This window comes from Scyliorhinus canicula, chromosome 8, assembly GCF_902713615.1.
Source record: "Scyliorhinus canicula chromosome 8, sScyCan1.1, whole genome shotgun sequence".
Lineage (NCBI taxonomy): Eukaryota > Metazoa > Chordata > Chondrichthyes > Carcharhiniformes > Scyliorhinidae > Scyliorhinus > Scyliorhinus canicula.
The window spans coordinates 5734491-5806579 of NC_052153.1; the positions used below are offsets into that span (position 1 = coordinate 5734491).

At 47.6% G+C, this 72089-nt stretch overlaps 2 protein-coding genes across 6 annotated transcripts in view; both read left to right on the plus strand.

The window, feature by feature from the left end:
* Positions 1-10988, plus strand: part of pip5k1ba (phosphatidylinositol-4-phosphate 5-kinase, type I, beta a) — a 166761-nt gene extending 155773 nt beyond the window's left edge. For all 5 annotated transcript variants that reach the window (XM_038804080.1, XM_038804079.1, XM_038804083.1 and 2 more), the window contains one exon: positions 9739-10988. In XM_038804080.1, coding sequence (XP_038660008.1) covers positions 9739-9741 — 3 coding nt within the window. In that variant the 3' untranslated portion in view covers positions 9742-10988. The remainder of the gene's footprint in view (positions 1-9738) is intronic.
* A 5408-nt stretch (positions 10989-16396) lies between these two features.
* Positions 16397-44345, plus strand: fxn (frataxin). Its single transcript, XM_038804089.1, has 5 exons — positions 16397-16634; positions 26424-26512; positions 28333-28453; positions 30080-30177; positions 41705-44345. The coding sequence occupies exons 1-5, from the start codon at positions 16509-16511 to the stop codon at positions 41850-41852; spliced, it is 582 nt and encodes a 193-aa protein (XP_038660017.1). The 5' UTR covers positions 16397-16508; the 3' UTR covers positions 41853-44345.
* The last annotated feature ends 27744 nt before the right edge of the window (positions 44346-72089 follow it).

A 72089-nucleotide genomic window follows, 5' to 3' on the forward strand; every position in this document is an offset into this window, starting at 1 on the left:
CAATTGGATTAAAAGAATATTATGTATGAGATGTAAAGAAGGAGCTTGAATTTATACCGCACCTTTTGCAATCTTGGGCTCTCCCAAAGTGCTCTTGTAGTATGTGCACTGGTGAAATGTAGGAAACACAGCAAGCTCCCACAAATGGCAATGAGATATTGATCAAATGGCATGTTTCGGTGATGTTGGTTGAAGAATAAATATTGGCCAGGACATCGGGAAGAATTCTCCTATTCTTTGAAGTAGGGCCACAAGATCTTGAAGAGGGCAAAGATAATCTTTTAAATAATAAATAATCTTTATTATTGCCACAAGTACACTTACATTAACACTGCAATGAAGTTACTGTGAAAAGCCCCGAGTCGCCACATTCCAGCGCCTGTTTGGGTACACAGAGGGAGAATTCAGAATGTCCAATTCATCCAACAAGCACGTCTTTCGGGACTTGTGGGAAGAAACCGGAGCCCGCGTAGGAAACCCGTGCAGACATGGAGAACATGCAGACTCCGCACAGACAATGTTTAATGTTTGTCCAAAGGGAATCCATCACCTCCGAGAGCGCAGCACCTCCTTGGTTCTCCACTGGAAATTCTGGATTAAATTACACACTCGGGTCTCTGGTGTGGGACTTGATCCCATGACCTTTTGACTCAGGCAAGAGTGTAAACCACTGACCCATTTCTATTCAGTAATGGAGTTTGGATAGAAATTGGTAATTGTCGTGCGTCTTTCAAAGTACTGCCAGAGATGTGCTGGAAACAGCACGTTGATGAATTTGGATGGAAAAGCATTTCGAACAATGGTATTTCAGGGTACAGTTCAAAAACGAATGGCGCATTGGGAGTAAAAATGCTCTTTCACGTTCATTTGAGCGGGTGAGTGAAACCCCATTGGCCGGCTGCCGGGGCGGAGCATCCCATTGCCGGCGGGGGCACGCCCCACCAGAAAACCGGTCCGGCGGCACGGAAAATCCCGCCCCATGTCGGCGCGCAAAATGGTGCCACATTCAGGATTGTCCTTTTCGAAAAGTGATGGGGGGGGGGGGGGGGGGGGGGAAGGTGTCGGAGGCCCCATAAAATGCTCAGAAACTTTTTCCTTTCCTGCATGAAAAATCTATGCAATTGAAAGAAGATTGATTGAAAATTGCATGAAGCTGTGTGCTCTGCACCCACTTGATTTTCTTTAAACACCAAAGAGAAAATGTTCAAGTTGAATGAACGATTTTTCAAAGTGGCGAATTCGCTATATTGCCGCATGTTTAACGCAGCGTGAAATTTGATGCAAATATATGTCACATCTTCATGCATGTTCTTATGTCCTGTAAATATAGGGGAACAGTTTAAACATGAATGTGACTCCTTGGAATTTTACTGAAACATCGACCATAAAGTAAGGGAGTGACTTGTACCCTGGTGAGAGTTAGAATTTGGAATTTATGGTAATTCATCAATTCTGGGTTTTTTTTATTTGCTCCTTCAGCTTGTGTTACTGAATTTAATTGATTTTTGTTCTCCTTCATTTTGCCACTTAGAAAGGAAAGGCTTGCATTCCTTAGCGTATGTGTAGTTATACGGAGGGAACACAACGGCCAATTAGCGTGCAGCAAGCTCCCACATACAGCACTGTGATAATGACGGGATAATCTGCTTTAGTGACACTGCTTGTGGGATAAGTACTTATCATCGGAGAGAACTCCCCTTCTCTTAATCTAAAATGTGCCATGGGATCTTTTACATCCAGGCAAGAGGGCCGACAGAGCCTCAGTTGAGCGCCTCGGTACAAAAGACCACGTCATGTTGTTAGGATTTTGAATGCATCACGTGAAAGGGTTGCAGCAACAGATGTAATTGTGACTTTAAAGGGAACATCTTGCAGAATGTGGGGATTGAGCAGGGGGTGTGGGACTGAATTGGACAGCACTCTTTCACAGAGCCAGCTCACATCTGACTAACTTAATGGCCTCCTTTGTCCTGTAAGATTCTACAAAGTGGATTTTTAATTTTTTTAATTTTTAAAAAAAATTTAGATTAGCCAATTATTTTTTCCAATTAAGGGGCAATTTAGCGTGGCCAATCCACCTACCCTGCACATTTTTGGGTTCGGCCCTCGATGTTGTGCCGAGCAATGATCACCCTACTCAAACCCACGTATCCACCCTATACCCGTAACCCAACAACCCCCCCCTTAACCTTACTTTTTAGGACACTACGGGCAATTTAGCACGGCCAATCCACCTAACCCGCACATCTTTGTGGGCAGCACGGTAGCATGGTGGTTAGCATAAATGCTTCACAGCTCCAGGGTCCCAGGTTCGATTCCCGGCTGGGTCACTGTCTGTGCGGAGTCTGCACGTCCTCCCCGTGTGTGCGTGGGTTTCCTCCGGGTGCTCCGGTTTCCTCCCACAGTCCAAAGATGTGCGGGTTAGGTGGATTGGCCATGCTAAATTGCCCGTAGTGTCCTAAAAAGTAAGGTTAAGGGGGGGGGTTGTTTGGGTTACGGGTACAGGGTGGATACGTGGGTTTGAGTAGGGTGATCATTGCTCGGCACAACATCGAGGGCCGAAGGGCCTGTTCTGTGCTGTACTGTTCTATTTCTATTTCTATCTTTGGACTGTGGGAGGAAACCGGAGCACCCGGAGGAAACCCTCCAACACCCTTACACTAAAGGTTAACATACTATTTTGACGAGATTCCTCCCCATCTAACCAGTTTAAACTAATTTAGCAATGCAGTGACTGTCTCAGTTATTTAAATGTATTATTGTGCAGTCAATTAATAATTTCTTTTTCATAGATTTAGCGTACCCAATTATTATTTTTTTCCAATTAACGGGCAATTTAGTGTGGCCAATCCACCTACGCTGCACCCACGCAGACATGAGGAGAATGTGCAAACTCCACATGGACAGCAAGCCAGGGCCGGGATTTGAACCCGGATCCTCAAGGCCGCAGTCCCAGTGCTGACCACTGCGCCACATGCCGCCCCCGTCAATGAATAATTGTCTAAATTGATGTAAATGTTGCCAAATCCAAACTTCTATGCCAAGGTGAAGTAAGACCCTATTTTGCGAGTCCTCTTTGGGTATTTTATCAAATGGTGGCGGTTCCCTGACATGAGCTGCAGACAGCGGGATGTACAAATCCGTGGTGTGACATTTCAGTTTGTGCTGCAGTTAAGGTGTGCCTCCACCAATGGGGTCTCCACTGGAGCTCTGATTGATCCTTCTCCAGAGATGACAACTCTTTAAGGTAATTAAATGCCTTTAAATGCCCTATGGTGGACTGTTTGGGCAGTTGAATTTTATGGAGGCAATTTATAGGTTTGCACGCAGTAGCAAGATGACTAATTTGTTGACTGGTGTTTCAGTGCTGGCCCACAGGGGGTGCCTGCAGGAATATTTGACTTTGCCCATGGTGATCTGGACAATAGTGATATTTCAGTACCTGCGCCCACAAATTCATGCCGCTCCTCCAGTTACACTTCTTTTTTAAAAATAAATTTAGATTACCCAATTATTTTTTCCAATTAAGGGGCAATTTAGCATGGCCAATCCACCTACTCTGCACATTTTTTTGGGTTGTGGGGGCGAGACCCACGCAGACATGGGGAGAATGTGCAAACCCCACACGGACAGTGACCCAGAGCCGGGATCGAACCTGGGACCTCAGCGCCGTGAGGCGGTTGTGCTAACCACTAGGCCACCGTGCTGCCCTTAGTTACTTTTCGGAAAGGCGTTTCCCCGATACAGGAAACGGCATTGAATACATAGAACATAGAGTGCAGAAGGAGGCCATTCGGCTCATCGAGTAACCCAACTTAACCTTTTTTGGACACCAAGGGCAATTTATCATGGCCAATTCACCTAACCTGCACATCTTTGGGCTGTGGGAGGAAACCGGAGCACCCGGAGGAAACCCACGCAGACACTGGGAGAACGTGCAGACTCCGCACAGTGACCCAGCGGGGAATCGAACCTGGGACCCTGACGCTGTGAAGCCACAGTGCTATCCATTTGTGCTACCGTGCCGCCCTGAATGTTGCACACAGAAAGATCCCACAAACAGCTTTGACAAAGAGTCATCCAGACTCGAAACATCAGCTCCCGTCTCTCTCCACAGACGCTGTCAGACCTGCTGAGATTGGCCAGCATTTTCTGTTTTTGTTTCAGATTCTAGCATCCGCAGTAATTTGCTGTTATCCCACCAACGGCAATGAGATCATGCCTGGGTTGTCCTGAGTGCTGTTGGTTGAGGGATAAATACTGGCAAGTCCCTTGGACTGTGTGTTCAAGTCTCTTTCAAGCGTGGCTCATACCCACTACCGAGTATAGACTTTCCAAAAAGCATAGATTTTCTTTTCCTCCTTCGCTGTTCACCTTAACAGAAAGTGACATGATTCAGGAGGACAACCAAATCAGATTTGCGATTGTGAAACAGCTGTTTTAAGAGGAAGAAGTAATTAAAATTCCAACCCACACCATCCATAAAATGAAGACTGAAAGTGGTCTTCGTCTGATGTGCTGGTTGCAACATGAAATGTTTTGAAATTTTGGGCTGGAGCTCACAAGGGGTGCGAAGATTTTCACACAAAAGTGCAACCTGAAGAGCATTTGTCAAAGATAAACTAGAGAGCATTTTGTGTGTCAAGTTAAAACCGAGAACTATGTAAGGAATCTGAGAGCAGGAATGTCTTGGGTGGTGGGCAAATTGTATTGATAGTTAATGATTGGAGGGATCATTGGTTGTGCAAGAGTAACTCTGGGTCTGTACTCGTTGGCGTTTATAAGGATGAGGGGGGGATCTTATTGAAACTTACAGGATACTGCGAGGCCTGGATAGAGTGGGCGTGGAGAGGATGTTTCCACTTGTAGGAAAAACTAGAACTAAAACTCAGACTAAAGGGACGATCCTTTAAAACAGAGATGAGGAGGAATTTTTTCAGCCAGAGGGTGGTGAATCTGTGGAACTCTTTGCCACAGGCGGCTGTGGAGGCCAAATCACTGAGTGTCTTTAAGACAGAAATAGACAGGTTCTTGATTAATCAGTGGATCAGGGGTTATGGAGACAAGGCAGGAGAATGGGGATGGGAAACTATCAGCTATGATTGAATGACAGAGAGGACTCGATGGGCCGAGTGGCCTAATTCTGCTCCTAACGAATTGCCCGCCAACAGCCCGACTTTGGAGCAGACGATCAGCATGTATGTTCACTCGAGGATTGAAAAGACGGATGTTTCTGAGGTTGTTTCGCATCATTCTGGAGAGTTAATTTACATGTGCTCGCCAGTTCCCTGTCAATCAACGCTGCAGTCCCAGTGCTAACCACTGCGCCACATGCCGCCCTGGGGGGGGGGGGGGGGGGGGGAGGAGAGAAACAGCTGGCAATGCAGTTCTCCTGATGCATCAGGTGAAACTTTAGGCCATCAGTCGTAAGCCGTCATTTAAGACTTGCCTTTCCTGGCACATTGACCAAAATCTCTGTCTCACGTCAATCAAAGCGAACCACAAAAGAGACGAAAAATGTCCCTTTTGCACTCAGTAACCATGCTCTGTAATTTAAGACTGTGAGGTAATTGTGCTTTTAGTGTTTTGAATACAGTAGTGATAAATTTTGAAAACATAGATGGTCACCTTCAGACTGGAAGTGAGGCCTTTTTGAAGTGCTTTCAGCACACAACAGCCCACATTTACACATAGCAATTCTCTGCTTTGAGTGAACTATTTGAACATGAGGCAATTTCCCCTCATGATGAACCAGCCTTTGTGAAAACCATCCAAACAGGTTGCTTTAGCACAGGGCTAAATCGCTGGCTTTTAAAGCAGACCAAGGCCAGCAGCACGGTTCAATTCCCGTACCAGCCTCCCCGAACAGGCGCCGGAATGTGGCGACTAGGGGCTTTTCACAGTAACTTCATTTGAAGCCTACTTGTGACAATAAGCGATTTTCATTTCATTTCATTTCAAAGGACATGGGGTAGGGTGGGGGGGGGGGGGGAAGGTGGAATTAGGCTATTGAGTTGGATGATCAGCCATGATAATGAATGGTGGAGCAGACTCAAAGGGCCGAATGGCCTCCCATTTGATATGTTTCTATGTTAATGGTGAGAAAGGATATACTGTCCCAGGTGGAAATCACTTGCCTGTTGAGTCGTCTGTCAAATGCTTGGAAAATGAGGAATCTGACTGCACATTCATATCGCCCACATCTCAGTTTTACACCTGAATGGTCCCCTATTTACTTAGGTACTAGTGTGAATCTGCCTGTCATAAGGTTAGTCGCAGTCACCAAATTGAACAGGCAGGTGAAATGGATTCGGCCTTCCCATTTATGTCCAAAACGTGGAAATACAGCTGTCTATCCACATGCTTGAGAGCCGGTATGGGTCCCGCTCTGCATCTTCCCAATGACTGAAATGTCTCATCCCAGTTTGTCATCCGTTCTAGGGCCAATCAACTACTTTTCAAAGCTGGTCCTTGTCTCCCTTGTGCAAAACCTTTGATGGTCATATCTAGTTGGGGGGTTTCTGATTGTATTTTGGTTCATAGAATTCCTGCAGTGCAGAACAGGGCCATTCGGCCCATCGAGTCTGCACTGACCCTCCAAACACTATCTAGGTCCATTCACCTACCCACCCTGCCCTAGCCTGGAACCTAACCTGCATAGCCCTGGGCGTGAAGGGGCAATTTAGCGTGGCCAATCCACCTAACCTGTACATATTTGGACTGTGGGGGTGAAACCCACGCAGACACGGGGAGAACATGCTGACTCCACAGTCACCCAAGATTGGAAATTGAAGCCAGGTCCCTAGCACTGTGAGGCAGCAGTACTAACCACTGTGCCACGCGTCGTCCACAAAATGTTGGAATTTGAGATCAAACTCACTTGCTACAAAGACTTGGGGCAGGATTCTCCGCCCCACCACACCCGTTTCCTGGTGCGGCGCGCCCCCGCCCGAAGTGTGATTCTCCGTCCTGCCAACGGGGTTTCCCATTGTGGGCACCCCTACGCTGTCGGGAAACCATGAGTGCGCTGCCGGCGAAAAGGAGGATCCCGCTGATGGAGAATCCAGCCCCTAGCATCCACGTCCAGGGAGTATTCCCCCCCCCCCCCCCCCCCCACACTAAGCTAAGACTGTACTTCCAATTATCTTCATTCATCACTGATGAAGAATGACTGTGTGCACTTTGCCAAAATGTGGCAGGTGCTTCAGAATTCCAATAGGTCAGGTTCCAAACACAGGCCACATTTGCTTGGTCATTCTTTCTTCGCAAGTTACAGAATGCAACGTGTGATAAACAATGAAGTGGTTGGCCCATCTAGATAACATTCTGAGAATAATGTGGTTAGGACAGCAAACGGTTAGAGCATCTGCATGAAGCTCCACAGAATGGCTTACCCTCCAGACGTCCGCGTCTCTTGATGTTTCCCCTTTGAAGGGGGGGGGGCTGTTGGAACCTGCGAGCAAAGGCCAAGCACTTTGGCCGGGAAGCGAGTGGCCCACTTTGTGGTCTGTCACTTCGCAAAATGGCAACTACATTTCAGTGGAAATGGTGGAGACCAGGATGGTGGCAGGAGCAAAGGATTTTAGTAACAAGGTTGGGTTGGAGGAGCAGGGTTGTCTTCCTTGTCGCAATAGCGGCTGAGGGGAGATTTGATAGAGTTATACACGATTGTGACAAGTTTAGGCTTAACTGAAGGTGCAAGGACCAGAGGACGCAATCTAAGGTTTTGGGCAAGTGATGCAGGTTGTGAACGCGATGGGCCGAATGGCAATCTTCTGTGGTGTAATGAGTCTATGATCATATGAAATATGCCCATTTTCTTGATCTCAATTGCTCAGAAATGGTGGTGATATATTTTTTAAGGCAGCAACAATTCCCCCTCCCCCAGAGCCAAAACCCAGTAGTCGTTGCAAAAGTTCTCGCTATCCATGATTATGTTACATAGTGGAAACTTTGGCAAAATTTGGATTTAATCCAGACACAACGGTATTGTATGTAAACTGACAATTTGATGAAATGGGCAAAGAAGCAGATTCAGTTACAGCAGAGAGTCTAGTCATTTTAACGTGACTGCAGTTCCACAATCTTTATCGAGAAGCTCATTTATTGAATGAAAGAATGGGCTTAATTTAGTCAATTCGGTTTGTGAGCTTTGTCCTTGAAACTATTTCCTCTTTTTTTAAAGAAGAAAATTGAATTCCAGACTGGAAGTACTGGTTCTTGTTATAAACAAATAAACTGAACACTCAACTTGCCATGTGCGGTAATTTCATTCAGTTATCTGGACCTACATCTTCTGAGGAGCAGCAGTCATTGTCGAATTGCTGCTCCGCTTTCCCCAACTCGACACTGCCCTGCACTTTTGACAGGGTCTTTCGAGGCTCTACTAGAAATGTGGAGTGCACTGTCCCTTGGAGAACTTTGTCACAGCAGAATCACAGGGAGGACAGGACATGAACCCTTATTAAGGTACTAGCTGCCATATGATGCGTTCAGTTTGAACGTTGATGAGATGGTAGTTGGTAGGGCTCTTCGGGTCGGGGGTGGGGACATAGTTGGTGTGGAAGATCAATGTGACTGATTGTCGCTGAGTCTGTTGTGTACTTACCCAGGAGTTAGACTGCCTTTTTTCTGTCTAACATTTCCTGGGCTACTATCCAGGTAAGTGCATTGAATTGTCCAAAGTCTCCAACAATAAGTGTGGTGTGCTTTGTGTTTCTAATTTTAGGATAGTTGGCGTAGTGTTCACAAAGACCACAAATAGCTTTTAAATCTATAAACACGACTTAATTGGATTCGACACTTACTCCTATATAATACACAGTTGGTAATAAACATATATTCTATACTCAGCTACTACTAATTTCTACACTATTACATTAACTATGATCTACTCTCACTCACACTATCTTTCCTTCTGTCTGTACTCTAGTTTTCTCCTCAACTTCTCACCCACAAGGCCTATCATCAATGCCTTATATAGTTGTACATCTAGCTCCCTGTAGTGGTTGATTTAGACATCATATTAACCCTTGCAGTTCTTTACATTTATGATAATGCCACAATAGGTAACATTGGTGGTGGATGCAGGGAACTGCCTGTCAGAAGTTGAGACTTCCCAGGCTATTCCCACGTAGGTCAACACATCAGAACTTCCACGGGATCCCGGCGCATCTTCAGCTGTATGTCTGGTGTCCTCCAATCCGGAGACCGGAGGATTTGGGCCGTGATGAGGGATATTTGACCATAAATAAATATTTTTGAATTACAATTGAATGGTTCTTTGAATGGTAAAACTTTTAAGTTTCTTGAAGTCTGAACAAGAAAAGGGAATTATGCGTTATCCAGGGAACCACTAATCTTGCGCTGTCTACAGCAAACTGCCAAGTAGATAGAAGTAATACATTTTAGATTGATGGCAAGACAAATTGCACCACTATATGTACTGTAGCTGCACTTTTCAACCAAGCTGGAACCTGTTACCATCACGGTATTTAAGATATCCAAATGTGTACAGTTTTATTAAAGTTAGAAATAATCTAATCTGTCGAACTTGGCCTTGAAGAAAGGTTTGCTCTCTCCGCGCCAATATTGCCAGGTTATGTTGACATTGCTTGGCCAAGGGATCTGCAATTTGAATTCTTAAAATTAATTATTTCAAAGATGCTGAAATGCGTTAAGCAACACAACTATCTTCCCTTACAAAGTCTCTCACGATGATTTTTGTTTTGAATCTAGTAAACGAACATGAAGAAGCAGTTGAACGGTTTGGGCAGAGGAAGAATATCCAGTCCAGCCCGAGCTTTCCTTCACCTGGAAGTGAAGGATGCTTCGTTTACTCCGGCTAATGAAGAATTGAAACCGGAATCCTGTTTGCCGAACAGGATTCTGGCAAGTGCCATGAACTTTGTCAAGCGACATTGAACAGTACAGGGTTCACGAGAAACATTTCACACTTCAGCACCAAGTCTGTATTGCTGCTATAGAAATGCAGTTCTTTTCCTTCCCCCGCTGCCCCATTTTTGTGATCCCACCGATCAACCAAGAAGAGCTTGTCATTTTTACTGGTTCTGAGATTTATATTTTGTTACTTCGGTAGTTTTGATTGCATACATTTCAGTGTCTGGCAGATTAAAAAAAAAGAAGTTTTTTCTCAGATGCCAAAAACACTTATGCCTAAAAAGCGTAAATGTTAACTGTTCTATTTTGCTAAATTTCCTAAGAAGCAGTCTTTTAATCAGCCTCTGGAAGAAAACGAAAATGTCTACTTTATACTTGCATTGAATTGCAATGTTTGCACATGACTACATTAACACTTACTCTAGAAACCCTAATTTTGCTTACCCGTCCGTTTGAAACAAAAAAAAAGTTTACAGAAATGTGTGTACTTCATCTCGATATCTATTTTAAAAATGACAAAAGGTCTATTTTAATGAAGTCTTTCAGGGTGGTCTCAAAGGTCGCTGTAAATAAATATCTTTAAAATTGTAAAGGAGTTTGCTTGAGAGATGCTTCCTATAACTTGATGTCCACTTAATAAAAGTATTGTACAGGAATTATCTGTCAAAATTATCTTCTGAGGTGTATAGTGTAAAGAGTTGAATGGCCTGCTAAAATTTATGCTGCATATTATGTATGTAGATTGTATAGGACTTTGAGTTTTGCTGCCATTCTGAAGTAGAATCATCTTTATAAAAAAAAAAGAAAAATTTCTTTAAGCAATCATGTTCAGATTATTTAAATGTTACACAATTGTTGAGCCTCTACATTTATTTAAATTATGTCTTGCTGTAGCTGTTCTTCTGTAAAGGAGATTTATGAAAAGGGGAAATGTCTGGCATCCCCTGGTGGACATGGTTTAGCAAAAAAAAAAACCAGCAGCCAGGGCAAACTGAACAGCAGTTTCCTCGACCAATGTTTTGAATCAATTAGTAAGCACTTGGAAAGAATTGACCAGCAGAGAATAAATAAAAGAAAGTTGAACTTAATTCCAGGAAATTATTTGCTGATTTGCAACCTGCGTGTGACCACAAATTGTAGGAGCAGAACTAAGCCATCCGATCCATCAAGTCTGCTCCCCTGATCAATGAGATCGTGACTGATCTGATCATTAACCCCACTTTCCTGCCTTCTGCCCATAACCCTGGATTCCCTTCCTCCATCTCAGCCTTGAACTTAACGGCCCATCTCTCTGAGGTGACGAATTCCACAGATTCACTACACACGGAGAAGAAATTCCTCCTCATCTCTGGCTTAAAATGGGTGATCCCTTACTCTTGTCCTAAACTCTCTCACAAGGGGAAACAACCTCTCAGCATCTGCCCTGTCAAAGCCCCCTGAGAATTCTATCTGTCTCAATAAGATCACCTCTCATTCTTCTAATCTCCCCACGAGTGCAGGCCTGACCTATTCATAAAAGAAATCCCTCCAGACCCAGGATTGACCTAGTGAACCTTCTCTGGAGTCCCCCATGACTCTATATGACCCCCGGAGCCAGTCTACAAAATGCTTGTCAAACAGGTAAGAATCTGCTTGGCGCTGCTCCTCCCAAGCACATGCCATTTCATTCCCATGTTTGCTGCTGATGGTCTGCCTGGCGAATCTATCAGCAGAAAATGTGGGATAGTAACGGTCTTATCAGGAGTAGCGGAGACTTTGGGCCCCAGGAGTGGTGCCAGAGGGCCAGTGAGCCTTGGGCCAGGCACAAAGGAGCGGGAGCAGAGGTGCTGCGGCACAGGGAGCGGAGCAGAGTTCTGGATGCAGGGAGCAGAGATCTTGGGGGACAAAGCCTAGGCATGCCTGAGTGGAACCCACTGCCATCTGAGCGAGTGGAGAATGTGTGAGTGGGGTGGGGTGAGAAGGGGGGCTTAGGGAGCAGATATCAGAGAATTTGGAGAGGTAGAGAGTCTGGCAGTGATCTACAAACACACACAATTACTCTGCAATACTCCTCTTTATTAATTAGTTCCCTTTTTGCTCAGCGAGTTGTTTTTCGTACCTCAGTATTTCTTTTGAAATTCATGTTGAATGTTGTGCCAAAGGTTATCTTTGCAAAATGTGCTCATTGGCTTCTTGAATGGGAAAATTTTGAAATGTGACCCCTCACCCCCCAGGTGAAAAGGCTAGACTAACCTAACCCAGCTTCTCCCTAAATGCATCAACACTATTTGCATCAATTACTTCAAGGGCAGTAAGTTCTAACATTCTCATCAGTCTATGGATAAAGATATTTCTTCTAAATTATCTAATGGATTTATTAGTGCCTCTCTTATTGATGGCTCCTTACTTTATGCTGATCTTATCAAACTCTAAAGATGGCTTTTATTTGTTTACTTACCTGGCTGTATTATTATTAAGGTACTTGAAATCACGGAGGAGTCTGGACTGAGTAGATAAGGAAAAACTGTTCCCATTGGTGGAAGGATCAAAATTTGGGGGGGGGGGGGGGGGGCACAGATTTAAGGTCATTAGCAAAAGAAGCAATGGTGACATGAGAAATGTTTTCATGCAGCGAGTGGTTAGGATCTGAAATGCACTAACCGAGAGGGTGGTAGAGGTAGGTTCAGTTGTGGCTTTCAAAAGAGAATTAGACTCGTGTGAACAGGAAGAATGCAGGATCACTGGTGGAACTGTGGGATAGGGTGGAGGTGCAGGCTTAGGTAGGGTGCTCTTTCCGAGGGCCGTGCACTCGATGGGTCGAATGGCCTCCTTCTGCATTCTAACTTCTATGATTCTATGAAAAATGTACATGTACTTTGTTCGCATCATTTTTCAAATAAAGCCCTATTTATTGTTCATCCTAGATCCCCAATGCAACAGAATGGCTTGCTCGAGCACTTCAGAAGGCCAGACCAGATTAAGGATGGCAGATTTCCATCCCTAAACTAACACTGAACTGGTTGGCTTTATTAATGCCAATCTGACCGCATCCTGGTCACTTCTAGCATCTGCCCATTACTCATGTTCTTTAAAGCAGTGCTTCCTAAACTTGCTCCCCGGTGTGACTCCATTTTAATGCATCCGGCTTCGTCCAACGCCAGAGGGAAAATGGGGAGGGTGAGGTTGGAGAAATCTGGCAGACAGCTTACACAATCATTATTGTGCCGAACACTGGATACCTACAGAACACTCAATACCTACAATTACCTTAACTAAAATTTAATGCATCATAAAATCTACATTGTAAATGACAGGCTTACATTAACTATATAACTCAGCTACTCAATTCTGCATGTACAGGATATTTGATATATATGACTGCAATTAAAATAAAATGCTGCGTGGTATCTCTAATAATCTTTATTAGTGTCACAAGTAGGCTTACATCAACACTACAATGAAGTTACTAGTTACTGTGAAAATCCCACATTCTGGCACCTGTGTGGGTATACTGAGGCAGAATTCAGAATGTCCAATTTACGAAACAAGCACGTCTTTTGGGACTTGTGGGAGGAAACCCACGCAGACGCGGGGAGAACGTGCAGACTCCGCACAGACCGTGACCTAAGCCAGGAATCGAACCTGGGACCCTCGTGCTGTGAAGCAACAGTGCTAATCACTGCTACCATGTTGAATAAGAGGGAGAGCATTCAAAGACTGCCTGGTTGTAACCACATTCATTAGACACCCCACCTAGGTGGAGCTTAGATTTTCAGGAATTACGGTTAAGATTCCTTATCGAGCACCACCAGATGCAGTGCTGGCCATCAATCAGAATCATGCTGCTGACAAACTTGGCATTTCGGGGTGGGCAATAAATGTTGGCCTGGCCACCTGTAAATGAAGTTTAAAAATTGTTCCAGACTGGCCTTTGATCACATTATAGGAATCATTGAGAAATGATGTGCTTGTTCTGAACAAGTAATTTCTCTCCCCCTGCTTGGGGAATATGGCAAGGACAGTACATTCTCAACTAACTCCTCAGTGATGCTTAAAGAAGTCTTAAAATGTGATAATATCCTGCAGGAGAACTTTGTGGTTTGAATGGATGATATACTAACTGCAACCCAAAGTCACGGAAATGTTTTAAGTGATCTGGACAGTCTGTATTAGTAATAAAGTACACATTCAGACTTCTTTAAACATAGAGTTCAGTTTGCTTTTCTGAATGCATGCATCAAGATTGGTTAGATTTTTTAAGGCAAAATGGTTAAGTGTCATTAAGTCAGTATACTTTTGTTTCACTTAGTTCTGCTTGTGAATTCAGTTTTAACCCAAACAATATAGGCTATATATACATTTCACGTACAACTGGGTCCGGTCCTGTCTCTTTTACATAAATCCCCCCCCCCCCCCATGTGTCATTAACTCATTGTCACAGTCATACCTATCCACTTGTCTCCAGCTTACTCGTCCTCCTTCACCACTTCCAAAGGTGCATTAGCTGAAGCTGGTACTAACCCTCAAGTTAGTTACAAGTTGCATAGAAACTAATGTCCAAGGTTTTAGGCCAAAAGTTCGAATTTCAGCTGGCCTGACAAGAGAACCCAACAAATCTGCCAAGTTTGAGATTTCCACCAGCAGCATTATGTTGCTTTGGTTTTATAAGATCCAAATGAAACCATTCGAAGAACAGCAGGTAGGTTCACATTTGTGTCCTCAGTCCATTTTTGACTCTCCACCAACATTATAAAAGTACTTGGTCTGGTCACTATCATATTTGGGGGAGATTGTTGTATGGGTGGCACGGTAGCACAGTGATTAGCACTGTTGCTTCACAGCACCAAGGACACGGGTTTGATTCCCGGCTTGGATTCCCGGCACCGCACGGTCTGTGCGGAGTCTGCACGTTCTCCCTGTGTCTGCGTGGGTTTCCTCCCACAAGCCCCAAAAGACGTGCTTGTTAGGTGAATTGGACATTCTGATTCTCCCTCTGTGTACCCGAACAGGCGCCAGAATGTGGCGACTAGAGGCTTTTCACAGTAACTTAATTGCAGTGTTAATGTTAGCCTACTTGTGACATTAATAAAGATTAGTATTAATTGGCTGCTGCGTTTCCGACATTACAATAGTGACTAGTCGGGCAGCACGGTGGCGCAGTGGTTAGCACTGCTGCCTCACGGCGCCATGGTCCCAGGTTCGATCCTGGCACCGGATCATTGTCCGTGTGGAGTTTGCATATTCTCCTCGTGTTTGCGTGGGTCTCACCTCCCCCAACCCAAAGATGTGCAGGGTAGGTGGATTGGCCACACTAAACTGCCCTTTAACTGGAAAAAAATTTGGGTACTCTAAATTTTAACAATAGTGACTAGTGTTCAGAATACATTAAATTGACTGTCTGGGAGGGCCTGAGATTGTGAAATGCAGCATATAAATGCAAATCAGTTTGTGAATTTGAATTTCTTAAATACGTATCAAATTCTGACAGGGCTAGACAGACTGGGTGCAGGGAATGATGTCCCCTCTGGCTAGAGAGTCCAGAACAAGGGGTCACAGTCTCAGGATACGAGATAGGCCATTCAGGACTGAGATGAGGAGAAATCTCCTCACTTGGGGGTGGTAAACCTGAGGAATTCTCCACGACAGGAGGCGGTGGAGGACAAGTCACTGCATATATTTAAGAAGGAAATAAATAATTTCTAGACTCAAAAGGTGTCAAGGGGTATGGGGAAGCGTGACATCGAGCTCGAGGATCGGCCACGATCATATTGAATGGATTGGACTTATTGTCACGTGTACCAAGGTATAGTCAAAAGTATTGTTCTGCGGACAGTCCAGACAGGAGGCATGGAGGGGCCGAAGGGCCTACTCGGACCTGTGTAACTATATGAAACAGGGGCAGGACAAGACCACTCAGCCCGTCAAGCCTGCTGCACCATTCAATAAGACAATTCAGCCCCATTGTCCTGCTGGGGGCGGGGCAGGCAGAAACCACGCCTCCGAGTCAGCACGCACCAGCCACGCCCCCTGCTCCTGACGTCCGCCCCGTGGCCCCGCCTCTCCCCTGACGCTCGCCCCGTGGCCCCGCCTCTCCCCTGACACTCACCCCGTGGCCCCCCTCTCCCCTGACGCTCGCCCCGTGGCCCCGCCTCTCCCCCAGACGTTGGCCCCGTCTCTCCCCAGACATCCGCCCCGTGGCCCCGCCTCTCCCCGTAACGTCCGCCCCGTGGCCCCGCCTCTCCCCGTAACGTCCGCCCCGTGGCCCCACCTCTCCCCCTGACGTTCGCCCCGTGGCCCCGCCTCTCCCCCTGACGTTCGCCCCGTGGTCCCGCCTCTCCCCCTGACGTTCGCCCCGTGGCCCCGCCTCTCCCCCTGACGTTCGCCCTGTGGCCCCGCCTCTCCCCCTGACGTTCGCTCCGTGGCCCCGCCTCTCCCACTGACGTTCGCCCCGTGGCCCCGCCTCTCCCACTGACGTTCGCCCCGTGGCCCCGCCTCTCCCACTGACGTTCGCCCCGTGGCCCCGCCCTTCGCCGCCGCCGTGCGGCCTCCCCGCTCAGCTGGCGGCCGAGCTGGTTGTGATCGCGCGCCGCCCCGGGACTCCCAGCTGCCCCGGGACTCCCAGCTGCCCAATGGCAGGCCTTCTGAGCCGAGGGCGACTCTGCCTCCGCTCTTCCGTCCGCCACTTCAGCAGACCACCAAAAGCATCGGCGGAGGCTCCGGAGATCCAGCCCGCCTCTCTCAGCACCTTAGCGCCGGTGAGTTGTGCGCCTCGGGGCGGCCGTTATCGGTTTAAAGTCGGGCTCGCGCCACAGGGCCCCGCCCCTGGGCTCGCCACCCTCCCATTGGTCCCCCCGCCAACCTGTGCCCACGTGACGGATTCGACACCTGTCTTCCCATTGGCTTATTGACCTGTCTATCAGGCAGTGGACCTGCCCTCTCTCCTCTCCGCCCAATCGCATTGGTCACCACCCGGTCACTGGACCTCCTGATTGGTTGGCATGGGCGACCAATTGTTGGTTGGCATGGGCGACCAATTGTTGGTTGGCATGGGCGACCAATTGTTGGGCCGGGCGGTTGACCGGCATCTGATCATGTGACCAAAGCTCCCTCACGTCAGCCCGAGGCCATTGGGCCCTTTGTGTCTGTGCTGGCCCCACACCAACCGCCTCTCGGAACCCCAATTCCTCCCTCTCTCCACCAGAACAAAAGTGCATAAAGAGTGGCACATTACAATCCACCGAAACAAGTGGAAAGCACAGAAAAAGCAAAGCAAGATCCCAGCACCATGGACCCATGGCCAACTTCTGAACAATATGATTCTTTGTAAAAACAAGTTTGGATTTATAGATCATTTTGTGTTACTCTTTATGAGAAAATCTGTATAAACCCCACCTGTTTTACAGCCATTGAAATGAAATGAAATGAAAATCGCTTATTGTCACGAGTAGACTTCAATGAAGTTACTGTGAAAAGCCCCTAGTCACCACATTCCGGCGCCTGTCCGGGGAGGCTGGTATGGGAATCAAACCGTGCTGCTGGCCTGCTTGGTCTGCTTTAAAAGCCAGCGATTTAGCTTGGTGAGCTAAACCAGCCCCTTGAACTTTTCCTTGAACTTGTTAGTGGGAAACAGCAGTTTGCAGACAGCTAGATTCCACAAATGGCAATGTGATAATCCGATCATTTATTTTACAGATGTTGATTGAGTGGTAAATATTGTCCAAAATGCCAATGATAACTTCCTTGTTCTTCAAAATGTTGTACCTTGACTTTCACCTGAGATGGCAGACAGGGTCCTGGTTTAATGTCTCACTCAAACATTGGCGCCCATTTTAGATTCATTCATGTGTTGTGATTACTGCTGGTACGGCCAGCATTTATTGCCACCCCAAATGGGCAGGACGGTAGCACAAGTGGTTAGCACTGTGGCTTCACAGCGCCAGGGTCCCAGGTTCGATTCCCCGCTGGGTCACTGTCTGTGCGGAGTCTGCACGTTCTCCCCGTGTGCATGTGGGTTTCCTCTGGGTGCTCCGGTTTCCTCCCACAGTCCAAAGATTAGCTGGAATGGCCATGTTAAATTGCCCTTAGTCTCGAAAAAAAAATAAAGGTTAGGTGAGGTTACTGGGTTATGGGGATACAGTGGGGACATGGGCCTCTGTAGGGTGGCTCTTTCGGGTGCTCTTTCAGGGGGCTGGTGCAGACTCGATAGGCGGAATGGCCTCCTGTAAATTCTATGATAAATTACCTTTAATAATGAGTGGTGAGCTGCCACCTTTGGAGTGTTTTCCCCGTGATTCCCATTGATTTCAGTTTTGCTGGGACTCTTAGATGCCACAGGCGGTCAAATATAGAATTTACAGTGCAGAAGGAGGCCATTCGGCCCATGAAGTCTGCACGGCTCTTGGAAAGAGCACCCCACTTAAACCCACTTAAGCTCCACCCTATCCCCGTAAACCAAGGGCAATTTAGCATGGCCAGTCCACCTAACCTGCACATCTTTGGACCGTAGGAGGAAACCAGAGCACCCGGACGAAAACCCACGCCGACACGGGGAGAACGAGCAGACTCCGCACAAGGCGAGAATCGAACCTGGGACCCTGGAGCTGTGAAGCAACTGTGCTAACCGCTAGGCTACCATGCTGCCTTGTTGTCTAGGGGAGTTTCTCTCATCTCACCTTTGACAACGCAGCATCAAAAATGTCACAATGATCGTCTTCTCAAGTCTCTGGCATGGGGCTGGAGTTGACAACGTCCTGATTGCAAAGTGGGAGTGCTATTGCTAACATCATTACTCTGTACAAACCTCCCACTCAAATCACCTCTAACCACCCAGAGACTTCATCACACAATCCATGTTGACACAGTACAGTACTGATTAACTGCTGCACTGTCAGACATGCCAACTTTCAGCCTTGATTTTAAACCTCGAGTCCACATCTGCCCTCTCTGATGTGTAAAACAGAATTGCATTCATATGGTTCTTTTCACAAGCACCAGACATCCCAAAGCCTGACAACCAGTGAAGTAGAAGGGACTGAGGTAATGTAGGAAACAAGGCAGCACACAATGTGATAATGACCAGATTATCAGTAAATGTTTGAGGGATGTATATTGACCAGGACTCCAGGGAGAACTCCCCAGCTCTTCTTTAAAATAGCACCATGGGCTCTTTTACATTCAGCTGAGATGAGGCAGGACCTCTGCTTAAAATCTTGTGAAAGACTGCACCTCCGACAATGCAACACTCCCTCAGTACTGACCCTCCAACAATGCAGCACTCCCCCAGTACTGTCCCTCTTTTGGTGCTGCACTTTCTCAGTACTTTCCTTCTGACAGTGCAGCACTCCCTCAGTACTGACCCTCTGACAGTGCAGCACTCCCTCAGCACTGACCCTCTGACAGTGCATCACTCCCTCAGTACTGACCCTCTGACAGTGCTGCACTCCCTCAGTACTGAGCCTCTGACAGTGCAGCACTCCATCAGTACTGACCCTCTGACAGTGCAGCGCTCCCTCAGTACTGACCCTCTGACAGTGCGGCACTCCCTCAGCACTGACCCTCTGACAGTGCTGCACTCCCTCAGTACTGAGCCTCTGACAGTGCAGCACTCCATCAGTACTGACCCTCTGACAGTGCAGCACTCCCTCAGTACTGACCCTCTGACAGTGCGGCACTCCCTCAGTACTGACCCTCTGACAGTGCAGCATTCCCTCAGTACTGACTCTGACAGTGCGGCACTCCCTCAGTACTGACCCTCTGACATTGCGGCACTCCCTCAGTACTAATCCTCTGACAATGCAGCACTCCCTCAGTACTGACCCTCTGACAGTGCGGCACTCCCTCAGTACTAATCCTCTGACAATGTAGCACTCCCACAGTACTGTCCCTCTGACAGTGCAATACTGTGGAAAATTGCCCGGGTATGTTCTGTGTGCAAGAAATCCAATCCGGCCACCCCATCAGTCTATTCTGCAAAGTGATGAAAGGCTTCATCAACACTGCTAAAAGCCATGCTTACTCAGCAATAACCTGCTCAAAGACACTCAGTTTAGATTCTGCCAGGGTCACTCAGCACCTGACCTCATTGCAGCCTTGGTTCAAACTGAGCTGAATTCCAGAGGGGAGGTGAGAGTGACTGCCCTTGACAACATGGAAGCATTAGACCACGTATGGCATCAAGGAGCCCTAGTAAAACTGGAGTCAATGGGTATCATGGGGAGAAATCCTCCGCTGATTGGAGTCGTATCTGACACAAAGGAAAACGGTTGTGGTGGTTGGAGGTCAATCGTCTCAGACCCAGGACATCACTGCAGGAGTTCCTCAGGGTAGTGTCCTCGCCCCATCCAGCTGCTTCATCAATTATCTTTGTTCCATCAAAGATCAGAAGTGGGGATGTTTGCAGATGATTGCACAAATCATTTGCGACTCTTCAGATACTGAAGCAGTTCAAGTCCAAATGCAGCAAGACCTGAACAATATCCAGAGCTGACAAGTGGCAAGTCACATTCACCAGGCCATGACCATCTACAAGGAAGGATCTAACCTCACTATCGGCTCTTGACACTCAGTGGCACTACCATCACTGAATCCCCCACTATCAACATCCTCCCACATTCCTCCCACAGTCCAAAGGTGTGCAGGTTAGGTGGATTGGCCATGCAAAATTGCCTCAAAGGTTAGGTGGGTTTACAGGAGATAAGGCGGGGGAGTGGACCCTCTCCGAGGGTCAGCGCAGACTCGATGGGCTGAATAGCGTCCGTCTGCACTATAGGTATTCTATGATTCTGGCCACAGGCACATCCGATTTCTATCACACCACCATTAACACCCATACCTTCAGCTGTCTGGGCCCTAAGGCTTAGAATTCCCTCTCTAAATCTTGTTGTCCCTCTACCCTTCTTTCCTTTTCAGATGTTCCTTAAACCTTATCCGTTTAAGCCTAACTGTTGATCACCTGCCCACTAACTCCGTATATGGCTTGGAGCCAAATATTGTATGATAATTGTTCCTGTGCTACGTTAAAATTGCAATAGATGGGCAGCACGGTGGTGCAGTGGTTAGCGCTGCTGCCTCACAGCGCTGAGGACCTGGGTTCGAATCCCGGCCCCGGGTCACTATGTGAAGTTTGCACATTCTCCCCGTGTCTGCGTGGGTTTCGCCCCACAAACCTGCAGGTTAGGTGGATTGGCCACACTAAATTGCTCCTTAATTGGAAAAAATGAATTGGGCGCTATCGAAATGTAAGTAATTTGTGTGATCATGGAAACTTCAGAGCTGCAATTGAGACCCTTTCGATAATTGTTCTTTCAATTTTGGTCTGTTGGCAAAAGTATTTACAAACATGTGCTCAGTTACACTTACATTAATGATACTCATCTACCATCTATAAACGTCAATACATCTGAAACTCTGTTGCTGGCATCCTATACCAGATCAGGCACTATCAGCCCAGGATTTGCTGACCTACACAGGATTTCGCTGAACTACATTGAGAGTCCAAGGCTCTCGGACTCTCAATGCCTCCATTTTAGAATCAGAATTTACAGTGGAGAAGGTAGCTATTCGGCCCATCAAGTCTGCACCGGTCCTTGGAAAGTGCACCCGACTTAAACCCAAGTCTCCACCGTAACCCAGTAACCCCAGCAAACCTTTTGGACACTAAGGGGCAATTTAGTGTGGCAAATCCACCTAACCTGCACATCTTTGGACTGTGGGAGGAAACCGGAGCACCTGGAGGAAACCCACGCAGACACGGGGAGAACGTGCAAACTCCACATAGTCATCCCGGGGCCAGAATTCAACCTGGGGTCCTGGAGCTGTGAGGCAGCAGTGCTAACCGCTGCCACCGTTGTGTGGGGCTGGTTTAGCACACCGGGCTAAATCGCTGGCTTTTAAAGCAGACCAAGGCAGGCCAGCAGCACGGTTCAATTCCCGTACCAGCCTCCCCGGACAGGCGCCGGAATGTGGCGACTAGGGGCTTTTCACAGTAAATTCATTGAAGCCTACTTATGACAATAAGCAATTTTCATTTCATTTCATTTAAGCCCTTCCAAGGTCTCACCCTTCCCTATCTCTGCAACCTCCTCCAGTTCCACGACTCTCAGTGGTGAAAATGTGGAACTCATTGCCACCGGTTGAAGGGACTGGTACAGATACATTTAAGGGGAAACTAGAAAAGAAGGGGCGGCACGGTGGCACAATAGTTAGCAGTGCTGCCTCACAGCGCCAGTGGCCTGGGTTCAATTCCAGCCTTGGGTGACTGTCTGTGTGCAGTTTGCACATTCTACCCGTGTCTGTGTGGGTTTCCTCCCACAGTCCAAAGATGTGCAGGTTAGGTGGATTGGCCATGATCAATTGCCCCTTAATGTCCAAAGGTAATGTGGGGTTATGGGGAGAGGGCAGGCAAGTGGGCCTAAGTAGAGTGCTCTTTCGGAGGGTCAATGCAGACTCGATGGGCTGAATGGCCTCCTTAACTGTCGGAATTCTATAATTCTAATATGAGTGAGAAGGAAATAGAGGCTCATGATGAATTAAAATGAGGGAAGGTGGAAGGAGACTTTAGAGGCGCAGAGACACCGGTATGGATGGATAGGCCGAATGGCCTCCTTGTGTGCTGTACGTCCTATTTAATCCTGTGTAACTCTCTGAATTCTCTACATTCCTCCAGTTCTGTTTTTTATGCATTTCCCCGAATTGAAATTATGTGGTCCCAGTCCCACATTCTGAATTCTTTACATTAGCTCCATCTGCCATTTCAAAGAAAGATTTAGTTGAAGGGTCAGTTACGAGGGGACACAAGTTCAAGGTGTGGGGCAGGATGTTTCGGGGGGGGGGGGGTTTGAGGAAAAACATTTTTACCCAGAGGGTGGCGAGCGTCTGGTATGCACTGCCTGGGAGGGTGGTAGAGGCAGGTTGTCTCACATCCTTTTTAAAAGTACCTGGATGAGCACTTGGCACGTCATAACATTCATGGCTATGGGCCACGTGCTGGCAAATAATAATAATCTTTATTATCACGAGTAGGCTTACATTAACACTGCAATTAAGTTACTGTGAAAAGCCCCTAGTCGCCACATTCCGGTGTCTGTTCAGGTACACTGAGGGAGAATTCAGATGTCCAAATTACCTAACAGCACGTCTTTCGGGATTTGTAGGCAGATCATGTGTTTTCATGCATTGGGCCAAAGGCCCTCTTCTGCGCTATATTATTCTGTGATCCTGTGACTTGTATTTCTATAGTAAATTTCCCAATCTCAAGACATCCACAGTAGCACACGTGGCTAGCACTGTAGCTTCACAGCGCCAGGGCCCCAGGTTCGATTCCCCGCTGGGTCACTGTCTGTGTGGAGTCTGCACGTTCTCCCCATGTCTGCGTGGGTTTCCTCCCACAGTCCAAAGACATGCAGGTTAGATGGATTGGCTGTGCTAAAATTGCCCTTCATGTCCACAAAAGGTTCAGCGGTGTTATCGGTTTATGGGGATAGGGTGGAAGTGAAGGCGTGTGGTTTGGTGCAGACTCGATGGGCCGAATGGCCTCCTGCACAGTATGTTCTATGTATCTATGTGTCCCAAAGTGCTTTACAGTCAATGAAGTCCAGTCACTGTTGGTAATGAGGAAATGCAGCAACACTTTGTACACAGCAAGCGCCCTCAAACATCAAAGTGATAACGACCAGATCAGATCATCTGTTTGTGAGGTTAGTTGAGAATATATATTGGCCAGGATACTGAGGAGCACACGCCTGCTCTTCAAAATGGTGGCTACAATATCTTGTATGTCCTTGGTTTAACATCTCATCTGAAAGATGACACCTTCTAACACTGCAGCAGTCCCTCTGTGCTGCACTGGGAGTGTCAATATGGAATTTGTGCCCAGGTCTCTGGAGTGTGGATTGAACCCACAGCCTTCTGATTAAAAGGTCAGAGAATGCCATCCACTGAAGCCCCATGAAGAGCACAATTTTATGATTCTGCTTTAACGCCTTCTTTGTGACCACAATTTTGGACTCCGTCCTAATACCTCCTGCATTGGTTTGACATCCATGTTGGTCTGATTATACCTCCATGAAGCACCCAAGATTTGAATTCTGTGTTGAATATGAGTTATTGTTTACCTTAACCGTGACATTAATCTTTTGATTGGACCTTTAGGGATGCTCAGATTTGTCTCTGAATTTACCCATGGATCCTGTGCTCTGACTTCGGCCCTGATTCTGATGCCAAGTATAATGACACGGTGGGGGGGGGGATCTCCAGTTTTTAAAATCGGCAGTAACAAATGTGACTTTCAAAGTCCTCCTTGGAAAACTGTAATATTCCACCAGAGGGAGTCACACAAACTAACTTCATCAGGGATCAATTCATCATCATCAGCACAGATCTAAAACTCCACCCATCACAGCAACAGCATTTCCAGAAAGATACTTCAGATGTCTCCAGTCTCACAGAGAAAGAATGTTCTCAGCTAGCAACTGACTCTTTAAAAGGAATATCCAATTAATTCCAAACCCCCCCTTGCTCTTTTCCCCATAGCCCTGCATGTTTTCCCCTTCACATATTTATCTAATTCCATTTTGAAAGCTTCTCTGTGCATTCCAAATCATTAGAACGTGCTGGTTTTATTCATTTTACTTATGGTTCTTTTGTCAATTACTTTAAATCTGTGTTGTCCAGTTACCGCACCCTTTCCGGGGTGAACGCATTTCTCTGAGATACTCTTATGTTCCACCAGATGGAGCTTCACACAGACAGTGTTGCTCGAGGCAAATACACCTCAGCCACACTGTTTTTTTCTTTATACAGCTACTGCACTTGAAATGCACTGTATAAACTTACTCCCATTGCAAAATAGCTTATCCAGGGTAGTGGGTGTCTGGAGCTCGCTGCCGGAGGAGGTGGTGGAAGCAGGGACGATAGGGACGTTTATGGGGCACCTTGACAAATACATGAATAGGATGGCAATAGAGGGATACGGACCCCGGTAGTGTAGAAGATTTCAGTTTACACAGGCAGCATGGTCGGCGCAGGCTTGGAGGGCCAAAGGGCTTGTTCCTGTGCTGTACTTTTCTTTGTTCTTTGTTATCCCAAAGAATACTTTGGGCTATTAGGTGTTCTGCTTGTACACGACCGAAAGTGACACATTTTGCCCCATGAAGGGCGGTATTCTACCCCCACCCCCGCCGGGTGGGAGAATCGCCGGGGCGCCGCCCGAATCGCGCCACGCTGCCCCGACCCCCGCACGCGATTCTCCCACTCCCCCCGAAACCAGCGCCACGCGAATCGCGCCACGCTGCCCCGACCCCCGCACGCGATTCTCCCACTCCCCCCGAAACCAGCGCCGCGCCGAGCCGCTCAGAGAATCAACGCAAATGGCGAGCGGTGATTCTCCGGCCCGAATGGGCCGAGCGGCCACTCTGACACAACAGGGTCTCGCCAGCACCGTCCACCCCTGGTCGCTACCGGCGGGAACGCTCAGGGGGCGGCCTGTGAGGGAGGAGGCTCCTTCACCGGGGGGGGGGGGGGGGGGGGCAGCTCCGAAGGGGTCTGGCCCGCAATTGGGGCCCACCGATCGGCGGGCAGGCCTCTCCCCCCGGGCCTACATTCCGCCGCGGCCGGCCCCTGAACACCCACGCCATATTGTGACGGGGCCGGCTCGTGTAAGAAGTTCCCCGCGCATGCGCAGGATGGCGCGGCCCCAACTGCTCCCCCCCCCAACCCAAAGATGTACAGGGTAGGTGGATTGGCCACACTAAATTGCCCCTTAATTGGAAAAAATGAATTGGGTACTCTAAAATTATTTTTTAAAAGATTAGTTAATACATCACTGACCAGAAGTCAAACCTGAGAAATCTCCGCTCTGTGATATCACATCAGGCCAGTATACTTAGCCATTGACCAAGTGGGGGCTTATTTTGAGTTATTTTTAACCTGTAATAATAAATCTAGATAGCTTTACGAATTATAATTTGTGGAGATTGGAGGATTTAACATGAATCTTCTTTATATTGAACATTAAAATGCCATTTAGTACTTAAGGAAGGAAATTCATCTTGTGCTGGTCACTTTATGGAAACATGGAGGCAACACAGTGGTTAGCACTGCTGCCTCACAGCGCCAGGTATCTGGGTTCGATTCTGACCTTGGATGACTGTGTGTGCGGAGTTTGCAAGTTCTCCCCGTGTCTGCGTGGGATTCCTCCGGGTGCTCTGGTTTCCTCCCGCAATCCAAAGATGTGCAGGTTGGGTGGATTGGCCATGCTAAATTTCCCATTAGTGTCCAAAAGGTTAGGTGGAGTTATGAGGTTACAGGGTTAGGGCAGGGGATTGGGCCTAGGTAGGATGCTCTTTCAGAGAATCAGTGTAGACTCGACGGGCTGAATGGCCTCCTTTTGCCCTGTCGGGATTTAGTGATTGGTGTGAAAGCTAATTTTACACGTGCACAGACTTTATTTTTGCTGAAATGATTGATTGGAAGAATTTTGTTTCAAGGATGTCGAACTATCTTTATTCATCCTAGTCACAATTCAATCATGTTCTTATCTTTTCTAGAGTTTCCAGCATTTGTATTCATTTCGATGCTTGAAGTTCCAAAGAAAGAAGATTCATTTCACGTCTTTGAGAGGAATGGAAAATGCAAGGTATCCTGAAGTGATAAAGGGCTGTGCGTGGGTGTGCGGCTGTGCGTGGGTGTGCGGCTGTGCGTGGGTGTGCGGCTCCGTCCGATTGTGTACCATGCATATCTGACAGGGCTCTGCATTTCACATTCACTGATAAAACTAAATGTGTTGATGTTTGCTTATCCTGTTTGTAAAACAATCCACACATTATTTTGTATCTAAGTAAAGAAACATTCACATTTGGTACAGCCTCAATAAACTTTGTGATCCATTGACATGTTTGTAATATATCTATCAGTCTTACATCCAGGGTTTGATTGACAACAGTTAACAATTCAACTCCCTGTTCCTCTTGAGCATCAGACCAGTTCCCTTGACTCTATTCCCAGTTGATTGTTGATCCACCCCATATCTCTCTCTCTGGCCCGCATACTAATAACATTGCAAACATTTTTCTTTGCTTAAGTACCATCTAGTACCCAAACAAAAGTGCTGTCATCAACTGCTTTTTCAAAAAACCCACCCTTGACCCCTCTCCTTCCAAATCACCACCCCATTTCCAATTTTCAATTTCTCTTCAAAGCCTTTGAACCCCCCAAATTCTTGCTCATCTTTCCCACAGCTCCCTGTTTGAATATTTCCAATCAGACTTCTACCCCTACCACAGCACCAAAATGGCCCAAATCAAAGTCACATATGCCATCCTTCATGACTGTGACCACAGTGTATTCTCCCTCCTCCTTGACCTCTCTACAAACTTTGACCTGATTGACCAGACCACCCTCCTATGTTTAGCTGAGAGGGACTACCATTGTTTTGGATGTCTGATAGCACTTTACAACCAGTGAATACTTTTGAGGTGTGGTCACTCCTATAACATGTGAAACAGAGCAGCCAGTTTGTAAAGAACAACCGCGCGCACACAATATGATAATCAGCAGATACTGTTGTTTTTCTGAGTGATATTAATTGAGGGATACACATTGGCCAAGGCATTTGGGATAACTACCCTCCTCTTCCTCAAAATAGTGCCATGGGACCTTTTATGGCCACCTGAGGGTGCCTCCAACATTGTAGCATTCCCACAGCGTTGCGTCGGTAATGTCAGCCTTGATGCTGTGCTCAGATCTCTGGACTGGAGCTTCAACTTGCAACCTTTAAAGGAAGTGCACAATATAAAATATAGACATCTAAAGCCATACAGACGCTGCACGTGAGTCATGTACAACAACAACTGGCATTTATATAGAACCCTTCACAGTATCAGACAACACGTCATTTCACACAAGCACTCCCAAGCAAGATTTGATTTTGTGGAGCCATTAAGTCAGGTTGACTAAAAGCTTGGTCAAGGAAGTAGCTTTTAGGAATTGTCTAAATGGACAGAGAAAGTTAAGGAGGGAATTCCAGCGTTCAGGGACTCGGCAGCAGCAGGCATAGTGCAACATGAAAATCAAGGACACACGAGCCCAGAATTGGAAGAGTGCAGAAATGTAGGTAGGTTGTAGGGCTGGAGGAATTGGAAAAGGGAGGCGTGGGGTGCAAGAAGTGATCTGAAATCAAGAATTTGAAAATTGATGCATGTCTGGTCTGGGAACCAATGTGGGTCAGCAAGCACATTGGCTTTCTCAACAGCTAAACATTTACCAAGTATAGAAAGCAGGGAGGAGAGTGTCCCCATTCATTTAAACTCAAATTGAGGTAAGGTGGGTCAATAAAGAACTGGTAAAATCCCAAGTCACCTGCTGCAGTCACAGATAGAGGAGCTCTGCATGCAAAGTTTTCTTAGAAGACATTGCTAGAAGCTGCTGAGCTTAAATCCTTACTCCTCTTCTTTACAGTTCACTGGATGAGGCCACTTATGAAAAACTTGCCGAGGAAACATTGGACCTTTTATCGGACTTCTTTGAAGATCTCTCAGATCAGCCTTTTATTCCAAAGGACTATGATGTATCATTTGCGGTAAAGCTCAACTGTTTGCATTTCATTGTCTCATTTCAATCACCTTTTAAGGCACATGAAATCTTTCTGTTTCCAGTCTGTTTGACGGCCACGTAAGTAGGACAAGCTGCCGTCAATTTTCTGTTCATTGCACTCAAAATCCCATTGTTCCCAATCGATCCCACACTCAATATATTAGCTGCTCAACATTTGTAATCATACTGCCACACAGACAGTAGCACAGCATCACTAATTAACACATTATTATTAAATACAGCTACAGCAATAACTTGAATTTAGATATCAATTTTAACATAATAAAACATCCCAAAAGGCATTTCACAGGAACAATTTAAAAAAAGACAGCCCAGCCATATACAGAGATATTAGATAAAATTGCTGGAATCTGAAACCAAAGAGAAAATGCTGGAAAATCTCAGCAGGTCTGGCAGCATCTGTAGGGAGAGAAAAGAGCTAACGTTTCGAGTCCAGATGACCCTTTCTCAAAAACTTTTGACAAAAGGTCATCTGGACTCTTTTCTCTCCTTACAGATGCTGCCAGACCTGCTGAGATTTTCCAGCATTTTCTCTTGTGTTAAGGAGATATTAGTTCAGGTGATCAAATGCTTAGTCGAGAGATAGGTTTTAAGGGGCATTTAAAAGTTGGAGAGGGGGCAGAGAGTTTTATTGTCACAAGTAGGCTTCAAATTAAGTTACTGTGAAAAGCTCCTAGTCACCACATTCCGGCACCTGTTTGGGGAGGCTGGTACGGGAATTGAAACCATGCTGCTGACCTGCCTTGGTCTGCTTTAAAAGCCAGCTCTTTAGCCCTGTGCTAAGCCAGCCCCTTTTAGGATAGTATCCCAGAGTTTAAGATTGAGACAGCTGAAGGCTCAGGAGATCAGAATTTTACTTTGTGAAAAGAGCTGCAACAGTTTATTGATGCAACTAAGGGAAGAATTTTACACTTTCCCCAAGGTGTTTGGGGGGGGGGGAGAGGTGTTAGTGGGCGGCACGCCAGCACAGTGGTTAGCACTTTAGCACTGTTACTTCACAGGGCCAGGGTCCCAGGTTCAATTCCCGGCTTGGGTCACTGTCTGTGCGGAGTCTGCACGTTCTCCCCATGTCTGTGTGGGTTTCGTCTGGGTGCTCCGGTTTCTTCCTGCAGTCCAAAGATGTGCAGGTTAGGTGGATTGGCCATGATAAATTGCCCTTCGTGTCCAAAAAGGTTAGGAGGGGTTATTGGGTTAGGGGGATAAGGTGGAAGTGAGGGCTTAAGTGGGTCGCTACAGACTCGATGGGCCGAATGGCCTCTTTCTGCACTGTATGTTCTATGAAACTTGGGTCATATTATACTCCAGGTTGACTTGTGTCCTGCAATCTATAGCATTTCTGAAGTTTAATCAAAATTGTTAGATCTGGGACTGCTTTATGCTTATGCTATTCAATTATAAATAATAAATAAAAATGAGGGAAAAATGTTTGGCTTTAAAATTGTAGCTGAAGTCCAGGGTCAACTATAATTAGTCCCCGTCCCCAAACCCCACTTCTCCGCTCCGTCCTGACTCCCTAAAAAGCCACGGAAGATTGACTGGCATTTGTAAAATATTCTTCTGATCAACAATATTTTAAACTTTTTTTTTTCAGAACGGTGTGTTGACAATACATGTGGGAGAAACCCTGGGGACATACGTGATTAATAAACAAACTCCAAATCGACAAATCTGGTTATCATCTCCCATAAGGTATAAACTGAATGCAGAATGAAGCACTTAAAATAAAATTATATGGCGCACAAGTCGGTTGGTAGGCTTTTACGTTTTCTTCCCCTATGCTGCACTCCAGTCAGCTGCCTCCCTTTTCAGAGACAGCTTCTTTCATTTTGTCTCTTTAAAGTAGCGATAAGTGCTTCAAAGTAATTTTCTTTTTCAAACTGGCCACTGGGGTTTGCTCACGATTTATCATCTTCTGGGAATAATTCGGAAAAAAATATTTTTTGATTGCTTCATTCGCCTGATCATCTCCACTTGCACAGATTGCTAGAAATTTCAATGGAGGGGTGCAAAATGTCTTGTTGATGTTGTGTTGCACAACCCTGAGCACTACCTGCAGGCTATCACCAGTGAGCAGATGCAGCCCACTAAGTATGGCACTCCCTCGCCAAGGTGATGGTGTGTATGTGCATGTGTCCAGGAGTTGCTGTCTGCTGGAGCCCCAGGGTGAGCAGCACAGGGCGAAGAGCTGAGGCTGGTGAGGTTCCACAAGATGGACTCGGTGTGAAGCAGGCAGGGCTGGGGATGGAGGGAGAGGTCTGGGCCAAGGAATAAGAGGGAGGGATGGAGGTTCATGCATATCAGGGCGAACACATTGAAGCTAAAAGAGCTGACATTGTCAATATCCTCTCCTCTCATCTTTTACCATCTCATCCCCACCTGCTCTTTTCTTTGACCTTTTTCTCTTTTTTTTTCTAAACATTTTATTGAGGCATTTATAATTTTATAACAATAACAGAAGAAACAGTGTACATACAAATATAAACATAGTGCAAAGGCCGGCTTCCTCCCTCACAGGTCCCATCTTTCTTACACAGTAATCTAAACTAAACTAGACCATAAACCCCCCACCCCCCCCGCCCTGCTGACAGTTAATTTTCCCTAAAGAAGTCGACGAATGACTGCCACCTCCAGACAAACCCTAACATTGACCCTGTCAGGGCGAACTTGATTTTATCCAAACAGAGAAAGCTAGCCATGCCGGTTAGCCAGGTCTCCGACTTTGGGGGCTTTGAGTCCCTCCAAGCTAATAATATCCGTCTCCGGGCGTCCAGGGAGGCAAAGGCCAGAATGTCTGCCTCTTTCTCCTCCTGGATTCCCGGATCTTCCGACTCTCCAAAAATCGGCACCTCTGGACTCGGTGCCACCCTTGTTTTTAACACCTTGGACACAACATCCGCAAACCCCTGCCCAAATCCCCTAAGCTTCAGGCATGCCCAGAACATATGGACATGGTTCGCTGGTCCTCCCGCACACCTTGCACACCTGTCTTCTATCCCAAAGAACCTGCTCATCCGGGCCATTGTCATGTGTGCCTGGTGAACAACCTTAAATTGTATCAGGCTGAGCCTGGCGCATGATGGGGACGCGTTGACTCTACTCAACGCATTCGCCCAGAGACCATCCTCGATTTCTCCTCCTAACTCCTCTTCCCATTTGTGTTTCAGCTCCTCGGTCTGCATTTCCTCTGACCTCATGAGTTCTTTATAAATGTCCGAAACCCTCCCTTCTCCCACCCATACTCTGGAAACTACCCTGTCCTGTATCCCCCCTTGGTTGTAGGAACGGGAAGGTTGAGACCTGCCTGCGTAGGAAATCCCGTGCCTGCAGGTACCTAAACTCATTCCCTCCCGTCAAATCAAATTTCTTCTCCAACTCCCTCAGTATCTATGAACAGATCTCCCATCCTCAGGATCCCTGCTCTCTGTCATCTCCAAAATCCTCCATCCAGCCTGCCCGGGGCAAACCGAAGATTATTGCAGATTGGTGATCAGACCGCTGCTCCCTCTGCTTCCACACGTTTCCTCCATTGCCCCCAGACTCTCAGGGCCACCACCACAGGGCTGGTGGAGTATCGTGCCGGCGGGAATCGCAGAGGCGCCGTTACCAATGCCCCCAAACATGTGCCCTTACATGATGTCGCCTCTACTCGCTCCCACATCCCCCCCACTTCCTAATCAAGGCTATATTTGCCGCCCAGTGATAGTTGCTAAAGTTCGGCACCCCCCGCCCCCCCCCCCCCCCCCCCCCCGATACGCTCCAGCATCCTTTTTTTTTACTCACGGGGTCTTACCCACCCATACAAAGCCACAGACCACCTTGTTTACCCGTTTTAAAAAGGCCTGTGGGATAAAGATGGGGAGACACTGAAAAACAAACAGGAATCTCAGGAGGACCATCATTTTCACTGTATCTACCCTCCCAGACAGTGATAGCGGGAGCGTCCCACCTTCGGAAATCTTCCTTCATTTGGTCTATTGGATCAAATTTAACTTGTGTAGCCGTTCCCATTCCCGTGCTACCTGGATGCCTAGGTACCGAAAGCTTCCCCCTACCACTCTAAACGGCAACTCCCCCACTCGCCTGTCCTGCCCCCTTGCCTGGATCGCGATCATCTCACTTTTCATGTTCAATTTATAACCCGAAAACCGGCCAAATACTCCCAGAATCCTCATAATTTCTCCCATCCCCTCTAGTGGGTCAGAAACATATAGGAGCAGGTCACCTGCGTATAGCGAGACTCTGTGTTCCACCCCTCCCCGAACCAGCCTCTTGAGGCTCTCAACGCAATTGCCAGCGGCTCTATGGCCAGTGCAAACAGCAGTGGGGAGAGGGAGCATCCCTGCCTCATCCCCCGGTGCAGCCTGAAATACCCCAATGTCAATCTGTTCGTCCGTACACTCGCCACAGGCGCCTGATACAGCAGCCTAACCCAGTCGATGAAGCCCCATCCAAACCCAAACCGCCCCAGCATCTCCCACAGATAGGTCCATTCCACCCGATCAAATGCCTTCTCTCCGTCCATTGCGAACATTACCTCTACATCCCTACTCTCTGGGGGCATCATGATCACATTCAGCAGTCTTCTAACATGGGCGCCAACTGCCTGCCCTTAACGAATCCTGGCTGGTCCACCCCCAATCACGGGCGAAATTCTCCGCGACCGATGTGACGCCCATTTCCGGCGGTCAAAAGCGGGGCGGATGACTCCGCGTCGGGCCCTTCTTTTAGCCGTTAATCTCCGTTCCCGAAAGGGCCAGCAGCGGACTGACGCGATACGCGTCAGTTTCACCCGCTGCCGAAGTGGCGAGACCCGGCGTTTTTGTGGGGGGGGCGGTGGGGGGGGGGGAGAGAGAGAGAGGTGTCCCGGCATTTGGGGGGGAGAGAGAGTGTCCCGGCGTTTGGGGGGGGGGGGGGGGGGGGGGGGGGAAGAGAGAGAGAGTGTCCCGGCATTATTTGGGGGGAGAGAGAGTGTCCCGGCGTTTGGGGGGGGGGGGAAGAGAGAGAGAGAGAGTGTCCCGGCATTTGGGGGGGAGAGAGAGTGTCCCGGCGTTTGGGGGGGGGGGGGGGGGGAAGAGAGAGAGTGTCCCGGCGTTTGTGGGGGGGGCGACGGATGCCCGGGGCTAACGCACCGTCACCCCCCCCCCTCTGCACGCCGCTGCCCCCTACCCCAACCCCCCCTCACCACCCCTAACCCCCCTCCAATGCCCTACCCCCCCTCCAATGCCCCTACCCCCTCACCACCCCTAACCCCCTCCAGACGAACGCCCTTCCCCACCACCCCTACCCCCCCTCCACGCCGACCCCCCCTCTCTAAACGCCGCAACCCCCCCCCAACGCCGCAACCCCCCCACCACCAACGCCGCAACCCCCACCACCAAACGCCGCAACCCCCCCACCACCACCTAACAGCCGCAACCCCCCCCACCACCACCAAACGCCGCAACCCCACCCCCCACCAAACGCCGCAACCCCCCCACCAAATGCCGCAACCCCCCCACCAAACGCCACAACCCCCCCACCAAACGCCGCAACCCCCCCACCAAATGCCGCAACCCCCCCACCAAACGCCGCAACCCCCCCACCAAAACACCGCAACCCCCCCCACCAAATGCCGCAAACCCCCCCCACCAAACGCCACAACCCCCCCCCACCACCACCAAACGCCGCAACCCCCCCCCCACCCACCCCCCACCAAACGCCGCACCCCCCCCCAATCCACCCCTCTCCAACGCCGCTACCCCCGCACTCGCCCTAGGTGATGGTTGACGCCGTTTTAAAGCTACTCAGTTTTTCGCCGACGTGCCCCATGGCCACGTCGGCGGGAATTCGGCCCATCCTGCAGGGAGAATGTCTGTCTGTTAAAAATCAATGGCAGCCTCTGAAAAAAGCTGGCGCCGGCGGGATTTGCACAACGCCGGTTTTTGGCCGCTCGGAGAATTAAAAACCCGGCGGGAGCGGGAATAACGCCGCCGCCGGTCGATTCTCCGACCCTGCGTGGGGTCGGAGAATTTCGCCCCACATCCGGAACACAGTCTTCGATCCTAGAGGACAAGATTTTGGCCAACAGTTTGGCGTCAACATTTAATAAGGAGATCGGTCTGTAGGACCCACACAGCTCCGGGTCCTTCTCCCCCTTTAAGATCAGTGAGATCGTGGCTTGTGATATCGTCGGGGGAAGCATCCCTCTCTCCCTTGCCTCATTGAATGTCCTCATCAGCAGCGACCCCAGCATCCCAGAGAACTTTTTATAAAACTCCACTGCGTACCCGTCCGGTCCCAGGGTTTTACCTGACTGCATGGCCTTCAGCCCTTCTGCTATTTCTTCCATCCCGATCGGGGCCCCCAGCCCTTCTACCAACCCGGCGTCCACCTTCGGGAGCCTCAGCCCCTCTAAGAATTGCCTCATCCCCTCCGGCCCAGCTGGGGGTTCTGACTCATACAGCCTGCTCTAAAACTCCTTGGACGCCCTATTAACCCCTGCTGAATCTCCGTCCAAATTCCCGTCTCTGTCCCTCACTTTCCCAATCTCCCTGACTGCCTCCCTCTTTTTGAGTCGCTGCACAAGCATTCTGCTGGCCTTCTCTCCATATTCATATATCGCCCCCCCCGTCCTTCCTCAGCTGCTCCACCGCCTTGCCTATAGTTAACAAGCCAAACTCCACCTGTAGCCTCCGTCGTTCCCTTACAAGCCCAGCCTCTGGGGTCTCCGCAAATCTCTTATCGACCTGAAGTATTTCCCTTATCAGTCGGTCCGTCTCTGCTCTGTCTACCATCTCCTTGTGGGCCCGTATCGAAATCAGCTGCCCTCTGACCACCACCTTCAGCGCCTCCCAGACCATTGCAGCCGAGACTTCCCCCATGTCATTAACTTCCAGATAATTCTGGATACATTTCCTCACCTGCCCGCACACCTCCTCATCCGCTAACAGTCCGACATTCAGTCTCCAGTGCGGGCACTGGCTACTCTCCTTGCTCACCTGTAGGTCCACCCAGTGCGGGGCATGATCCGAGACCATGATCACGGAATACTCAGTGTCCACTACCCCCGTCAGTAAAGCCCTGTTCAAGATGAAAAAGTCGATCCAGGAGTACACTTTATGTACGTGCAAGTAGAAAGAGAACTCCTTCACTCTCGGCCGCCCAAACCTCCATGGGTCCACTCTCTCCATCTGCTCCATAAACCCTTTTAGCTCCTTGGTCATTGCTGGCACCCTGCATATCCTTGAGCTCGACCGGTCTAGCCGTGTGTCAATGACTGTGTTGAAGTCCCCTCCCATGACCAATTTATGCGAGTCCAGGTCCGGGATCTTCCCCAAAATCCTCCTTATGAACTCCATATCATCCCAATTTGGCGTGTACACATTCACGAGTACCACCGGCAGTCCTTCCAGCTTCCCACTAACCATGATGTAATGGCCTCCCACATCCGCAACTATTCTTCCCGCCTCGAATGACACTCGTTTATTAATCAGGATCACAATCGTTCTAGTCTTAGAGTCCAGCCCCGAGTGAAATACCTGTATAACCCATCCTTTCCTAAATCTAATCTGATCGGTTAGCTTAAGATGCGTTTCCTGTAACATTGCCATGTCCACCTTCAATCACTTCAAATGTGCGACCACGCATGCCCTCTTAACCGGCCCATTTAGCCCTCTTACGTTCCATGCGATCAGCCGGGTTGTGGGGCTTCTTCCCCCCCCCCCCCCCCCCCCCCCCCCACCCCCCTCCGCTGATCAGCCATCACCTTTCTTGGGCCTGTCTCCAGCTCGCGCCCCGCACATCCGCAGGCCCGCACCCAGACAGCCTCCATCCCCGACCTTACTTTTGTCCCCCAGCAACAGTCCCCTCCCCCGTCAGCAGAGCAATTCCCCCCTCCCCCCCCCCCCATAACAGCACAGTACAAACAGCCCCCTTCAACAAGCATAATATCTGCTCACCCCCCCCACTGCGCTTCCGTGAGCCAGCCTGCCCAGCTAACTTGGTAGCCCCACCCATGGCGCCAAACATTTTCCCACCTATTGTTCCCCCCCTCCCCCGCTCAGACACACATATGCAAAAGAAAACAATCCCAGCCTAGTTGACCGCAAGAAACAAAAAGAAAAGAAAAACCCCACATCGGAAATTCACACCTCCATCCCCCACCTGTACAAATGCAAACTTTAACTTCCACAAATACGCGGCAGCCCCAGAATCAATACAGAAGGCATTACAAATATAGTCCAAAAACAAAAACATTTTTAACATGAATGCTGCAGCAAGTTCAAACACCTCAGTCCCCTGCCAGCCCTTTCCTTCTGGCGAAGTCCATCGCTTCCTCGGGCGACTCAAAATAGAAATGTTACTCCTCATAAGTGGCCCAAAGATGGGCCGGATACAGCAGTCCAAACTTCACCTTCTTCTTGAAAAGGGTTGACTTTACTTTGTTGAACCCCGCTCTTCTCCTGGCTATGTCCGCGCTCAGGTCTTGGTAGATACGCAGGATGCTGTTCTCCCACTTACAGCTCCATGTCTGCCTGGCCCACCATTAAATACGCTCCTTATCCAGCTACCTGTGGAATCTCACTACCATTGCCCTCGGCGGGGTCACCTACGCATGGCTTCTTCGCTGGCGCTCTGTGAGCCCTGTCCACCTCCAAGGGTTGGGTGAACGTCCCATCCCCCATTAGCTTCTCGAACATGCCCGCTATATATGCCCCTGCATCCTCTCCTTCAGACCCCTCCAGGAGACCAACGATCCTCAAGTTCTGCCGGCGGGATCTATTCTCTAGATCCTCCACCCTCACCTGGAGCCTTCCACCCCCATTGCTGTTTGGTGTTCCTCATGCTCAGTCAGTGCCTTCTCCACTTTCAGGATCGCCCCATCTTGAGCATCCAATCTCTGTTCCAGCCGAGCAATCGGTTCGCTATTTGGGTCCAAGCGTTCCTGTTTCTGCTTGGTGAAGCCCTCCTGTATGAACTGCATCAACTGCTCCGTCGACCGCTGGGTCGTCGAGCCAGGACTCCGCTCGTCCGCCATGCTTTCTCCCGCTGCAGCTTCAACCCAGACCTTTTCTGTTCGTCTCTTTCTTCCTTTGCAAGCACTCCTGATCCGCCTCTCCATCCACTGGTGTGGGATTCCTCCTCACAGTTGCATCCACTATTAATTTTCCAAGTAAAATCCGAGAAAAAAATCGGGGAAAAGGTCCAAAGGTCCGACCCGAGTGGGAGCCACCAAATGTGTGACCTACTCCTTCGTGGCCGCCACCGGAAGTCTCACATTTTTCTCTTCTTACAATGGTAACTGTTGGGCAAGAAACTAAAATGCACTGGGCATGCATGATGGGCTAATTGCCATGGCTTGATTGGCTGTCCAAAAACCGTGCCTCACCTGTCCAAAGGGACACCAGGTGAGTGACAGGGGCTGAAACGAACCACCTGCCCACCGGATTCCAACTTGGCACTCTTTCAATCAGAGTTAATCAGCAAAATGTAACAAAGGAAGTGTGATTTCTGCATTGTGACCACAAGTACACGCATTATGGACCAGAGGTAGCGTATCATTGTAGTTCGAACATTTAAGTCAATTTATGCTTCTAAATCTGTTTTTACACTATTTTTCTTATATCTGCCTGTCATTTTGCATCATCAGAATAAGAAAGAAGCAGATGCTCTTCCTGTGATGTTGGAAAGCCAAATCAGGCACAGTCCTTGCATCAGCCTGGGTTGTTTGTTTCATTTTTGTTTTAGTTTATTTTTAATATTCTCATCCCTAGAGTTGCGGTTGGTCAAAAGCAGTGGGCAATATTGGAATCTGGTATTAGAAATGCAGCAACAACTCAAAAAGGTGAAAAAACGTTTGTTTGTCAGGGTCTTGGAGCTTGTCCATTCCTTGGTCCTGATACAGCAGCCATTCTTATAACATAGAAAGTTTTTACTTCTTTCTCCACAATGGTCTGAATTTTAAACCCCCTCCCCTCGTCCAGAGAGAATGGTGTTTTGGGGAGGGGCTAAAATTAGATAATTCCATTTTCCAGCTCCAGCCTGTCACACTAGCAGCGTCGTCGTTGCTGATGAGGAAGACAGAGTTCTACTTAACGTCCAAAAGTCACGGCTTGATGTCATTGTTGGTGCCGTGACATAACCTTAGCTTCATGTCAGGGGGGTGGCCGGCAAAGCTTGTAGCCTGACAGCAGAACCACAATGTGAGAAGCCAGGAGAGGCCATAAGATGTAGTATTACGACACCCTGGGCTAGTACACGGTGAATTACAGACCCAGCTGACCCGGAGTCGCAACACAATTGAATGAACCAATAATTCTTATAAAAATACCCACGGTCTTTGGCCCTTGTCTGCTCATTAATTACAGTCAGCAGGTTTGTATGTTTAAACACAATTAGGATGGCACGGTGGTGCAGTGGTTAGCACTGCTGCCTAAGGCGCTGAGGTCCCGGGTTCGATCCCGGCTCTGGGTCACTGTCCGTGTGGAGTTTGCACATTCTCCCCGTGTTTGCGTGGGTATCACCCCCACAACCCAAAGATGTGCAGGGTAGGTGGATTGGCCACGCTAAATTGCCCCTTAATTGGAAAAAAAATGAATTGGGCACTCTAAATTTATTTTTAAAAAGAAGTATGCTAATCAGCCCATCGTGTCAGCTCCGCCATTTAATGAGATCATGGCTGATCTGAGATAATCCTCCACTTCCCTTTCCTGTCTTGTCCCCATAACCCTTGATTCCCTTACTGAATAAAAATCTGCCTATTTCAGCCTTGAACATACTTAATGGCCCAGCCTCTACATCTCTCTGTGGTAAAGAATTCCACAGATTCACCACCCTCTGAGAGAAGAAATTCCTCCTCATCTCTGTCTTAAATGGGAGACCCCCTGACTCTTTTCTCTCTTGTCCTAGACTCTCCCAGAAGAGAAAGAGAGAATCCTCTCAGCATCTACCCAGTCAAGTCTCCTGCGAATCCTATATGATTCAATAAGGCCACCTCTCATTCTTCTAAACTCCAATGAGTTCAGGCCCAATCTACTCAACCTCTCCTCAAGAAAATCCCTCCAAAACCAGGATCAACCTAGTGAACCCTCTTTGCACTGTCTCCAATGCCAGTCTATCTTTCCTTAAATAAGGGGACCAAAACTGTTCACAGTATTCCAGATGTAGTCTGATTAGTGACTTGTATACTTTTAGCAAGACTTCCCAATTTTTATACTCCAATTCCTTTGAAATAAAGGCCAACATTCCATTTGCCTTCCCACCTACTGAACTTCCATGCTAGCTTTTTTTGTCATTTATGCACGAAGGCCCCCAAATCTCTGTGTGCTGCAGCTTTCTGCAATCTCTCTCCATTTAAATAACATTCAGCTCCTTTATTCTTCTTACCAAAGTGCACAACTTCACATTTTCTTATATTATATCCCATCTGCCAAGATTTTTCCCACTCACCTAACCTGTATATATTCCGCTGTAGACTCTTTGTGTCATCATCACCACTTGTCTTCCCACCTATTTTTGTGTCATCCACAAACTTGGCAATAGTACATTCACTTCTCTCGTCCAATCATTAATATATACTGTGAATAATTTGTTCCCAGCATGGATCCCTGTGACACTCCACTAGTTACTGTTAGCGTAACGGACAGACCCCAATGTTTGTTAAGGTACCGGACCAGAATCCCAAACAGTTTTTCAATTTGTAAATCTGGGGTGAAAGGATACTTCAAAACTTCAGGAGTGTTGAGTCTGACCAGTTAGTAACTTTTATGTTAAAACAAACTTTAATTTAGACAAAGAATTAACCACATTAACAACAAATGAATTGTTTTACAATTAACAGTTAAATAAAATGAAAAACTTTAATCTACTATCTACATCAGCCACAAATTCTAATTAAGCAACCCAATACAGTTCAAACGTCACTTATAAATAAAAGATAATAAACAGGTTACTTTCTTTCTGTGCAGACCTTTAGAGAGAGAAAGATCCTTTTCAGGAATAACCTGAAATCCTTCTTCTTATCAGACTCTTTTGTTCAACCTAACAGCATTTGACAAAACTGCAGACTATAGACAGACCTCACTCCTCCCACAAATTACATAATCAGTATCCCACTAATATGTCCCATGACCTGTTTAGCTTGGACTAAATACAATGCCTCATAACCTCCAGGGAATCGCCAATAATCAAAACAATATCCCATTAGCAATCTCTCTGTAAACAAGTAATTGGTCAATAATTACCTCTGATGTGGAGATGCCGGCGTTGGACTGGGGTGAGCACAGTAAGAAGTCTTACAACACCAGGTTAAAGTCCAACAGGTTTGTTTCAAACACTAGGTTTCGGAGCACTGCTCCTTCCTCAGGTGCGCTGTGCTCCGAAAGCTAGTGTTTGAAACAAACCTGTTGGACTTTAACCTGATGTTGTAAGACTTCTTACTGCAATAATGACCTCACCTTTTATGACTCCTTAATTACTGTTGTACCAGATATACTGCCTGTATGTATTTTAAACCAGTGTTTTTCAAAACATTGCTGCCACAAATATGAAATATAATATATAACAGTTTCTACATTCATCACATTACAGCTTGTCATCCTGAAAATGCTCCTCTTATACCAACTTTCTGTCTTCTATCAGTTAGCCAATATACTACCCCAACATCATTGGCTTATTAAGTATCATCTTATTAAGTAGTCTTTCGTGTGGTACCTTACTGAACACTTTTTGGAAATCCAGGTATATTACATCTACTGGTTCCCTTCATCTATCCTCGTTACCACCTCAAAGAATTCTAATAAATTTGTCAGCCATGATTTCTCCTTCATGAAGTCATGCTGACTCTGCTTGATTATATTGCATTTCTAAACATTGCTATTATATCCTTTATAATGGACTCTAACATTTTCCCATAGTGATTGTGAGAAGTTTTCCTCTGTTTAAACTCCTTGTGGGCCAGGGGGAGCTGGAATGAGCTGCTCCCCATAAGAAGTCCTTGGACCTCACCAGACCTGCCCACCTCCACCCCCACTCCGATTCAGACAGGCAAGATCCTAGTTGCGGCCGGCTGCCACCAAACTCCAGTTCTGTCCACCAGGCAGGTAGCGAATGTGCCTATATATCTGTCACTGAGAGTCCAGACACTTTCAGACTGAGGCTCTGCCATTTAGATGTAATAACATAAAGATTAAAAATGCCCACTTTCTCATTCGATCATTTTCTGTGCATTCTTCCTCAGTGGGCCTAAACGATACGATTGGACTGGGAAAAAATGGGTCTACTCGCACGATGGAGTTTGTTTACACGAACTGCTCGCAAAGGAGTTCTCTGCAACATTCAAGGCCAAAGTGGATGTACTTTCAGTAGCGGATGTCAGTGACGTGTGACCCAGCAGACAAATCTAAGAACTGTTTCCAAAAAGATGTTTCAAAGAAGATGCATCCTGTTGTAATTATTATGTGTGAATCCCTTGTTCTTGTGGCAGGTTCTGGAAGCTGTAATGATTGCAATCAATCTATATTATACTGACGTAAATTGTCCTGTAGCAGCAGAGTCTTGCTCATCACGAAGGGCTTGAGATTCTTTGATACCTTGTGAAAGGATGTATTTTGTTTCTGCACTTTAGGGATAAAAATGTTTCTTTTTGTGCCTGAAGTAATTGTGAATGGTATTTAAGTGCCTACTGACGTTCCAAGTTAATTTGTTAGGTTTTCTTTTTCTAAATTTAGAATAACTATTAATATATAATCTATTAAGCAATAATAATGCTGGGAGATTGGTTAACACGCTTCATGTAAATTTTTACCACCCCTCGCATTTTGCAGTGTTACAGCCATTGAATTCAAATTTCAATTCCAGTTGTTATTTAACCTGGAAAATCTCTTTTTTTTTAATTGGAATTCAATCATGAATTATTGAAGAAAGACCAAATGTGTAAATTTCCCACATACAAGTTCCTCATTGCCAATCAGACGTGAAGGGAGATTGGGGTGGAGAATTGACGATACGGCATTACAGCCCTATCTCCATCTCCCTGTTCTAAACCCGGGATAGTCAATTTACCCAAACATTAAAAACCATAAATGCTCCATGGGGACAATTGTACCTTTTTATTTTATTTCCTTGTATTAATTGTTCACAGTTATTCGGTAATTCAGATTTCTATGTTGCACACCGGAAGCTGGCAGGAAAGAATGCCAGCGTTGTTTCCACAGCAACAGAATTTACCCTCTTCATCCTCAAAGCCAAACTCTCTGCTTTTATCACTACTGGGAAAGCGTTTTCAAACTTACCCACTGTTTGAAATGTCGGGTAATGTTTTAGTCACTTCTCCTTCACCAGCAACGATTTCATCAAGTTTAACCAAAGGTCATTTGTCCTGTCTTTCATCATCAAGATACAATTTTAACAAGGGGCTGGTTGGGCGAGTGTAGACAATACCTGCAGTGAACCAAAATGATTAGAGATGAGATTGAAGGAATGGCCCTTGTAGAGTTGCTTCCTGGTTTGAGGCTGTGGTTGGATATTTAGCCCATCAATTCTCAAAATAAACTGCTTCCTCAATTGGTGATGAAAATGCTTTAATCTGAAACATTTTGCGAAGGAAATGTATCGCCCCAAAGCCAGTGTGTTTGCAGACTGGGGGCGAACATGGGAACCTAAAATAGCATGGCTGGTCAGTCCACCACCCACTCCCAACCTGCCCCGCATAAAACAGTGACCAGATATGGCATTATCCAAGCTGTCACCCGTCGGCCTATTGATGCCCTTAACTGGCTAAATACAGGCCAGTTAAGCACATTATGTTCCTGCCCCAATAATACGTGTGGCTGTAGGAGATGGAACAAAGGAGGACAGTCCGCTGCTTCACCATCTCGGGTGAAAAGGCAGGAAGTACCTCCTTTAGGGACTGTCCATCGGAGGCATCACTTTGCGACTCCACCCCCACGCCCACCCCTCAGCCTCCAAAACCTGATACCCTCTACGTCCCTGGATCCCTTCCTGCCCAAGAAAGTATGATTCACTGTATGTGCAGCGGTCATGGATCTTCTCCTCGGGGTTGCTTATAGACACTGCTGAGTTCTAGCACTGCTGGGACTACTCTGCTGTTAGCCAGTCAGATTGGCCAGTAGCTCTCGAAGGTGGGCTTTCCTTTTCCTGAGGGCTGGAAGCCCCCCCCCCCCCCAATTTCCTCACTGAGGCCAGGGGTATCATCACCACAGAGCGGCCTTCTTCAAAGTCAGTTGTCTCAAAACTGACTTTCCCCACTGGGTGGGGTGACGAGCAATATTCCTCCTCGTAAAATTCAGCCCCATTAACTCTGTATCCTGCTCCACAGATGCTGCCAGATTTGCCAAACATTTTCTGTTTTTATTTTACCTTCAGGTGTGAGATTTCCAAGCCCCATCACTGCCCTCGCCACAGTTTGCCACCTGTGACTGACTTTTATTGCAGTGAGTTCACTGAAAGGCAAGCCAAGTTAGCTTTTGTTTTACAACCCCCTTGAGATCCATTGGACTGTCAGCTGAATCACAGCACTCGTCATTCTTACTGAGAACTGGTGAAACTCGACATTTGAGGATGAATCGGAGTAATAGTTAACTCTGACCACCCCCACCATCTGCAGCTGGCTAAGAATCGGGTACTCCTACCGCCCACAACCATTCTGAATAATAAAACTTTGACAAGCCACAAGTGGGCTGAACTTTAGTCAAACTGCAAGGGGGCGTATTACCTGCTCAGTGTAAATATAGAGTAGTGATTGTGCAAGTTTCAGGAAGTAATTTGCAATAAAGTGGGAAATGGGCCAAGACTCCAGACAGAAAAAAAGCTCTATTTATTCATGAGAATGTGATTTACAATAAACTATTGAATTGAAATCATGATTTGTTTAAATTACATTAGAAACATGTCATTTTTATAATCTGTATATAATCAATAACCTGATTCCAGCTTTTACTGTGGGCGGCACGGTAGCACAGTGGTTAGCACTGTTGCTTCACAGCGCCAGGTATCCGTCTTCAATTCCCGGCTTGGGTCACTGTCTGTGCGGAGTCTGCACGTTCTCCCCGTGTCTGCGTGGGTTTCCTCCGGGCGCTCCAGTTTCCTCCCACAAGTCCCGAAAGATGTGCTTATTCGGTGAATTGAACATTCTGAATTCTTCCTCTGTGTCCCGAACAGGCGACTAGGGGATTTTCACAGTAACTTCATTGCAGTGTTAATGTAAGCCTACTTGTGGCACTAATAAAGATTATTATAATGTAACCTCCGCCAGGCCAAACTGGTGAGAATTCTGACTGAAGATACCTTCAGGGTTTGTCTAAAGTTGTCCTCAGTTACCCCCTTCAGGACCCACAACGAAAGCAGCAGATAACCTTTTTTAAAAATCTTAGTTTTTTTTTTTTAAATTTAGATTACCCAATTATTTTTTCCAATTAAGGGGCAATTTAGCGTGGCCAATCCACCTACTCTGCACATTTTATTTTTGGTTGTGGGGGCGAAACCCACGCAGACACGGGGAGAATGTGCAAACTCCACACGGACAGTGACCCAGAGCTGGGATTGAACCTGGGACCTCAGCGCCGTGAGGCGGTTGTGCTAACCACTAGGCCACCGTGCTGCCCCTAAAAATCTTAGTTGAAGGTTATGTTCGGAACAGGACACTGGGGAGTAGACCCCTGCCTTTCCTCGAATAGTGCCATGGGATCTTATCGGTAGGAACCGGGCATCCAGCCCCGTGTTTCATGGTAGCAGGAGGCAGCCTGCCATTGGCTGGTGGCGGGATCCTCTGATCCCACCGTTGCCAATGGGTTTCCTGTTGAATGCCCCCCTCGTCACCGGGAAACCCACAGCAGGGGCGCACTGTTGGCTGGAGCGGACAATCTCACCGCTATGGAATCACACACACAATTTACAGTGCAGAAGGAGGCCATTCGGCCCATCGAGTCTGCACCGGCTCTTGGAAAGAGCACCCTACCCAAGGTCAATACCTCCACCCTAGCCCCATAACCCAGTAACCCCACCCAACACTGACGGCAATTTTGGACACTAAGGGCAATTTATCATGGCCAATCCACCTAACCTGCACATCTTGGACTGTGGGAGGAAACCGGAGCACCCCGGAGGAAACCCACGCATACACGGGGAAGATGTGCAGACTCCGCACAGACAGTGACCCAAGCCGGAATCGAACTTGGGGCCCTGGAGCTGTGAAGCATTTGTGCTATCCGCAATGCTACCGTGCTGCCCACAAAATCCCTTGTGTCCACTTGAGAGGGCAGAGAGGGAATTAGTTCATGTCTCCTCTTAACATGCTACCTCCCTGAACAGGCACCAGAATGTTGCGACTAGGGGCTTTTCACAGTAACTTCATTGAAGCCTACTTGTGACAATAAGCGATTAATTAATTAATCTATCAGTGCAGCATTCCCTCAGAAGTGTTTGCAATGTGAGCTTAACTTTTGTGCTCCAGTTGGAGGTTAACCACTAAACAACAATATGTCATTACTTCACTTTATTATCATTGATGAGACCTGCAAATGACTCAGGAGCAGAAGTAGGAGATTCGGCCCCTCAAGCCTGCTCTGCAATTTAACAAGATCAACTGCACAGTCCACCAACCCCAATAACCTTTGACTTCCTTGTTAGACAAGAATCTATCTACCTCTGCATTAAAATATTTAATGACCCTGCCACCAACGCTTTCCAGGAAAGATCATTCTAAACACTCACTACCCTCAGAGAAATAATTTCCTCTCATCTCCGTCTTTAACATAGGACCCCTTGGGCGGAATTCTCTCCCTCCCCCCCCCCCCCCCCCCCCGCCGGGTGGGAGAATCGCCTGGGCGCCGAGCGAGTCCCGCCACACCGCACCCGGCACCCGCACCCGATTCTCCCACCCCCCCCCCAAACCGGCGCGGCGAGATTCATGGCTGGCCGCTGGGAGAATCGCTGCTCGCTATTTGTAACGGGCGAGCGGCGATTCTCCGGCCCGGATGGGCCGAGTGGCCTGCCCAACACGACAGGTTCCCGCCAGTGCCGCCCACACCTGGTTGGTGCCGGCGGGAACAGCGCGGGAACACTGGGGGGGTGGCCTGTGGGAGGGGGAGGGGGTTCTTGCACCCGGGGGGGCCTCAAAAGGGGTCTGGCCCGCGATCGGTGCCCACCGATCGGCGGGCTGGCGTCTCTGAAGGAGGACGTCCTTTCTTCCGCCGCCCCACAAGATACATCCGACATCTTGTGGGGAGGACGGCAACCGCGCATGCGCGGGTGACGTCATTAACGCGGCGCCGGCCGCGTAATTTACGCGGTGCCGCTTTTATGGGGCACCAAGGCCCGGCGTGCGTAAATGTTGCGGCGCCGCTCCTAGCTCCCGGGGGTGGGGGAATAGGGGGCTGGGAGCGGCCTCCGACGCCAGAGTGAAACACTCCAGTTTTCACTCCGGCGTCGGGACTTAGTCTCCTGATGGAAGAATTGAGCCCCTTATTTTTAAACTGTGTCCTCTAGTTCCAGTCTCACCCAAAAGGGGAGGCATACTCTCAGCTAGAACGAGCACAAGAGCCTTTACTTGAAGTGTGATTCCAACAGTCTTCCTCGATATTTTAAGCAAAACAAACTTTATTCTAAGAATTCAGTTAACATTTATACATATAAACAAACAGCAAGAATTTTTATCAATTACAAACATAAAGACACCCCACAGCTACAGTAATCTATGTATAACACTTAATGAAACCCCCTTAACTGTTCCAATTCAAAAATAAACTCCCATAAACCAAAAACCCTTTTCAAGGGCATGGCCTAGCACTCTCACTTGAGTAAGACTGGCTTTCCCAGAGATTCTGACCCCATTTCACCAACAGGTTTAAACCCTTCTGGAAAGCAAACTATATATATTTTTTAAAAATAAATTTAGTGTACCCAATCATTTTTCCAATTAAGGGGCAATTTAGCGTGGCCAATCCACCTAGCTTGCACGTTTTTGGGTTGTGGGGGCGAAACCCACGCAGACACGTGGAGAATGTGCAAACTCCACACGGACAGTGACGCAGAGCCGGGATCGAACCTGGGACCTCAGCGCCGTGAGGCGGTTGTGCTAACCACTAGGCCACCGTGCTGCCCGCAAACTATATATTTTAAGTTCCAAACAGCAGGTAGCTTTAATCAATGTTTTTGTTTTACTGAATCAGATATTTAAAATGAAAACAGAGAGACAGAAACAAAACACTTCTTCCTCCCTCAGTCCACAGCAGCCAAATGTGAAAGCAAAACCAAAAACAGCTCTCAGAGGTTCAGCCCAGCTCCACCCACACAATGACATCACTGAAGCCATGTGATGAGACAAAAACCTTTCTTAAAGGAACACTCCCGTGACATTTGTGCCTTGTAGATGGTGGACATACTTTGGGGGAGGTCAGGGCGTGAGGTACTCACCGTAGGATTTGACCTCTCTCCGCTTGCTAACTTTTGACTCTTTACTCGTCTTCGACCTGCCGTGGTAGCCAAAGTATTTGCACAATAATAATAATCTTTTATTGTCACAAGTATGAAGTTACTGTGAAAAGGCCCTACATTGCTAGTCCAGTTCAGTTTCTGATCAATGGTAACCCCCAGGATATTGATTGTGGGGGATTCAGTGATGGTAATGCCATTGTGAGACTGTGGCATAGTGGTATTGTCACTGAACTAGTAAACCAGAGACCCAGAGTAATGCTCTGCCGACCCAGGTTTGAATTCTACCACTGCAGATGGTAAAATTTGAATTCAATAAAAATCTGGACGTAAATGTCTAATGATGACTGTGAAATGTCAATTATTGTAAAAACCCATCTGGTCCACTAATGTCCGATAGGGAAGGAAATCTACCATCTGCCTACATGTCACTACAGATCCACAGCAATGTGGTTGACTTTTAACTGCCATTAGGGGTGGGCAATAAATGCAGCCTGCGACGCCCACATCCCATGAACAAATAAAAATAAAATTGAATGTCAAGGGGCGATGGTTAGATCCTCTCTTATAGGAGATGTTCATTGCCCGGCACTTGTGTGACGCGAATGTAACTTGCCACTTGTCAGCCCCAAGCCTGGATATTGTCCAGGTCTTGCTGCATTTGGACATGGACTGCTTCATTATCTGAGGAACTGCGAATGGTGCTGAACATTGTACAATCATCCGCAAACATCCTCACTTCTGACCTTCTGGTGGAAGGCAGATCATTGATGAAGCAGCTGAAGATGGTTGGGGCCTAGGACACTACGCTGGGGTACTCCTGCAGTGATGTCCTGGAGCTGAGATGATTGACCTCCAACAATCACAATCATCTTCCTTTGTGCCGGGTATGACTCTAACAAGTGGAACGTTTTCCCCGTTTCCCTTTGACTCCAGTTTAGCTCGGGCCCCTTGATGCCATACTCGGTCAAATGCTGCCTTGATCTCAAAGGCAGTCACCCTCACCTCACCTCTGGCATTCAGCTCTTTTGTCCATGTTTGAACCAAGGCTGTAGTGAGGTCAGGAGCTGAGTGACCCTGGCAGAACCCAAACTGGGCATCTGTGAGTTGGTTATTGCCGAGTAGGTGCCACCTGCTAGCACTGTTGATGACATCTTCCATCACTTTGTTGATGATGGAGAGTAGACTGATAGGGTGATACTTGGATTTGTTCTGTTTTTTGTGTAAGGTAGGATAAGTCGCCATAGACCCAGATGACCGTATGCTGCTTTCCCCTTTGAGGAGGAGAGCTTGACTGGTGGTGGTTTAACCCAAGGGTCACCACACCTCAGGCGAGGGACAAGGTTGAGAAGTTTGGGCCTTCAGAATAACCTCAGTACAGGAATTGAACCCACACTGCTGGCCTTGCTCTACATCACAAACCGGGTGCCAACTGAGTTAAACCAGACCCCTTGTGTACAGGATCCTTGTGTACAGGACATACCTGGGCAATTTCCCACATTGCCGGGTAGATGCCAGTGTTGTAGCTGTACTGGAACAGCTTGGCTAGGGGTGTGGCACGTTCTAGAGCACAAGTCTTCAGTACTATTGCCGGAATATTGTCAGGGCCCAGAGCCTTTACAGAATCCAATGCTTTCAGCCATTTCTTGATATCACGTGGAGGGAATCGTACTGGCTGAAGACTGATATCTGTGATGCTGGGGACCTCCGGAGGAGACCGAGATGGATCATCCACTCGGCATTTCTGGTTGAAGATTGTTGTGAATGCATCAGCCTTGTCTTTTGCACAGATGTGCTGGGCTCCTCCATCATTGAAGATGGGGATATTTGTGGAGCCTCCTCCTCCAGTGAGTTGTTTAATTGGCCACCACCATTCACGGCTGGATGTGGCCGGATTGCAGACCTTAGATCTGATGCTTTTCTTGTGGAATTGTTTAGCTCTGTCTATTTCTTGCTGCTTATGCTGTTTGGCACACAAGTAGTCCTGTGTTATACCTTCACCAGGTTGACACCTCATTTTTCAGTATGCCTGGTGTTGCTCCTGCCATGCTCTCCTGCACTCTTCATTGAACCAGGGTTGATCCCCTGGCTGGGTGGTAATGGTAGAGTGGGGGATATGCCGGGCCATGAGGTTGTAGACTGTGGCTGAATAGAATTCTGCTCTTGATGGCCCACAACGCCTCATGGATGCCTAGTCTTGAATCACTAGATCTGTTCAAAGTCTACGCCATTTAGCACGGTGGTAATGCCACACAACACGATGGAGGGTATCCTCAATGTGAAGACAGGACTTTGTCTCCTTTGTACTGATTCAACAGCTGATGGTGGCCGGTAGGTGGTATTCAGCAGATTTCCTTAACCTGAAACTATGGGACATCATGGGGATGAGAGTAAATGCTGAGGACTCCCAGGGCAACTCCCTCCCGACTGTATCCCACTGTGCCGCCACCTCTACTGGGTCTGTGCTGCCAGTGAGACAGGACATACCCAGGAACGGTGATAGTGGCGTCTGGGACATTGTCTGTAAGGTATGATTCTGTGAGTGTGACTATGTCAGGCTTTTGCTTGACTAATCTCTGAGACAGCACTCCCTACTTTGGCACAAGCCCCCAGATGTTAGTAAGGGCAGCACGGTGGCACAGTGGTTAGCACTGGTGCTTCTCAGCGCCAGGGTACCAGGTTTGATTCCTGGCTTGGGTCACTGTCTGTGCAGAGTCTGCACGTTCTCCCCGTGTCAGCGTGGGTTTCCTTTTTTTTTAAATTTAGAGTACCCAATTATTATTTTTTTCCCAATTAAGGGGCAATTTAGCGTGCCCAATCCACCTTAAATAGCAGCCCTAAATATCTGTGTGAGATACATTCTCAGAATGGAGCAAAAGGAGAAACTTCAGGAAACTTACAAGGAGGTTGAGAGTTACATTTTTGCAAGACTAACAATGAGCATCATATATCTCCCAGCCCCTACCTCTAAAATATAAACTTTGCCACAGTCCCAGAAGACTGTTCTTCCCTTTGAGAGCTGGCTTAACCTAAGTCACCAGACCTCAGGCGAGGGGCACGGTTGAGAAGGCGGGGCCTTCATGAATAACCTCAGCCGGTACGGGGAATCGAACCTGCACTGTTGACGTCGCTCCACATCACAAAACAGGCGTTGAGCTAACCGACCCCCTACTTCTAGGGCAAGGGCAGCAGGTGCATGGGGAACACCGCCACATGCAAGTTCTCATCCAAGCCACACACTGTTCTGGCTTCACTGTCCCTGGGCCACCATCCTGGAACTCCCCTTCCTAATAGGGTGTGCCTACGCCGCATGGACTGCATTGGTTCAAAAAGGTGGCTGTCTACCACCTTTTCAAGGGCAATTAGAGATGGGCAATCAATGCTGGGCACGTATCCTGTGCAAAAAAAAATTTGAAAAGAAAATATCTTCCTTGCCACAAATTTCAATTTTTTTAAAGCACTATTGGCAGGTGCAATTAAACTTGCCATTCCTTTATCAGTTATTTCAGATTGTATGAAATGTCACCATACTCAAGGTGGCACGGTGGTTAGCACTTTTGCCTCATAGTGCCAGGGGCCCAGGTCCCATTCCGACGTCAGGTGACTGTCTGTGCAGAGTCTGCACGTTCTCCCCGTGTCAGCGTAGGTTTCCTCCGGGTGCTCTGGTTCCCTCCCACAGTCCAAAGATGTGCACGTTAGGTGGATTGGCCATGATAAATTACCCCTAGGTGGGGTTATGGGGATAGGGTGAGGTTGGGCCTAGGTAAGGTGCTCTTTCAGAGGGTCAGTGCAGACTCGATGGGCCAAATAGTCTCTTTCTGCACTGTGGGGATTCTATGATTCTATAGTCTGCTCTCCCCTTTGAGAGAGAGCCGACCTCACCACACCTCAAGCGAGGGGGCAAGGCTGAGCTTTCAGAAATAACTGGAATTCGCTACCCCAGAGTGTGGTGGATGCTGGGACAGTGAATAAATTTAAGGAGGAGTTGGACAGATTTTTAATTGGTAATGGGTTGAAGGATTATGGAGAACGGGGAGGACGGTGGAGTTGAGGCCAGGATGGGATCAGCCATGATCACATTGAAGGGGTTAGGCTCGGGAGGCTATATTACTGACTCCCGCCCCTAGATCATGTGTTCTAGGGAAGAGATGCTCTGGCTGATTTTGCAATCCAGCTCTTGGCCTGTAACATTGTACAGTAAGAAGTCTTACAACACCAGGTTAAAGTCCAACAGGTTTGTTTCAAACACTAGCTTTCGGAGCACTGCTCCTTCCTCAGGTGAATGGAGGAGCAGTGCTCCGAAAGCTCGTGCTTGAAACAAACCTGTTGGACTTTAACCTGGTGTTGTAGGACTTCTTACTGTGCTCACCCCAGTCCAACGCTGGCATTTCCACATCATGCAACATTGTAGGTAGCAGATGAGCCATGATAGAATGGCTGAGCCATGATAGAATGGCTGAGCCAAATGGCCTAATTCTGCTCCTATATCTTATGAATCTCAGCCGGTTTGGAATTTGAACACAGACTCATCATCAAGAATCAGACATCCAGGAAGTTTGGGTCGGCAAGGGGGAATTAATTTAGATATTTTCAGCTGCGGGACTTTCTGCGCAGGCAGGTATCATCCTTCCCAATCCTGCCACTAAGGGAGATCCAGGATAGGGTAGTGTCTAGGGGATGGGTGGGGGTGGGAGTGTCTCGGACATCTACAAAGATCTCATGGGGGCGGAGGAGACACAGACCGAGGAGCTGAAGCGTAAGTGGGAGGAGGAGCTTGGTGGTGAGATGGAGGATGGCTTATGGGCGGACGCATTGAGCAGAGTCAACACGACCACAACATGCGCCAGGCTCAGCTTGATCCAATTCAAGGTGGTCCACTGGGCCCACATGACAGTGGCCCGGATGAGTAGATTCTTTGGGGTGGAGGACAGATGTGTAAAATGTGCGGAAGGACCAGCGAACCATGTCCACATGCTCTGGGCGTGTCCAAAACTTAGGGGATATTGGCAGGGGTTTGCGGACGCCATGTCCAGAGTATTGAAAACAAGGGTGGCAATGAGTCCAGAGGTGGTGATTTCCGGGATGTCGGAAGATCCGGGAATCCAGGAGGAGAAAGAGGCAGACGTTCTGGCCTTTGCTTCCCTGGCAGCCCAGAGACGGATAGTATTAGCTTGGAGGGACTGAAAGCCCCCGAAGTCGGAGACCTGGTTAACTGACATGGCTAGCTTGCTCGGCCTAGAGAAGATTAAGTTCGCCCTGAGAGGGTCACTGTTAGGGTTCGCCCGGAGGTGACAACCATTCATCGACTTATTCGCGGAGAATTAATCATCAGCAGCAGGGGGGGTTGGGGGGGGGGGGGGGGTTTAGGGTAGTGTAGAATAGGGGGTCAATTAGGCATGCCTTGGTGGGATGGGAGTCGGTGATTGCCCTATGTTTTTTGTACATGTTTTTATACTGTTGCTGTTTGTAATGCCAAAAATAACTCATTAAAATTGTTTATTAAAAAAAAAGAACCAGACATCCAGTCAACTGAGCTAACTGACCAAATCCCAACCAGGTATGACATAGCCACAGAACATACAGTGCAGAAGGAGGCCATTCGGCCCATCAAGTCTGCACAGACCCACTTAAGCCCTCACTTCCACCCTATCCCCGTAACCCAATCTAATTTTTTTGGACACTAAGGGCAATGTAACACGACCAATCCACCTAACCTGCACGTCATTGGACTGTGGGAGGAAACCGGAGCACCCGAAGGAAACCCACGCAGACACGGGGAGAACGTGCAGACTCCACACAGACAGTGACCCAAGCCGGGAATCGAACCTGGGACCCTGGTGCTGTGAAGCCACAGTGCTAGCCACTTGTGCTACTCTATATAACACAGTATGTGTACAACGCAGTGAAATATAACCACAAATAATTTGATAACCAGTGACACAGCAACTTCTTAAAATTGTAACTCGTGAGCTTACAGTGTTGACTGAAGTGGTGAAACCATTACACAGACAATGTCTCATGTGTCCATTGGAAAATCCAACATTGCAGCCACACTTTGGGCAAAGGGGCTGAGCTGCTGTGGATTGGGGTAACTTACCTGGCGGCTGCACATTGAACTGAAACTCCCGGTGATTCAGAGAGGAAGCTGTCGTGAATCATACCTGCTTGTCATTCCAGTTTCGCCGCTGAACACGAAGACTGTTCTGGAGCACGGGCGGGTCCACCGCTGGCCAAAATATCCTGGAGTGAAACCAGAATCCCAGAGTGTGTGTGTACCCTCCTCCACTTTCAACAGTTAAAGTAAGTGGAGCATTATTTGTAAGTTTCTATATTGTTACAATGATCAGTGTGTGAGAGTAAAGAGGGCGGTTGATCAGACTGTAAATGTAAGTGCAATGTAGGAACACAAATAAATAAATAAATAACTCGGTTTGTCTTCCAATCATAACAAAAGTGTTTTCCAATCCTCGCGTGAGAAAAGGTACTGGATGCGATTGGAAAGTGTCGGATCCTTGATCCAGAAGTGCTGACTGTTTGTGTAAAAGGCACAGCTTCTTGTTGACACAACCTATATTGACTAAAAATATACTTTCGTCTTTTTTTTGGAGTCTATCCTCGGCATTGAACACAAAGCACCAGTGTTAAAAATGGGCTACCATCCATGGGTCATTCTTGTCAGGGCCAAGTAGAATTTCAGCAAGATATGTATCAGTTTCTCCACCCTGTGTAATATAACTTAATTCCACTGATTGTAAAGCAGAAACGGTTACCCCCCCCCCCCCCCCCTAAAATTTCGCTTTGCCCTTCCCACATTTTGCAGCCTGTTCCTCCTTCCTCGCCAAGCCCACAAACCAGTTTTTGCTCAGCTTGTTTTACTGGGGCTGGATAATGGGCGGGCAACTTGCGGGTGTAACATTTGCTACTTGACAACGCTGATATGAGTTTTACAGATTCGCTACTTTCACTTGAGAGAGGGACCTTCGGGGGGGGGGGGGGGGGGGCTTTTTTGCATTTCGAGTCTTTACATTTTTGGATTTCGAGTCGTTACAGTGAAATTTGTATCCTTGAAACCATTCACACATTGTATTTATACATGGACAAGGATCTCTCAAACGTTATTGGCATGCTTGTGCTTACACTGAGAGTTCCAAAGGTTGGACCGGTTTTGGCTGCGCATCGAGCCAGTGGTTAAGTTGCTTCTACTTAAAATATATTGTTGCTGGGGTTTTTTTTTCTTGGTTCCCCATTCCATATGAAGTAGAGCAGGAACCAGTAAACTGGTCAAAGGCATCTGCCAATACTGCCTTGAACTCCGCTGATAATCACAACAACCTGCATTTATATAGTTCCTTCAATACAGTAGCAATCTCCCCACCCCCACCCCAAGTCACAGTAAGGTTATCAAACAAAATTGGTACCAAGCCATTTGTCTCTGTAATCTCCTCCAGCCCGGTAACCCTCTCCAATTGTGCATCCCCCAATTTTCATCACTCCGCTATTATTTTTAAAAATAAATTTAGAGTACCCAATTCATTTTTTTTCCAATTGAGGGGCAATTTAGCGTGGCCAGTTCACCCAATTCTTTGGGTTGTGGGGGTGATACCTATGCAGGCACGGGGAGAATGTGCAAACTCCACACAGACAGGGGGCCGGGATCGAACCTGGGTCCGCGGGGCCGTGAGGCAGCAGTGCTAACCACTGTGCCGCTCCTACATCACTCCACTATTGGCAGCCCTAAATTCTAGAATTCCCTCCCTAAACCTCTCCATCTCCTGCTTCACGGTGCTGTTTGAAGCCTCTGTCTTTGATTAAGCTTTAGATCACCTGTCCTAATTACTCCTTAAATGGCTCAGTGTTGAACTGTGTTTGATAACACTCCTCTGAAGAACTTTGAGATATTTACCACTTTTAAGCGCCCTGCATAAGTACAAATGTTTTGTTATACATACTAATAACAATTGGGCCAGAATGGAGAAAAGCCCAATGAACCACACTCCTCACTCAATGGTCATATCATTTTATTCTATAAATGTACAACAAGAAGAAGGCTAGAAATGCTCAACAGGTCAGGCAACATCTGTGGAGAGCAACTCCACTGTCCCTACTCCACTCCAAGGTCCCCACCTGCTACAAGAAGACCACCATCAAGAACCAGGCAACGTGCCTCAATGATTGCCGTCCGGTGGCCCTGACTTCAGTCGTAATGAAGTGCTTCAAGAGGTTGATCATGAAGCGCATCACCTCCATACTTCCAGAACGCTTTGATCCACTGCAATTCGCATACCGTTGCAACCGGTCCACATCGGACGCCATTTCCCTGGCCCTACACTCATCCCTAGAGCATCTCGAAAACAAGGACTCCTACATCAGACTTCTATTTATTGACTACAGCTCCGCCTTCAACACCATAATCCCAGCCAAGCTCATATCAAAGGTCCAAAACCTATGACTTGGCTCTCCACTCTGCAACTGGATCCTCGATTTTCTGACCAACAGACCACAATCAGTAAGAATGAACAACAACACCTTCTCCACAATAGTCCTCAATACCGGGGCCCCGCAAGGCTGCGTACTTAGCCCCCTACTCTACTCCCTGTACACACGACTGCGTGGCAAAACTTGGTTCCAACTCCAGCTACAAGTTTGCTCAGGATACAACCATAGTGGGCCGGATCTCGAATAACGATGAGTCAGAATACAGGAGGAGATAGAGAACCTAGTGGAGTGGTGTAGCGACAACAATCTCTCCCTCAATGCCAGCAAAACTAAAGAGCTGGTCATTGACTTCAGGAAGCAAAGTACTGTACACACCCCTGTCAGCATCAACGGGGCCGAGGTGGAGATGGTTAGCAATTTCAAATTCCTAGGGGTGCACATCTCCAAAAATGTGGCCTGGTCCACCCACGTCGACGCTACCACCAAGAAAGCACAACAGCGTCTATACTTCCTCAGGAAACTAAGGAAAGTCGGCATGTCCACATTAACCCTTACCAACTTTTACAGATGCACCATAGAAAGCATCCTATCGGGCTGCATCACAGCCTGGCAGGGCAACTGCTCAGCCCAGGACCGCAAGGAACTTCAGAGAGTTGTGAATACCGCCCAGTCCATCACACAAACCTGCCTCCCATCCATTGACTCCACCTACACCTCCCGCTGCCTTGGGGAAAGCGGGCAGCATAATCAAAGATCCCTCCCACCCAGCTTACTCACTCTTCCAACTTCTTCCATCAGGCAGGAGATACAGAAGTCTGAGAACACGCACAAACAGACTCAAAAACAGCTTCTTCCCCACTGTCACCAGACTCCTAAATGACCCTCTTATGGACTGACCTCATTAACACTACACCCTGTATGCTTCATCCAATGCCAGTGCTTATGTAGTTACATTGTATACCTTGTGTTGCCCTATTATGTAGTTTCTTCTATTCCCTTTTCTTCCCATGTACTTAATGATCTGTTCAGCTGCTCGCAGAAAAATACTTATCACTGTACCTCGGTACACGTGACATTAAACAATGACAATGACAACAGAGTTAATGTGCGGGATTTCCCAGCCCTGGCACAGGCAAGCATCATTGCAAACAGGACGGGGGAAACTTGGAGAGATCATTTGAATGGTTCTCCAAATTTTCCCGTCCCACTCGCGATGTCGCCGTCCTACTCGCGATCACACCTGCCTGTGTCAGGGTTGGGGAAAAACCCGCCTGACAGTTCAGGTCAGGGTGGTCGAGTTCTGATATAAGTTCATCCCAGCCCGAAACGCTAACTCTGCTTCTCCTCTTCACAGATGCTGCCAGACCTGATGGGTCTTTCGAGGGTTTTTTTTTTGTTGTTACTCCAGCTTTGCTGATGATTATGAAATGTGCTCCCTGTTTACATTGTGTCGACCTTTTTGTTTGCTTACCGTTCCTGATTTTTATGCATGATTTGTACTCCACCTTCGAATTAACACAAAAAGGGTGTGTCAAAAGCTGGCAACATATTTACACTGACTACTTCTGCATTTCAGTATATCCTGCCAATTAATCGATGACGTCTTTAAAGTTTGCAGACTGTTTTTCTATTGGAAAAAAAATCAGAGTAATCGTTTTAGTAACTCAGATCATATGTATTGAAATAAATTTACTCGCTTAGCCATTAACTCGGGCAATAATCGTGATAGGGAGCAGGATTGACATAGGACCTCAAGTTCCAGACCCTGTCTGTCCTGTGTTAGCTGAACTCAGTTGGACGCCAGTAAGAATGCCACAATATCTTGATGCAGCTGCTTAGGGGGAAATCAGTCAGAGTTCCCAGTTCTGATCACTTTGCACTGATTGTGATCACTATGTCTGACTCTGCGGGTGGCATGTGGCGCAGTGGATAGCACTGGGACTGCGGCACTGAGGACCCAGGTTCGAATCCTGGCCCTGGGGTCACTGTCCGTGTGGAACATAAAACAGAGAGAAATACAGCACAGAACAGGCCCTTTGGCCCACGATGTTGTGCCGAACTTTTGTCCTAGTTTAATCATAGTGTCCAAAATTCTAATGATAATCTAAGGGCGATTTATCATGGCCAATCCACCCAACCTGCACATCTTTGGACTGTGGGAGGAAACCGGAGCACCCGGAGGAAACCCACGCACATACGGGGAGGATGTGCAGACTCCGCACTGACAGTGACCTAAGCCGGGATCGAACCTGGGACCCTGGAGCTGTGAAGCAACTGTGCTATCCACAATGCTACTGTGCTGCCCTTAAGAACAAATTAATCTACACTCCATTATTCAACCATAATCCATGTACCTATCCAATAGCCGCTTGAAGGTCCCTAATGTTTCCGACTCAACTACTTCCACAGGCAGTGCATTCCATGCCCCCACTACTCTCTGGGTAAAGAACCTACCTCTGACATCCCCCCTATATCTTCCACCATTCACCTTAAATTTATGTCCTCTTGTAATGGTTTATTCCACCCAGGGAAAAAGTCTCTGACTGTCTACTCTATCTATTCCCGAGATCATTTTATAAACCTCTATCAAGTCGCCCCTCATCCTTCTCCGTTCTAATGAGAAAAGGCCTAGCACCCTCAACCTTTCCTCGTAAGACCTACTCTCCATTCCAGGCAACATCCTGGTAAATCTCCTTTGCACCTTTTCCAAAGCTTCCACATCCTTACAAAAATGAGGCGACCAGAACTGCACACAGTACTCCAAATGTGGCCTTACCAAGGTTTTGTACAGTTGCATCATCACCTCACGGCTCTTAAACTCAATCCCTCTGTTAATGAAGGCTAGCACACCATAGGCCTTCTTCACAGCTCTATCCACTTGAGTGGCAACTTTCAAAGATCTATGAACATAGACTCCAAGATCTCTCTGCTCCTCTATATTGCCAAGAACAATGGAGTTTGCACATTCTCCCCGTGCCTGCGTGGGTTTCACCCCCACAACCCAAAGATGTGCAGGTTAGGTGGATTGGCCATGCTAAATTGCCCCTTAATTGGAAAACAAAAAAATCTAATTGGGTACTCAAAATTTAAAAAAAAATATGTCTGACTCTGATGGCAAGTTAGCGTTCTCCCTTTAGAAGCTTTAACAATCAGTGCCGCTGCTTATGTAGCACCAGGATGAGGGGAAACCCGACCATTAGACACCAATTCCCATCCTGACATTCAACATGAGAATGTCCAACAAGGATCACTGGGCGCTGCCTATCATCAGCAACGCCTGGCAATGTTTTCCCTTCTCAAATCCAAAAGTGCCAACCTAAGAACCAACGGCTGACTTGGCTTCGAAATACTTAACACTTTGTTAAGTGGCCCCATTTCCCCCCCATTCCGGCCAGCCTTCACTGCCATCAATTGTCCTTTAGTTTCAGCCATTATTTCTTTTTTCCCTCACCCGTTCAATGTCCTCATCGTCACCCCCACCCTGCCATCTCTCTCTTGAGCCAGTTCCAAACAGGAATGCCAATCTGAGTGAAATCTCACTCCTGCCTTGCCGGCAGCACTCAACAACTAGGGTGACTTCCATTAACAATTGGATTCAAGGAAGAGCAAGATTAAGGGGAAACCTAAACAGACTGAGGTACCTTTTGTCATAATATACACACAAGTATATGATGGTGCATAGACAGACACTGACTGACACACTGAATGACCAATCAACACACAGAACACAGCAGCCAATCACCAGACAGGACACGGCCACTATAAAGCCAGAGGGCACTAGTTTTCCCGCTCTCTCGGGATGCAGCCTCTGAGACAGCTAGAGCCCGTGATCAGCAACACGAACATCCACCATGTGGTAGTCAGATAGTCTGGTCAGGTTAGCCTCAGGTCTCCAGTCAACTCAGCATAGTGTCAACCCACAGTGCAAGTATGTTTAACAGCTCATAGTTAAATAAAAGAGAGTTGTACTTCTACAAGTGTTGGTAGCCTGTCTCAATCACGGCTATGGTAAATGCAGTCCTCACAGACCCAGCATACCCAACACATCACCTTTCTCTAGTAAAGAGAAGATTGAAGGATAGCCTGATAAACGTCTTTCAAATGACAATACGGTTTGATGGGATCGACGTAGATTGTCCACATGTTGGCGAGACGAGTCCATAAGTATGAAACAGTCACTAATAAACCTCTGAGCATGATGAGGATGCAGTACTTACTGCGACAGGGGGTAGTTGAGGTGACCACCGCAGGTGTTTCTAAAAGGAAGTTGGATGAAGGAAAAGAAGAACAAAGTGGGTGATGAGGTGGGATGAAGTAGGTAGAGTGGGAGGAGACTCGTGACATCATAGAGTGGGAGGAGACTCGTGACATCATAAACACTGGATGGACCAGCTCGATCAGCCTGTTTCTAGACTAACTCCTGTGGAATTCTTTGTACAAGGACAACTCCGGGATGCAAACCACCACCCTGAGTGAGATTAGCTAATCCATCTTGGAGCAGAGATCTTTCCTTTGCAGAGCCATGGGGTGATGTTCTTAATCCTAATTTGAAAAAGATGCTGGGAAGCATCATCATAGAATGACCATTGACTGCACAGCTTGAGAACCCCCAGTAGATGGCAGCCTAAGCAGCTGCTCAGTGTCAGAAATGGCAAAAGCCCTTTCGTCGCCAATTTTCTTCCCGTCTACCCTGAGGTCACATAGCCCTGAATATGACTGGGGCTTGGACATGGTTTTGGGAACAATGGGGTCAGATGGGTGAGTGGAGCTGGTCCAACAGGAATGCCAATGTCTCGAAGTGCCAGAGCTCCAGGCTGAAGGGAGAGCAAAGGGAAGTTGCACTGAAACATCGGGTGGTAGGGTTGCCAACTCTCCAACTCTCCAGTGTCCCCCCTCGAGTCTCCAGGAATTGGGGATTAATCCCTTGGACATTTCTGCGAGAAACGTATGGGAGATAAGTCTTAAAGGCATTTTACAAATAATCATACTTTATTCAATTTATTTGAAAAATAAGAGAGGTGGGGAGGAAAAAGATGAGAGAGTTGGGATGAAGGGGCAGAATGGGTTAACAAAGCAGTTGCTGTGCTGTATAGAGCTGGATTACACATACTTGATCGGCTGTAAAATGTGTTGAGACATCCTGTGGATGTGAAAGGCAAGTCTTTCTTTCATAATCTTTATTGTCACAGATAGGCTTACATTAACACTGCAATGACGTTACTGTGAAAAGCCCCTAGTCATCACACTCCAGCGCCTGTTTGGGTACACTGAGGGAGAATTCAGAATGTCCAATTCACCTAACAACACGTCTTTTGGGACTTGTGGGAGGAAACCGGAGCACCCGGAGGAAACCCACGCAGACACTGGGAGAATGTGCAGACTCCGCACAGACAGTGACCCAAACCGGGAATCGAACCTGGCGCTGTGAAGGAACAGTGCTAACCACTGTGCTACCGTGCTGCCCTGATAATTGGACCAAGATTGGATTGTAAACTTAAGTAAAACTGGACTAGGCTAGTATTGTGGTGATGACCAAAGAGTGGTGGATCTACTTATGGAAACGTACAAATCCATATTCAGTCTGAAACGTGGTATATGGCAAGAGGTGTGTCCAGGTTTATCTGGATGTAACGGAGGTGGCGGGTGGCAACCTGTGCTCTAAAGGAAAGGATATCAGTGGAATTGGTCCACACAGTGCGTCAGTACAATCAAGAAGATGGTCCATGGTGATTGGGCGGGGCCGATTGTGCCTGCAGCAGAATGGTTCAGAGACTGGCTCTGAAATCTGGAACGTATTGTGACCAGCAGCAAAGGAACTCCCAATGACCACCCACTGTGTGGCTTCAAAGAACAGCGGTGGAAGTTACTCAATCTAGATGGGGAAGAAGCCAGAAACTGTTCCCGTCTGAGGAGGGGTCGAGAATCAAGAGGACATCAATTTACGGAGCTACTGAAGGGGCTCAATTGGCCTCCCAAGAATGCCCTCCGTTCTTTCTGCCCAGCAATTGGGAAGCGGCAGGGTCCCCGTCCTATACACTCCAGCCCGATCAAATGGCAACCCTTGCCTCACAGAATTCCCAGCCTCTGACCTGCTTTTGTAGTCACAGTATTTTGTGATATATAATTACATTTGTTTTATAAATTTATTAGACGGCACTGCTGGGAAAGAACAATCTGTCCTTTCGGTAAAGGATGTGTATGAAGGCGGAAGGGAAAATCAAACAGAAAAGACAATAAAAATAAGTGGATAAATTAAACATTTCGTAACGTCACCATTGTTTGAACAGGTTGTTATGATCTCCAGTGACCAATAACTTTTGAAAATAAATTAGAATGACCAGTTGTGACCTGAAAAGAGTGCACAGGATTTCAGCCCAGATGATTGTTGCTATGACAGAGAGAGACTCTCCATTGTGGTGAAGATTCCGAATCCCGCCCAGAACGTGGCATGTTTCCATTTCTGAAAGGGCGGAGTCTGGATTCAGGCTGGGGTTCATGCACACGGGGGAGGGGGGGGGGGGCTTACTGAATCAGCTGGCCAGTTAAATCACCAGCTACCTCCAACTGAGGTGTGATTTTGGTAGGCCCAGAGTGTGAAACTCAAGAGTGTGCAGATTAGGCCAGGTAAACGGAGGTCTGATCTTGGTGGATTCATTCAGATGAGCAGGAGAGGTAAGGTACCCCTTTGGAAATGGTCCTGGGGCACCTTTGGGAGAGGTAAGGAGCCCTTTGGGATTGTTAAAAGGGAACGTGATTGCGCATAAACTCAATTTGATTGTCCATCAACTCAATTGTACCATCCAGCTGTCCAGGAATTGTCAGAGCTGTCAAAAGAATATTAGGTGAGTTGGAATGGAGGGGAGAAGCACAAATGGTGGGTAAGGACATGGCTTGGCACTATGAAATAAAATGAAAATCGCTTACTGTCACAAGTAGGCTTCAAAGAAGTTACTGTGAAAAGCCCCTAGTTGCCACATTCCGGCGCTGGCCTTGTTCTGCATTACAAGCCAGCTGTTTAGCCCACTGTGCTAAACCAGCCCCATAAGTTGGCAGACTTGTGGCAACTAAGTTGGCAGAGGTTCTATAAAGGACCAGGGGGTTGAGGGGTGTGGGTGGGGAGAAGGCGGTTAGAGGAACCATGGGGAGTGGTTAGAGGCACATGGGGGTGCGAGGGGCCATAAGTTGGCATGGACGGGGCATGGCGAGTGTGGGGCGAGTTGAGGGCGGTTTCTTGTTTTTTCTTTATTTCACACCGTGCCAGAGGCAGCTCTTCCAGTTATCCCGCCTCTGCACCCGGAAGCCTCCACACACATCCTTGGCCGTTGGGCACAATTTCCAATCCAGCCCTCTCCCACGGAATGGAAATTTGACCTGTAGGCAGTCATCGTTAAAGGTTTAACTCGCAGAGCTGAAAATTTTCCTCTTTCTACACCTCCTGCTGCCTGGGGAAAGTGGGCAGCAGAATCAAAGACCCTTCCCACCTGTTTACTTCTCTTCCAACTTCTTCCATCGGGCAGGAGATACAAAAGTCTGAGAACACGCACAAACAGACTCAAAAACAGCTTCTTCCCCACTGTCACCAGACTCCTAAATGACCCTCTTATGGACTGACCTCATTAACACTACACCCTGTATGCTTCATCCAATGCCAGTGCTTATGTAGTTACATTGTATACCTTGTGTTGCCCTATTATGTATTTTCTTAATGATCTGTTCAGCTGCTCGCAGAAAAATACTTTTCACAACCTCAGTACACGTGACAATAAACAAATCCAATCCAATCTTTCTGCACCGCCGATCTGGACCTTCATGTTTTCATGTTTTACTTCCAAAAGAAGCATACATACTCCAAACTAAAATCCTGGACGGAACTCTCCCGGTATTCTGCTTTTGATTTCAGCCATAAACGCCCTTTCATATATTCCACTTAGTTGAATTTATTCAATTCTCCTGGAACCAAACAGAGATACACCACAGCTATCAGGAATTCACACTGATTTGCCTTTGTTTCCCGGTTACCTTCCGAGCTGAGGGGGTGTATTGGGGATCCTCCCACTAGTATCTGGCTAGGTAAATCCTCCATTCCTACTTCAGTACTTCATGAATTTGGATTTCCCCAGTTGGAGCGTGGGCTTCATTCGCATCCCTTCCTCGCAAACCTGGAAACGCCCCAGTTCCCTGCTCCTTGTTTCTGGCAGATTTACACTCTGCCTTTCCCAAGCCACTCCAGACAAAGACTAAACAGAAGAGCCAAGATATATTGTCACTATGATGGAGGAAAAAAATACATGGAATTATTGAACTTAAATAATCCTGAGTTTTATATTTTAAAATGGATGCGAACCCCGAAGGTGGCTGAGAAGCACAGTGGCGCAGTGGGTTAGCACTGCTGCCTCACGGCGCCGCGGTCCCAGGTTCGATCCCGGCTCTGGGTCACTGTCCGTGTGGAGTTTACACATTCTCCCCGTGTTTGCATGGGTTGAGGGGCTTGTTTAGCACAGTGGGCTAAACAGCTGTCTTTACAATGCAGAACAGCGCCAGCAGCGCGGGTTCAATTCCCGTACCTGCCTCTCCGAACAGGCGCCGGAATGTGGCGACTAGGGGCTTTTCACAGTAACTTCATTGAAGCCTACTTGAGACAATAAACAATTATTATTATTATTAGAATGTAGTCAGCCACTGAGAGGAATGACTGCAATGTGATTCTCTGAGGGACAATAGAACTCCTCCCTGTCTCCAGACAAGGTACTTCTAAAAGAATCTAGAGACTGATCATCATCTCTGGCAAAGACGGGCAGCACGGTGGCGCAGTAGTTAGTGCTGCTGCCTCACGGCACCGAAGGGCCCAGGTTCGATCCCGGCTCTGGGTCACTGTCCGTGTGGAGTTTGCACATTCTCCCCGTGTTTGCATGGGCTTCACCCCCACAACCCAAAGATGTGCAGGGTAGGTGGATTGGCCATGATAATTGCCTCTTAATTCGAGAAAATTGATTGGGTACACTAAATTTGAAAGAAAAAAAAATCTCTGGTAAAGACAAAAGGGACATATTTGGCATCTCATCTCAAAGATCCAGGGTGTAATGGCTTGATGCTCTGGTGGATTCTGGTTTCCACTTGGAATATACAAAGAAAGGGTTAAAAGCTAGCTGAGAGAGCTGCCCCAGTGCCTGTCGGACTGTGTGTGTGTGTACTCCGAGGAAAAGCAGCTAGAAAGGTTTTCCGAGCTGAAGGTGTGTGATACAGAAACAGCCAACAGCGCCCCTGCAAAATAACCACCCATTTTGTTTGGTGGTACATCTCAAACCTCTCTCTCTGACTGGGAAAATCAGCTCCAAGCAGCAAAAGGATCGCTGCCAAAAAAAGAACCGGAGAATTTCTGTACCGACACAGAATCAACTATTCACCTGCTGAAGTCATAGAATTTACAGTGCAGAAGGAGGCCATTCGGCCCATTGAGTTTGCACCTGCCCTTAGAAAGAGCATCGTACCTAAGCCCACACCTCCACCCTAACCCAGTAACCCCTCCCAATCTTTTTGGACACTAAGGGCAATTTATCATGGCCAATCCACCTAACCTGCACGTCTTTGGACTGTGGGAGGAAACCGAAGCACCCGGAGGAAACCCACGCACACACGGGGAGAAAGTGCAACTCCACACAGATAGTGACCCAAGCCGGGAATTGAACCCGGGACCCTGGAGCTGTGAAGCAACTGTGCTAACAACTGTGCTACCGTGCCCCCCCTTGTCAAATCTACTGGAATAAAATCATAATGGCTGCCCGCTTCATCATCCACTCCCGAGCCAAGGATTGTTCCCTCTACCTTTTTATTTATATTTATTCACTATTGGACTCTATGTACTTGTTTCTGATCTATATGAATGTAAATGCATCTATTTTTTTTCCTTGCCATTTTAGAAGTTAACAAACTCACTTCATCTTTAACTACAGAAAACCTGGTTAAATGGGCTCCTTTTTATACATAGCTATTGGATCTGGAAAATGTATCCACTGGAAAAGGAACCTTTTTAGATTTAACCTTGTTGCTACCAACCAGCAAAGTGTGGGGGTAGGCAGGGTTTCTTAAACTCCATGGCAATGTGTCATGCATGGCCTGTTTTGGATAGAAATGCAAATTAATCATCTTTAACTTTCAACCTGTCCTTTGATCTGGAAAATCAATGGATACTTTAAGCCCTTCCTTTGTTTACTGGGTACCTTCAAACCTTACATTTATCTGGGGAAACTACATGAATGACTTTAAAGCCCCCAGTTTGCACCTTAACCTCAAACACCCTTGAGAGGTGCCTGCAGACTGAACTCAAAAAATATTCAGAAAGACCAGCATAATCCTGAATGTGAATACCTCACACCACCATGTTAGCAACACAGTAACAGTTCCCCTTTGATCGGCAACTCCAGGCCTATTTGATAAACCACCCAGACCTTTAATCCAGTTCACATTTAAAATCAGTTTCATGAAACTTGAAAGTATCTTCTATGCCAAAAGTTGCAGTCCTAGAACATATCAACCTTCAAATTATGCATTTGTAACACTAAAGCTCTGGACTAATGATCTGAACACAGGAGTTCACATCTTACCGTGGCGGCGAGGAATGTTGAAGTGACATAGTTAAATATTTAAAAAGACTCTTCTCAGTGATGGTGACCAGGTAGCCACCAGAGAGTCATTTTATAAATCATCTGGTGTCAAAATCTGTTTGCTAATGCTCTGGTGAAGTATCTTAGAAAGTTTCACTATGTTATGGATGCTATGTAAAGGCAAGTTTTTGTTTATGTTATTGCCAAATGTAGTAACCCAAAAGGCAAATTAAACACACAATCTAATCTCTACATAATAAAACAACCAAGAATCACTGTATAACAAAAATATAACCTGACCCTTAACTCCAGTCCGAAAAGTTATATATTTTTAAAAATAAATTTAGAGTACTCAATTATTTTCCAATTAAGGGGCAATTTAGCGTGGCCAATCCACCTAGCCTGCACATCTTTGGGTTGTGGGGGCAAAACCCACGCAGACACGGGGAGAATGTGCAAACTCCACACGGGCAGTGACCCAGAGCTGGGATTCGAACCCGGGTCCTCAGCGCTGCAGTCCCAATGCTAACCACTGCGCCAGATGCTGCCCCCAAATTATTATATTTTCAAAGATGCAAGCAAACCTTTCACAATCTCCGGCCATCCCAAAGTGTTTTACAATGATATCCTTAAAGTGTTGTAACATCAGAAACACAGTAACCAATCTGCACACAGAAAGATCCCACAAACAGCGATGGGATCATTTGTTTTGGTGATGCGGGTTGAGGGATAAATGATTGACCAGGGCATCGGCACTAACTCCTCACAATAGCACCATGCATGTACACCTGAGAGTAGAGCCTCCGTTTAGCATCTCATCTCGAAGGCGGCTCCCCTGACCGTGCAGCACTCCCTCGGTCCAGCACTGGAAGCGTCAGCCAGAAGTGTGGGACTCTGCTTCTCGAGCTTCTGACCCTTGAACCGAGAGTACTACCCTGGGAGCCGCAGCTGACACTGTGAGACTTCACAGCCATGTCGTGTGGCGCCCAATCTCTCCTAATTAAGAGAATAGAAACTGTTGTTCAATCTCATTTCCTGAATTAAATGTATTGATTTGTCAAATGGCTCTGTCGGCTATTTCGCGGTGTAACGTCTAGCTGTGACCTCGAACAATAACCTCTGGGCATTGCTGCATTTCAAGAGATTGTGTTTCAAACAGTCAGCATCCTCTATCTCGGCCAATTTAGGGCAGCACGGTGGCGCCGTGGGTTAGCTCTGCTGCCTCACGGCACCGAGGTCCCAGGTTCGATCCCGGCTCTGGGTCACTGTCCGTGTGGAGTTTGCACATTCTCCCCGTGTCTGCGTGGGTTTCTCCCCCACAACCCAAACATGTGCAGGGTAGGTGGATTGGCCACGCTAAATTGCCCCTTAATTGGAAAAAATGTATTGGGTACTCTAAATTTATTTTTAAAAAATCTCAGCCAATGTAATTAAATCGAATAGTATCTGGGCCGTTCGTTAACCCATCGAACCTCAATGTAAGTGTTTAAAAGAACAGACATTCTCTCCTCCCTGCTTTTCTACTCTCTGGAAATGCTTCCCTGTTGCGAATGAGCTCCTGTGCATGTTGGGCCCATGATCTGGCTCTTGAGCGCCCCTGATTTTAATCACTCCACCATTGGTGGCCATGCCTTTAGCGATCCGTTTGAAAGTCTCTCCCTGAACCTCTCTACCTCGTGACCTCGCTCACTCTCCTTCATAAAACCTACCATTTTGATCAAGCTTTGGGCCAACTAGCCTTGGACCCCATCACGGGGCTCGGTGGCAAATTCTGTCTGATAACTGCCCCTTTTCGAAGCACGTCAGGCGGTTTTGCCACATTAGAGGCGCTACGTCAATGCAAGGTGTTGTCGCTCTCCTCTGGGAAAAGCTCTTCGCTTTTCGGCAGCGAGGGTGGGTGGGGCGGGCGACGTCAAACGCGGGTTTGCCAGGTCGGAGCCAAAGCCTTGGGCGTCTCCAGGAACTCAAAATGAATTTCCAGGATAGGAAACAAGAGTGTGTTGGAAAATCTCAGCAGGTCTGGCAGCGGCTGTGGAGACAGAAACTTTGTTAATGTTCCGTGTCCAATCTGACTCTTCGTCAGGACTTCTGGAAGCTGACGGACCTGCAGAGTTTTTTCAGCATTTCCTGTTTTAACTTCAGATCTCCAGCATTCACGGGTTCCTGCTTTTCCTTCAGTGTTGTTATGGGCCAGGGTTTAGAGAACTCCAAAGCATATCATGGAGATCACCTGACCCACAACTTTTTTTTTTTTTTTTTTTTTTTTTTTTTTTAAATTTTTTTATTGGAATTTTTTGCAGAAAATATAACAAAAAGTATAGCAAAAAGCAGTAATATGCAACTAACAGCCCCATAACACCCACAATTCCCCCCATACCGTAACATCACATGTATCACATTCCCCCACCCCCCCCCCAAACAAGAGAACTTAACCATAAATTAAAATTAGATAAATCAAATTTAAATAAAATAAGCTAACATAATCAACGCCCCCCCCCCCCCCCCACCCACCCCCCCCCCCCCCCCCCCCCCGGGTTGCTGCTGCTACTGTCCCAGTACCCTATCGTTGAGCCAGAAAGTCGAGGAAAGGTTGCCACCGTTTAAAGAACCCTTGCACCGATCCTCTCAGGGCGAATTTAAACCTTCTCAAGCTTAATAAAGCCCGCCATGTCATTGATCCAGGTCTCCACGCTTGGGGGCCTCGCGTCCTTCCACTGTAGCAAAATCCTTCGCCGGGCTACTAGGGACGCAAAGGCCAGCACACCGGCCTCTTTCGCCTCCTGCACTCCCGGCTCTACCCCAACCCCAAAGATCGCGAGTCCCCATCCTGGCTTGACCCTGGATCCCACCACCCTTGACACCGTCCTCGCCACCCCCTTCCAGAACTCCTCCAATGCCGGGCATGCCCAGAACATATGGGCATGGTTCGCTGGACTCCCCGAGCACCTGGCACACCTATCTTCACCCCCAAAGAACCTATTCATCCTCGTCCCAGTCATGTGGGCCCTATGCAGCACCTTGAATTGGATGAGGCTAAGCCGCGCACACGAGGAGGAAGAATTTACCCTCTCCAGGGCATCAGCCCATGTCCCGTCTTCGATCTGTTCCCCCAGTTCCCCCTCCCACTTCGTTTTCAGCTCCTCTACTGACGCCTCTTCCTTCTCCTGCATAAGCTTGTAGATATCGGATATCTTCCCCTCCCCGACCCAGACCCCCGAGAGCACCCTGTCACTCACCCCCTTCGCGGGGAGCGCAGGGAATCCCTCCACCTGCCGTCTAGCAAATGCCTTTACCTGCAGATATCTAAACATGTTTCCCGGCGGGAGCCCAAATTTCTCTTCCAACTCCCCCAGGCTCGCAAACCTTCCGTCGATAAACAGGTCCTTCAGCTGTCTAATGCCCGCTCTATACCATCCCCGAAATCCCCCATCCATGTTCCCCGGGACGAACCTATGGTTCCCCCTTAACGGAGCCTCCATCGAGCCCCCCACTTCTCCCCTATGTCGCCTCCACTGCCCCCAAATCTTGAGGGTAGCCGCCACCACCGGACTCGTGGTATACCTCGTGGGAGGGAGCGGCCACGGCGCCGTTACCAGGGCCCCCAGGCTTGTATCCCCACAGGACGCTCTCTCCATCCGTTTCCATGCTGCCCCCTCCCCCTCCATCACCCACTTACGCACCATCGACACGTTGGCCGCCCAGTAATACCCCGAGAGGTTGGGCAACGCCAGCCCCCCCCCATCCCTACTCCGCTCCAAGAAGACCCTCTTCACCCTTGGGGTGCCATGCGCCCAAACAAATCCCATGATGCTGCTGGTCACTCTTTTAAAAAAGGCCCTAGGGATAAAGATGGGCAAGCACTGGAAGAGGAACAAGAACCTCGGGAGAACCGTCATTTTGACGGATTGCACTCTGCCCGCCAGCGATAGCGGCACCATGTCCCACCTTTTAAATTCCTCCTCCATCTGTTCCACTAGTCTGGTGAAGTTAAGCTTATGAAGAGCCCCCCAACTCCTGGCCACCTGCACCCCCAGGTACCTGAAACTCTTCACTGCCCGCCTGAAGGGGAGCCTCCCAATTCCCTCCTCCTGATCTCCCGGGTGCACTACAAATACCTCGCTCTTTCCTAAGTTCAGCTTATAGCCCGAGAAGCCCCCAAATTCCGCTAACAGTTCCATCACCCCCGGCATTCCCCCCTCTGGGCCATCACCCCCGGCATTCCCCCCTCTGGGCTGACCCACAACTTTTAATGGATAGTGGTATGGGGAGCACACGGCCCACAGGTGTGGTGCAGCGGAAATCTAAAAGTATTTTTTAAAGCAAAACAATGTTTATTCTAAGAACTCAGTTAACCTTTTTAAAACATGCAGCGAACATCTTAGCAACCATCAATTCAAGTACAACCCCCAAAGAATACAACACCCTCAGTAATCCTTAAACTTTCCTTTTAACATCCAAAACCCTTTTTACAGAAGCCCATCAGGTTTAAATTCTCTACTGAGCGCAGTTATCACTCTGAATTCACCAAATGATCTAGAGATAGTCTTTAGATGGCAGAGAGATCAGAATTACACCTTCTTTGGCTGGCTGCAGCTCCAACACTAAAACGAAACCAAAAAACACAGACACGCCCAAGCTTTTCCTCAAAGCGAAACTAAAAAGCAGAGTTAGAGCTCATCTCCACCCACACTCTGACATCATTGCAGCCACTTGAGCAGACAAACATTTCTTAAAGTGACATTCCCATGACAGTGTTTTGTTTCCAGAACACGGCTTAAGTTAAGGTCATAGCAGTATGAAGAACAACTGTCTTTTTCTCAGTTTCTTCCACAATTGATTTGTTGTACAGTTGTTGGAGAGGGGAGAAAAAAAAACTCTATTGGATTGACAGTCAAAAATCTACAGAAGGCGGATGATGAACAGACTGTTCACATTGGAACACAGCAATTGGGGGAGGCCATTTAACTCCTTGAGCTTGTTCTACCATTCAATGAGACCATGGCTGACCTGCGGCCTAACTCCAGTTCCTGTCTTTGCCCCATATCCCTTAATATCTTTGGGTAACAAAAATCTATTGATTTCTGTATTAAAATTAACAATTCATCCAGCAACATTAACCATTTTCTAGTTTCTATC

Coding starts and splice junctions, on each gene's coding strand:
- fxn (XM_038804089.1), top strand. CDS start 16,509: ATGGCAGGCCTTCTGAGCCGAGGGCGACTCTGCCTCCGCTCTTCCGTC. Junction 28,454..30,079: donor ACTATGATGTATCATTTGCG/GTAAAGCTCAAC, acceptor TTTTTTTTTCAG/AACGGTGTGTTGACAATACA. Junction 30,178..41,704: donor TGGTTATCATCTCCCATAAG/GTATAAACTGAA, acceptor ATTCTTCCTCAG/TGGGCCTAAACGATACGATT.